The 70,711-nt window shown below is 51.0% G+C and overlaps 1 protein-coding gene across 3 annotated transcripts; it reads left to right on the forward strand.

The window, feature by feature from the left end:
* The first annotated feature begins 7,425 nt into the window (after positions 1 to 7,425).
* Positions 7,426 to 47,746, forward strand: Prr5 (proline rich 5). 3 transcript variants are annotated; one of them, XM_051189539.1, is made up of 9 exons: positions 7,426 to 7,579; positions 25,503 to 25,613; positions 31,971 to 32,051; positions 37,580 to 37,628; positions 37,862 to 37,919; positions 43,309 to 43,400; positions 43,805 to 43,945; positions 45,501 to 45,636; positions 46,895 to 47,746. In XM_051189539.1, the coding sequence occupies exons 2-9, from the start codon at positions 25,513 to 25,515 to the stop codon at positions 47,362 to 47,364; spliced, it is 1,128 nt and encodes a 375-aa protein (XP_051045496.1). In that variant the 5' UTR covers positions 7,426 to 7,579; positions 25,503 to 25,512; the 3' UTR covers positions 47,365 to 47,746. The 3 variants fall into 3 exon arrangements, with proteins under 3 accessions (XP_051045496.1, XP_051045497.1, XP_051045495.1); XM_051189540.1 differs by lacking the exon at positions 25,503 to 25,613 and having other exon boundaries at positions 7,505 to 7,579; XM_051189538.1 differs by lacking the exon at positions 7,426 to 7,579 and having other exon boundaries at positions 25,332 to 25,613.
* Positions 47,747 to 70,711: the final 22,965 nt, after the last annotated feature.

Genomic DNA, 70,711 nt, shown 5'->3' on the forward strand with positions numbered 1-70,711 from the left:
ATTTCAAGAACATTTAAAGCTAACATCATGTCGATTTAGAGGTTCAAGGCTTTCCGGGCAGCCAGGTATAAGACATCAGCTCTCCCCACTTCCATCGCACCTGATCCTGGTGGCTCTACAGTCTGTATGCTCATAGAGTGCTTATGTAGGAAACCTAGGGACTCCCTACACAGGCCTGGCTCTGTCGAGGAAGCATTCAATGGGCACATGGGAAGAGTCCAAGAGAGTCAATAGCCAGCTAGCCTTGAATGCTGAAGGCTAGCTGGCTAGGACTCTCCCGGAAACCAGCTATCTCAGGGCAACTGTGCATGTGCAGGGAAGCCTGAAAGCAGCCACTGAAGACAGATTGCTGGCAGGCTGCCTGGCCACAGCCTTCTTCACTAATCCCACCCTGGGGTACAGGATGTAGATGAGTTGGGGGGGGGCTGTCTGCCAAGCTTTCGAGTGTACTCAGTGGAAGGGAGCTGGCTGGGAGCAGCAAGTCTCAGTCAGGGATCCATTATCCCCAAGTTCTATGCCTCGGGATGGGGGAGGAACTGTTGCTAGACTGAGCTGTTACCATGGGGAGGGATGAAGGAAGGGTGCCCCTGGGTCAGGGACTTGGGGACTGGGTTTGGTCTCCCTAGGAAGCCCCATCCTGCTCATCCTCTCTGGCTTTTCTGTGGGGTCTATACTGAAGTTCAAGGTCGCCATTGGTAGAGCCTGAGACTCAGAGAGAGTTGAGGATTGCAGGGTGGCACTCGCCCAGGAATTGTAAATCTGTGGTTCTCATCCTTAAGAGACACTTTCCCCAACTTCAAAGTGGACAGAAAAAATTCAGCCTCCAGCTCCCTAGATCCCCTGTGGCACTGATTCTCAACAGGGGTTAGCATATCAAATATTTACATTACCATTCATCACAGTAGCAAAATTACAGTTATGAAGTAGCAATGAAATAATTTTATGGTTATTTATTGGTCATCACAACTTGAGGAACTGTACTAAAGGGTCGCAGCATTAGGAAGGTTGAGAACTGCATGGGTTTCCAGCATCAAGGCCTTGATCACAACAAGTGGCAGGATTTGTGTCTGGGTCTGGCTCTCCCTGACCTGCAAGCTCTTCAGAGCAGCGGTGCCTCTTTCTGTACCCCAACCCCAGCTCCCCAGCTGCTAGGCCTCCTTGTGGGCTTGTTACCCAAGTTAAAGTCTTGGCCTTGGCAGCCCCCCAACAAGCCAAACTTGGCAAACTGTCTTCAACAGACCAATTAAAGGCCAGTAGCAAGTAGAAAGGAGAAAAGAGTTAATTCAGTGTGGCCACAGTGGAAAGATGAACAAAAAGGCCCAGTGACTTGCATTCAAGCCTGTCTTGTATGTCCTAACATGACATTTGGGGTGACATAGAGGGAAAATGCATATCAAAGTGACCACACCCCTCATCATTGTGTACATCCAGTCTGTCTTGCAAGGTGGTCTCATAAGATATGAGAACCGTGTAAAGTCTCTTACTATGGAGTCAAGCTCCTCCTCTGCCCAGCCCTGGGCTTCAGCCTTTTTTGTTTCTTCTCAGCATTAGATGCCTGGGAATAATCCAGAATCTTGGAGTTCAGTATCTCAATAGTCTGACAGCCAAAGGGAGGGGCACAAGAGTCTGTTCAGAATAGTTTTATTCCTGCTAGACTACTGCAGGCTCATGGGTGGGTTGGGAGTGAGGACAACATGGAAGTCTTTGTAAGCCCCGTGGGTTGTGTCAGAAAGAACAAACTCATCTAGGTGTGGTTTATTCCGCTGCACCCCAAGATGGAGCCATGTTGCTAAAAGTCCTTCACTGGGGGAAAATGTGAATTATATCTATCTTCCCCTCCTCATAAGGTCCCAATGACAAGTCATGGGTGTATGGGTGTATGGAGCATAGGGGACCCTAATGCAGCCTCACTGGGAGGTCTGCATCCAGCATGGATGAAGGATGGTAGCCACTCTATGTCTAGGAGGAGGAAAATCTTTCCACCTGTGCTGGCTATTTTTTGTTTGTTTGTCAACTTGACATATGCTAGGGTCATCCTGGAAGAGGGAACTTCAATTAAGAAACATCTCCATCAAATTGGCCTGTAGGCAAGTCTGTTGGAGATTTTCTTGATTATTGATTGATGTGGCAGGGCCCAGACCTCTGTGAGTGGTACCACCCCAGGCAGGTGGTCCCAGGATTGTATTAAAAGGAAACTGAGCAAGCCACAGGGAGCAAGCTAGCAAAACAGCACTCCTCCATGATTCTGCTTCAGTTCCTGCCTTCTGGCTCCCGCCTTGAGTTCCTGCCCTGATTTCCCTTCATGATGGATTACAACGGCAAGGTAAAATAAACCCTTTCCTCTCCAATGTGCTGTTTTGGTTATGGTGTTTATCCCATCAGTAGAAACTTAAATAGGACTGCAATCGGTTCCAGGATCATGGAGTACTGCTGTGACTGACTGGGCCATGCTGTTTGGGGGGAGGACTGTGGAAGCCTTTGGAACCTTGGATTAACAAAGCCATTGGGTGCTGAGAGCTTAATGGGAGGTTCTATGGGAGCTTGAAAAATAAAAATGCTGAGAGCAGTGCAGGTGGCAGAGGCCTGACCGTGAAGGGACATTGGAGAGGGAGAGTCCCTCAAAGATTCTATTGGGGCTATTCATATGATCTACTTGAACCAAGAGTCTATTGTTTTGGTACTGGAGAGATGGCTCAGTGGTTTAGATCACTGGCTATTCTTCCAGAGAACCAATCCTCAACACCCATATGGTGGCTAACAATGATCTATAAGTCCAGTTCCAGGGGATCCGATGCTCCCTTCTAGCCTCTGCATGCATGTGGTTCATAGACATATATATATATATATATATATATATATATATATATATATATATATATGCAAAACACACATACATATAAAAAGCAAAAATAGATAAATCTTCAAAAAGAGAATTTGTGTTTTCTGATTAGCTGAGGCTGAAGAATCAGGAGCAATTAACAAGAGATCAAAGCATCCTATTCCTCCACAGCCTGTATATACTAGCCCCTCCCTGAGATTCTGATTCCACATTCGACTAGGATAGACTTGTATACACGAAGCTGGATACTTAGATGGAGGGTTCAGTGTCCCTCCTTGCCCTATCCTTCTAGAATAGCAATGGTCAACAGGCCCAGCTGGGATGATCTTTTGCAAGCAGACATAGCTCTTCCTAAGAAAATGGTGGTTGTTTTATTCCAAGGATGGTGCTATCCAGCAAGCCTGTGACTCCAGAACCCAAGAATGAACCCAGAACCTTCAGAGAGACACAGCCAAAGGCTGCCCTGGCCTGGATGCAGAAGGCAGAACCCTCAGGCCTAACTAAACTCCAGGATTCTTCCAGCTCTCACAGGTCCTCTACTCCTCTTACCAACAGGGTGAGATGTGCAAGTGTGGTTCATACACATGAGGGATAGTTGCAAGGCGTAGGCATGAAGCATTCACACAGAGCACAGGTGCAGGACACAGTATGGAGTACAGGTGTGGAAGGCAAGTACAGAGCACAGGTGTGGGGCACAGGTATGAGGAACAGATGTGAAATGCAGGTGCAGGGCACAAGTGTGGGGGACAATTGCAGGGCACTGGTGTGATGCACAGCTGTGGGGCACAGGTGCAGAGTATGAGCGTGAGGCACAGGTGTGGAGGGCCGGTACAGGGAGGGCACAGGTGCTATGCTCCAGTGTGAGCACCAGTATGTGCTTCATAAAACTACAGAGTAGCATTATTTAACAGCCGTTCCTCCAAGCATCTATCACACAGTCCACAGAGACACAGCTGAAAAGCAGGCTGTCTGCTTTCAAGGACTTTCCATTCTACAAGGAGAGGAGTGAATCTCAATAGCCACTCCTTTTCATTATGTTCCAGAACTCACAGCATGGCTGCATGGCCAGGAATGAGGCAGGCCTTCCTCTCAACCCCTTCACAGAAAGAAAGCCTAAACCAAAGCCAGCCAATGAGACAACAGCTAAAGCAGAGGTTCAACTGCAGAGCTCAGGCAGAGCAAGGAGGCAGATTTGCACACAGTCCTTAATCACCAAGCCTTAACTACTCTTTCCTTCAGATCCCAGCAGCTGCTTTTTCATCTCAGACCCTTGTATGGAGAGGAGGGACTCTACCTCCACGAGGAGCAGACGAAGTGCAGCTGAGCATGCTGCAGTGGTCCTACTTGCCCCTGATGATGAAGGAGCTCTTCCTGGAGAGGGGCACACAATAGGCCTAGTGGGTTCCAGTTTTTCTACTGGGTCCTGGGGACATTTGAGAAGTCAGCCATGCTTTCCCCTTTATCACTTTGCTCCTTTCAACGCATGTAACATTTAAATAGCATTTAAGCACCAAGGGGACCCAACTGATTTCATCATCTGCAGAGTTCTCAATGGGAGGCCGTAGGGCAGGGACCCCAGACACAGCATGGCTGGGCTCCAGGATAAGCAATATCCTGTCCAGGTTGATTGTGTTCAGGGTTATCTGGCTACTCCTACCAATGGCCACACCTTGGGACTCAAACCACCCCATTTTAGAGACTATCAGCAGAGCTCCGGGGGAAACGTCTATTTCCTTTGTCAGGTACTAGAGACGCCTGCAGCCCTTGCCCACGTAGCACTTCCTCTCAGTTGTGTTGTCACTTCATTGTTGCCCTCCTCTATTTAGGGTCCCGGTGATGGACCAGGAGTCCCACCTCAAAATCCCTGTGCTCAGTCACACAGTCTCTCCTGCTGTAAGGACTATGTCATGCCACAGAGACTGAGATGAAACCAACTGCAGGAGAAGGAATGCTCACTGGCATTGAGCATGACCCTGGCAAGCCTCCCTGACCTCAGCACACAAAGTCATCAGTCCACAGGCTTTCACCCACCTTATGGAGAACCAAAGGCCCCACTGGCCAAATGGGGTATTAGTACTAGGCTCCCCAGAGGCTGTGGAGGGAGTAAGGAGAAGGAAGTTTTGCACTTGAGTTAAGATACACCACACAGTGCTCAGGAGGCAGAGGCAGGTGGGTTATATACATTTGAGGCCAGCATGACCCACATGGAGAGTTCCATGCCAGTCAGGACTACATAGTAACTCTTCCTCCTGCCTTCTGCCCCCTCACACACACACATACGCACACATTCATAATATAAATTCCTTCACATATAAAGGCTCCTCTAGTCCTCAACCAGACAGTGAACAAAAGGAAACAAACTGGTGTGACCAACAGGTGCAACTGGCCTCTGGAAAGGGACAAAGCCTGAAGATCAGAGTGGATGGACTGACCCCTAATCTGGCTACAGGTCCTAAACTGAAGAATAAAGTGAGAAAGAGAACAGACATGGTGGCTGTAATGAGGCTTTGCATAGCATACAGGAGGTCTGCCTGCATTTTATCCTCAACAGGACATAAACCTGGTGTGGTGGTACAAACACAGCAAAGGGGAGACGGAGCCAGGACAGCTGGAAGACCAAGGACATCTTCAGTTACATGAGCTGAGTCGAGCCTGGAACACAGAAGATGGTCTCAGAAAACAAAGACGTGGTCACACAAGTGCTGTAATTCCAGCACTTGAAAGACAGATGCAGCTGGATTTCTGTAAGTTTGAGGCCAGCCTAGTATATGTAGCAAGTTCCAGAACAGCCTGGACTACTAAATTCCAGGCCAGTCTGGACTACAAAGTCAGATTCTGTCTCAAAAAAATGAAACAAAATAAAACAGACAGAGTAGAATAGAACAGAATAGCAAAAGTAAAATACAGAGCAACATGGAATGCAGGATGGGGGGTGGGTGCGGAGGTGGGGGGTGGGCAATGACTTTCATGGTGGATGAGGACAGAAGTGGCAAAACCACCCTGGAACACAGGCATCTCCTTACATTCTAAGCATACACGTATCACATAACCCAGCAATCACACTCCTGGGCACTTTCCCAGACAAATGAAAACATATGTTCACACGAAAACCTATATACGAATGTTTATAGCAGCTTTGTTTTGCACTTTCCCCAAACTAGAAACAATCCGGCTGTCCTTTAGCAAGGGATTGGCTAAATAGACTGTGCATGCCCATTCTTTGGAAGACAACTCCAAAATCAAGACAGGAGACAGGCTTTGACACCTGAACCCATTTTGAAGAAACGCAAAGAAGACTGTTGACTCAGCAATGGCAGTGGTGCTGCATGCCTTCAATCCCAGCACTTTGGAAGCAAAGGCAGGCAAATCTCTGTGAGTTTCTGGCCCAGGCTGCTAGAGAGTTCGAGGTAAGCCAGTAAAGTAAAAAGCAAGTTTAATTTGGAAAAAAAAAATGTGTGTGGTCTCATACCTAGAGGGCTATTGGATGCTTAAGGTCCAGCATCATCGTAACCTTTTAGCCCCATGTCATTCTCACACCTGGGGGACTGCAACCCCATCTCAGAACCCCTTCAAACACAGTCTACTCAGGCTAGATGCCTTACTTATAAACATTTATGTCCCAGGTTTTGTTCCAGTCTGCTCTCTGCCAGGTATACCTTCCTCCTGCCCTTCAGGAGCCACCTCATTCCTGGACTGTGTGGACCCCTGAGTCCACTCAAGGTTTGTCTGGATCAACCCCTCCTGGGGGTATGGCCACCAAGGGATCTGGTACCTCACTGGTACCAGTGAACACTCATGCAGCTGGGTGGTTTCATTCCAAATGAGCAAATGATGGGAGAAGAAAGGAGCATGTGTGAGTATGGACAAAGATTGGCACAATGGCATTCTAGAACTTTCAGCCATTTGTACTCATAAAAATGCAAGAACCAATGACCATCTATACTGAGCCCTGGGCTAGGAAGCCTGGATCCTGGATAGGCTTCCTGCCCTGGGAATTTCTGATCCTGGAGTGACCTCTTCACCTACTACCAACACATCACAAAGGGAGAGTGGGTGAATTAAAAAACAAACAAACAAACAAACAAAAAAAAAAACCTAAGACAAAAGGGTGAGCCTTTGGGTGTAGCCTATTAGATATAGAATGGTGTGGAGCGTTGGGCATCCCCACACGAACAATTCTTGAACTGCAAAATGGGAACAACACAGAGCCATGGTCCACTAGGAACTATGCTGGGCTCCCAGCAGAGAATCTGTTTTTCTTCTAATCAAGAGTATACTGATGTCGCCCAGATAGCTACAAGCTTTGAGAACCTTAGCCGGGATATTTGCAAATATCCCGCGTGACTCAGGACAAGAGCTGAATCTGTCAGACTTTTTTGTCGCAGCTGGGAGCTCTCGGTGGGCATTTAAGGACCACCAAGGGATAGTATCAAGGGGGTTCTGGCCCAAGGGTGACCCGGGGAGCCCCCTACCGGGAGGATGGAACACACAGCTTGCGCAATGAACGCAGTGGTATACAGGGAGGAGCCGGCGCTGCCCGGATGATGGGCGTGTCCGCAGCCCCTTGAGCGCCCCGATTCTTTCAGCAAGAGACAGAGACTCCGCGGGCTGGGCGGGGCCTCTCAGGGGCGCGGGATCCGCGGGCGTGGTCTCTGGTGGGCGTGGCCTCTGCAGTCCCTCCCCCAGCCTGTTCGGGCTCTGCGCGGTGGTGGCGGCTGCGGCGGCGGCACGGGGACCCAGGTAAGCGGCTGTCGGTTTTCGAGGTCGGGCGAGAGGGAGGGTCCCGGACCCGGGGAGGGGGTGCCACGCGCGGACGCAGAAGGCGAGGCCCGGGCGGCGCCACCGCGAGTGCATGTGTGAGTGTGCGCGAGAGTCCCGCCGAACGCCCGAAGGTGGGATGGGGTGGGGGCGACCTCTATGAAGTAGCGGCCCCTAAATGAGTACAGCCTCCCCATCACCTCCTGGAACCTTTCTGGTTGTCTCTCAGAGGCCTCCGCCCCGCCCCCTTCTCTCGGTATCTGAGTTTCTCTCCATACTGTGTGGGTGGGTCCCATTGGGGCCGGTCCAGCCCTCTGTCTAGCCACCTAGCCATCCTATCATCCTCCCTCCATCCGAGCGTTGTCTTCTTCCTATCGCAGCCTGCCTCTCCCTCTCCATTGCCTCCCTTAATAGAGCAAACAAAGATGGACGAGGGAGGGGAACCTTGTTTCCAAGCTGTTCCTGGCTCAGGCTGTGCCCCCCCCCCTCCACACACACACCCTCTGGCCTCTGGCCAGTGCCTCCAGCCACCTCTTGGCAGGGAGCTAGATGAGGGCAGCAGATAATCCCACACAGGGTGGGAGCACTTAGGGTTCTGTCACCCTCTCTGGACATTGACAGCAGGTAGGGACACCTGGCAGATCAGCCTGGCCAAGGTCTGAGCCAGTGACCAAATCACATGATTCCTACATGCCATCCCATATGAGCAGGGTTTAATGCTTTCCAAGATTTCCCTTGCCAGAGCCAGGGTGAAAAAGAGCACAGGTCCATGGGAGGGTCCCTGGCCTGCAAGCCCCAGGAGGCCGACTCTATCTTGCCCTCCCCCCCCCCAGCTTCCATATCCCTGTCAGGCATGGGTGGGAGTGACACTGTGAGGGACTATGGAGACTGTAGCATGATATCGAAGTGAAATGATTAGAGATGTGCTTGGCTGAGAGCACCTGCCTGTGTCCAGAGTCCCAAAGGCCTGGGCCTATTCCCTGGGCTGCATCCAGAGAAGCCAGCATCTCCCTGTGGCCCACCTAGGCTAGGCAAGGGGCTCTTCTAGTCAGGTCTCTGGCCATCCCCAGTCCTCTTTGAGAATGATTGATTCATAGAATACAAGTTCCTGGTTTGTCCTGGGATGCTGCTGGGACCCCAGGAATCTGCATTTACCACGAAGACCCTCCGCCCTGTTCAGGTGCACATTGAAGTATGAGCCCCGCTAAGAGAAGGCTGGCTGGGAATGGTCCCTGTTAGTGCCCAAGGCCTGAGTCCCCTTGTCAGGGGTTGTGACCTCCTGAGTGCTCCCACTGCCAATCCTAGTATCCACAGCTCTTTGTTGAACTGTGGGGGCACAGGTTGCTATGAAGCCAGGTGAGCCTAAGCAAACTTTGAGGCCCACTGCTGAGTGAGAGTGTGGCTCTGGGCAAGTCACTTTGCTTCTCTGATCCTCGGTATTTCTGTCCATACTGGGTACCCCAGGAGGATCCACTGATGTGCCCAGAATGTGGAGATATCAGCCACAGGGTGAGTGGTCCTTGTCTTCAGGATAACTGTGTTAATAGAGGGTGCTGGGGATAGTTGTATTTCCTCAGCAGCAGGGAAAGTGTTTGTGCAGATGCTGGTTGGCAATGGCTTTTGTTTCTAATGGATAGCTTGAAAGGCTGGGGCTGGTTGGGCGGAAATGCCTGGGGAGGCAGAGTAGTATGATGCCAGCCACTGTGAGCAAGGCAGGGCCTGAGGGCTGACAGTAGAGCCACCTAGACAACTACCCACCCAGTCAAGGAGTCAGTCCCAGGCCCCCTCTAGTTGCCCAACATCCATGCTCTCCTGTTCTCATAGAATACCCATGAGATCCCCATCAGGAAAGTGATCCCTTTTTAAAGATCTTCCCTAAGCCTGCAGGTGGCTGGTGGGATGGGGGATGGGAGGAAGACCTCACAGAGGGAACTAGGCACACATGACAAGAGGGTACAGAGCTGGAGGTTCAGATGAAGGAGACAGTGGCCTCCTGGGTTATACCGCAGGGCCAGGGAATACTGTCCTGAAGCTCAGGGTGGACACAGGGACCAGTCACTCCCCATTCAGAGACAGGAGATGGGAAGTTTTCCTAAAATGAGGAGGTGACTCCTTAATGACAAGGTAATACTCTTCTCTAATTAACCACATTCCTCTTTCATGGCTCAAAACACTGGATCTGGGTGCAGGACTTTTTAAGAAACAGCATCTCGACTGGGGCTGTAGCTCAATTAGCAGAGTGCTTGCCTAACATTCACAAGGACCTGGACTCCGTCCCTGTACCATAGAAATTATGCATAGTGGGTACATACCTGTTATCCCAGCACTGGGGGGGGGCAGAGAAGGTGCAGAATGGTCAGAATTCTAAGGTCATCTTCAGATCCATAGTGTGTTTGAGACCAGCCTGAGGTAGAGACCCTGACCTGGTCTCAAAACGGGGGAGGGGGATGGAGAGATGGTTTTATTAGGGTATCCAGGCTGGTCTTGAACTTCTGTGTTTAGATGATGTTCAAGCCTCAGGTTGGAGTGCTAGGTTACAGGTGTATGCCACCATAACCAGCACAGGTGGGGCTTGAGAGCCTTGGGGGACATGTTATTAAGGACCTTGAGAACCCTAAACCTTGGAGCCTTTGCAGCCAGTTCTATCTTCTGGCTACAGAAGGCCTTAGCTCCCTATGGCCCAGGAAAAGAAGCCACCTATCCCAGGAAGCTGCCTGACGCTATGAACTGTGGTTCTCTCCTGCAAAATGAGAGCTGGAATAGATGGTTGTTGGACTAAGTGAAGGCTCTGGCACAGCTGTTGTGATCTAATCTGCACACCTTCACTAGCCCTGTAACCTTGGCAAATTTCCCAGCCTCTGGCTGCCTCCTGCTTTGTCTATCAAATGATGAGAATGGCCACCACATGCCTTACATGTCATCATGAGAATTAAAGGGTAGCCACACCATGAGGGTTCTCTACTGGTAGGGCAGGAGGGGCATCTCCATTGTTGTGAAGCCATCCTACAGTACTTGTGGTACTGTAGGGAAGCCATCCACGCCCAAGTCATAGTGTCATTGTAGGTATTGACATCAGTGCTGAGGTGACTGAGAGGTGAGAAAGGAACAGGATCCACCTACTACAGAGTACAAAGACCCTTCAGCAGTTCTGTGCCACTTGTAACCACCCCAGAGGAGCTTACTGACCTCTCTGTACCAGGGCTTTAGGGAGGGGACAGTCCCTACCCAGGACCTATTGGCTGAATACATTGGTAAGATGTACCGGAAGCCATCCATCATGGCTACTTCTTGGAGAGACATGTCTCCAGTTTGATTATTCCAGATGTGAAGGAACTCTCTCCCCTATGATTGTTAGTCCAGAACTTGTCCAGATACCAGTCCCTATCTCTGTACCGTGGACTGCAGTCATGCTGGATGTCTACCAAGTCCTTGGTTCTTTTGTTGTTTTGTTTTGTTTTCAGGACAGAGTTTCTCTGTGTAGCCCTAGCTGTCCTGGAACTCACTCTGTAGACCAGGCTGGCCTCAAACTCACAGAGATCTGCCTGTTTCTAGTCCTCAGTTCTCTATATCACTAGTTTCTAACTCTAAGTGAGTTGGTGTTTCCAGATATCAAGTATACCCTATAGCTGCAAGGAAGTTCCAGAGACTTGAGTATCTGTCACTTATCCTTTAAAAGATAAATGGTGTCTCACAGAGATGAAACTCTGCATCTACACAATAGGGCATATGGGGAGGACCCTTATTAGAAGATTGTCCATCATGCGTGCAGAGAAGCCTTATTCCATTTGGTTCTGCCCCTGAAATGAACAGATGTCCCTGTGTCTTCGTCATCTGCTTTGTGTTGGGCTTTGTGGGAGCTTCCCTGGCCTCTGTATATTCTCCCAGTAGCCCAGGAGGTTGTTTTGGTTCTGCCCAGTTAGCAGATGGGCAGACTGAGGCCCAAGGCCAGAAGGGGAAGGGCCAGGGATCAGACCCAAGTCTCTGTAGCCAGACCCTTGATACTAATCATATTGGTATACTTAAAGGTAAGAAAGAACACACAGCCTCACCATCAGGGGCCACCACGTAGGCTCCTAGGATCCCAGTATGAGCAGCATACATTTTTCTAAAAGGTTCTTAAAGTTTTTTTGCTAGATTGGTTGGAAGCCATCATTAAATTGTAAAAAAACATTTTGTCAAGCAAAGTGAATTTACCTGCACCCAGGGGAGAGTCTAGGAGACACCCAGCCTAGAAGACAGCCCCTTCAGCTCTAGACCTGAGTTCTAGGCCTGGTTCCATTCTGGATGCCCTCTTTGAGTCTGAGGAGTTCCTGTCTGTGATTTAGTTTTCGCTTGTATAAAACAAACTTTCTCTGGCTGCAGAGAGTGTGACAGGGACTGCAGTGCTGAGAGTCAGCATAACCATTCTTGGCCTTAGGAATGCTATAGAAAGGCAAATCACAGGCACACAGACCTGCCTCCATGTTGCCCTCTGCAGGCTCTGTGAGGTTATACTATGGTGACCTCGCTGTAGAGATGAAGGTGAGGCAGTGAGGTCCCAGGTCACACAGCTATAAAACTGGGTCTGACTCAGATGAACCGAACACCGTCCATCATGGCTGCTTCTTGATGGGGAGACATGGCTCCTGCTTGATTATACCAGATGTGAGGGAGCTCACTCCCCTCTGATTGTTAGTCTAGGACTTGGATAGTGAAGGTCACAGCCCCTGGTGCACAGCCTCAACTGTACCAGGAGAGGTTAAGAGCATAGCTTTGGTCCTGCTTTATGGGAGGGGCCACGAGTTTCCTGCAGAGAAGGGAGACTCCCCCCATTTATATTCATAGCTGTTTCCATCTTGCCCCTCTTCAGCCAGGCCTGAGACTGAGAGGAGAGAGCCGCCAACAAGAAGGGCAAATACGCTATGCTCAAAGACCCTCAGGTGGGCCAGTCCTGTGTCATCCATGACACCAGACCAACTGCACAAGGCCTGGAAGGAGACTCCAACATTACTGTGCCCACACCCTCAGACCAGTGCCACTATTCTGAGAGTTTGGGTTTGGGCTTCAAAACAGGGTGTTACTCTGTAACCCAGGCTGGCCTGAAACTTTCTATATATAGCACATGCTGACCTCAACTTCTCAGCAAGCCTCCTCCTTGGATTCACATGCACTGGGATTACAGGTGAACACCATCACACACAGCTTATGTTTTAATTTTTGGCATTTTTTCAACAGATTCTGGAGTGGGGTCATTCTACAGTGCCCAGCCCAAAAATGTCACCAGGTGGCACATGAATATGTGTCCCGCTGTTTTATTGATGTCAATCTAGCTTCTTCACTGTTCCTAGACAATGCCCCCCTCTCACCTTGCCTGCCATAGATGTGCAGCACCCTACACCATACACATCCTCTTCTGCAGATACCCCTTGTGGGGTCCCCAGAGCATGATGATGTGACAGTCCTCTGTGCCTTATGTTCTGTCAAATGAGACCCAGAATACTGTATCCCAGTGGCCTTGGAAGGAGTGAGCCTTTGATGGGATGTAATGGAAAGTGTCTGGCAAGTTGCAAAGGACTGCATGGTGGCTGCTGTCACTGTGGTTGCTATTGCTGAGTTATTGTTATGGTAGCCTTTCTCCTTACTAAAGTGGTTGTCCCTGCAAGAGGGGCCAGGTCTTACATTCTGAACCCACCTGACTTGATGTTCTGTGGTTTCCCAGCTGGAATGAACCTCCATAGGGACAAATTCACACAACCTCATCTTGTCCCCCATGATTGGGGAATATTAACTCCATTGTAGAGCCAGGCCCCAAGATAGTCCTTCCCAGGATTACATGACAGGAAGGGACATCTGGGAAGGCTTCCTGAAAGAGGCGGCTAGCACTGAGTCAGCAGGGTGGAAGGGCAGGCAGAGTCTGGCTAGCATTATGGTTGAGTTAGAAGAGGGCCTTCTTTGAGAGGCATGGTCAAGCATCAGCAGGGTTGAGTCGGTTATAGGCGATACAGGCATTGTGGGCTTGTGTGATGAGCTGAACTGAGATGCCCTGAAGTCATCTTAGGTCAGAAATGGAAGGAGCTGTCCAGTTGCACCTCCAGGCACCTCTCTGTCTCATCACTTCAGACCTGGACAGGGAGAGGTGTATTATGGGCTCCAAGGCTACAGGCACCCTCTTGGGACCTGCTCCATAAGCATGATAAAATATTTATCAGGAAGCAGGCAGGCAGTTGGGTTTCCCTGCACAGACTGCAATGGGCAGCTCCCACCGAAGCTGGCTGCAGCCTTCCTGAGTTCCGCTGAGTCACAGCCCAGGAGCCCTCTGCCCAGCCCGCCTGCTCGCTGTCCAGTGGCCACGTGGATTCCTCATAATATGTAAGCCATTGGGTAGCCCCACGACCAGGACACCCAGCACAGTGAAAACGCTGACCCAACTTCAAGCCTTTCTGGACTCTGCAGGTCTCAGGCAAGGTCACTGGCAGACAGACCACGGGTACCTCTCCCTTGCCCACCCGGCAGCCTCTGGCGCCTGAGTAAGGTAGGTTCTTTGCCTCTTTAGCATAGGCACAACTAAGCACAACTAATGTCAGATGGGTCAGGTCTAGGACCTGATGGTCAGAGGAGACTGCATTTTCTGTCTGTCCTGAGTCTGTCTCTGAGGAGTCTGACTCCGATAAGGACCGATTCTTATGTCCACCCTGAAGTGAAAGTACTAGGACTTTACGTTGGGATCAGCAGCAACAGAAACAGTGGCAGATGGTGCCTTCCCTCTGCTATGCAGAGTGTGAGCACACCCAGGCTGCTGAGTCTTCTGTTCACCCATTCATAAAACAATCTGCCCATCCGGGCCAGCCAGCTAGCTTGTGTCATGTGTGCATGCTGTGCTGTGTGACCTTGGATAGGTTGCTCCTCTCTGCAGCTCACTCTTGGCTCTGTGACTTGGGAATACATCTGGATCTCCTTCATGTCCGATACCGCTGAGGACAGATGGGCTTCAGTGGACCTTTGGAAAAATTCCACTTTCCAGAAAGGCCCTGGCACAGCCTCAGGTAGGCTTGCCAGGTAGTAGACCAGAGGCTTGAGGACAGCACTGGCTGGGCTGGATTGAAGTGTCTCTGAGGTTGTCAAATTCCCTAGGGAAAGTCTGTGGTCCCTGGATCTGCTGCCACAGTATCTGGGGGTGGGACAGGGAGCTGGCCACACCAGCCACTAGTAAGGACCCTGCAGGCTGCCAGGCCTGCACCATGCCCCAGTTCTGGCCAGGCCATCATGTCCCTGGCTGCCTGTTCAACTGCCCTTTGTAGGCCTCCCTTTCCTACGTAGCTTCTTGCTGTTCCTTGTCCAGGAGGGCACTGTTTCTTCAAGCTCCTGCAGGAAGCTGTGCTGCTCCAGGGGCCCTCCTGGCTGTCTGTCTCCCCCTACCCAGTCATATGTCCCAGTGCCTTCCCATGCCAGCCATGGGGTTCTTCTCCTGGCTCTCAGAGGTGATTGCTGCAGCACTTCCATGCCTTCTCAGGGCTCTGTGTGACAACTCCTGGCCCTGGTAATTCCTCGTGAGTTTTCTAGAGTGCTAGGTGAAGCAGAGAATACAGGGGTGGGAGTGGGGTGGGGGGAATCCAGCGAAGGCATTGTGGAGCAGAATGAACTCCTGCCTGTCTGTGCAGGCCCCAGCAAATGGCCTCTGTCCCTTTTTCAAGGGTGGTGGAAGCTGATGGTGGTAGAATGAGAATAAGGGCATCTGGGCCTGGGGCACAAGATACCTTTCCACAAGTTCAGTGGACAGGCCCAGTGTTGTTCACTCTAAGGAGCAGGCAGGGGACAGGCAAGCTGGGGCTGTCACACCCCTAGCAGTGGCTGACACATATGCACAGCCTTGTGTGGAAAAGTACGACAAGGAAATGCACTGGTGGGGGCAAAGCTTTCTCTAGCAGTTCCTTTCTCTTTCATCTTCTGCTTTTGAGAAACACACTAGAGTTCCTTCGGTGACTTTGGATGTATTAAAAGTCCTGTGACAAACCCTGAATTCAGTGGCCACAAGGACATTCAGGGACATATGCTGATGAGACTGACCACAGTCTGATGGCAGAGGCCAGCAAGCCAGTATGTGAGATTAGGTTTGTCAGATACAGCCTGATGGGAGAAGCTCGGCAGACAGACTGATGGAGGAAGCTAACCACCAGGGAATCTGATTGGGGGTGTTGCTGATAGACTGATAGAGCCTAGTGGCTTGCCAAGGTGACCCTGCAGATGAATTCCTAGGGCAAAACTCCATCCACAGAACTGGGCGTTTTCCCCAGCGTCCACAGTCCACATAGGGACTTGTGCCTGTCACTTCCAGATATGTACTCGATGAGAACTGCACAGCTGAGGGCCAGCTTCCCTCCAGTCAGGTTCCCTGGAGTCCGGTGCTTTGCAGAACTTTCCCTTTGTGTAGAGACTAGCAGACTCTGCTCAGCTCTGGGGAGGTGAGGGCCTGATTTAGCTAGCTAGCCTGCTTAGGGAGGACCCCTAAGCTGCTTGGGAACTCCCTGAGCTGTGCAGTCGGGCGCAATGGCTATAGCAAGTGGTTGGCCTGTAGGTGGCAGCCTATCGAAAGGTGTGGAAACCTCCCCTCCCCATCCCTTCCCCCCAGCACACACCCTTACACTGTGACGGGTGGGTCAGGGCAGAGCAGTGCAGACCACCTTGCTGTGGTTACTAAGCAGCCACGTCTGGTCCAGGTGATTTGCTTTTTTTCACTTGGCAACTCTGGGTCTCAGAGTTACCCAGTGAGCACTGTGCCTCGTAGGAACCCCACTGAGTACCACTGGCCATCCAGAGCCTACCCTCTAGGCTGGAGCCTGGCTCTTCCTGTTGGCCCCTTGACTCATCAGTCCTCCGTGCTCCAGTAGGGCGAAGAAGAGTAGCACTGCAGGGTTGCCACCACATCTGGGCAGTGGCAGATATACCCAAGTGAGTGTACCTCAGGGAGATGTACTCCAAGTGGGAGAAATGAGGACTGCCCCACTGAGCTATATAGGGTTCCAACCATAAGGCCCTACCCCCAGAGGAAGCATTGTGGGGGTCCCCCTCAGAGGGAGCACTGTGGGGGCCCCACCCCAGAGGGAGCACTGTGGTCACTCCAACCTCAGAAGAAGCACCATGGGGCTGGACACAGGAACTTTTCTGGAATATTTTCTCAGAGGAGCCGGAATAGGTGGTGCTGGCCAAGATGGCTGGGGACAGAGAGCAGAACATACCCTGTGGAGGAGGGAAGTGGAGAGGGAAGAAGGCCATGTGACCAGTGACCAAGAGGACAGGTGGCAGTGCAGGGCAGAGGAGAAGGGGCCTGGCATGAAGGAAGCCCTGCTCTGCAGTGAGCACAGTGGACCTTGGCCATTTACTTCCCATCTCAGCACACAGGAGCCCCAGCCCCAGGGACGTGTAGTCCAAGATCCTCAAAAAGCCAAGGGGGAGGAGGACTAAACAAGGGCTGAACTGGGTGGGTCAAGGAGTCAGAGGGCTTCTGCCAGAAAGGAGCCTAACAGCTGGGCAAGCTGAAGTCAGAGGTGGCAGAAGCAGGCAGACTAGTGTGATGATGGTGTCAAAGTCAAATGACAATGCATTTCTTTGCCATTCTCAAATCTGTGACACCCCATTCCATAAAAATTAAAGGTGTAGGGCCAACAAAGTGATTGTGTGGGTAAGGGTGGTGACCTGAGTTCGATTCCTGGAACTCACATAGTGGAAAGAGAGAATGTGTTTCCGCAAGCTAGCCTCTGACTTTTACATGTGTGCCACGGTGCATGAGTGTGCACACATGTGATAAATAAACAAATAAGTAAATAAATAAATGTAATAAAAATATTTAAGTTAAGAAGTGTTCTAAAAGTCAGGCAGTGGTGGCACATGCCTTTAATCCCAGCTCTCAGAAGGCAGAGGCAGACAGATGTTTGTGAGTTTTCAAGGCCAGTCTGGCCTACAGAGTGAGTTCCAGGATAGCCAAAGCTACATAGAGGAACTCTGTCTCAAAAAAGCAAGCAAGCAAGCAAGCAAACAAAAGTGCTCTGATGAGCTAAGGACAAGGCTAATCCACATTGACCCCAGGTTGGGTCCTTTTCTCCTCAGATTCCCAGGCCTCTTCAATGAGGCCCCAATGACTGAGCAGAATTCATTGCTCACAGGATTAATAATGCCAGGCCTCGTGGCCCATGCATGTGATACCATCTGAGGGAAGAGAAGCACTAAAAGTTTGAGCTCTGCTATCCAGGGCTACATAGTCAGTTCCAGCCTAGCCTGGACTAGACTGTGAGATCATGTTTCATTTTTTAAAGGTTTTTATCTTATTTTTTATCCATGTGTGTATGAACATTGTATGCAGGTTCTCACAAAGGCCAGTAGAGGGCATCAGATCCCCCAGAGTTACAGGTTATTATGAGTCCCCACCATGGGGGTGTTGGGAATTGAACTGTCTTCCCCCAGAGCAAGGAGTGCTCTTAACTGTTGAGCTGTCTCTCTAGCTTCCCTGATAAAACAATTTAAACACACAATTAAGACGTCCTGGTTACAGTGTAGCCCGGGTGATCCCTGTTTAGGCTTTGTTCTGCAAGTGGTCCCATGTGGCCTGGCCACTTTAGACAAGGCCCTCCTTTGGGAGGTGTCCTGTCCCTCGAAGCTCTGCAGTTTGCCATTGCTTGGAGGTGTTTCTGTACTTTGTCAAAAAGATGGTTGTCTCCCAGTGTTGTTGGGATTCAAGGTGACTGCAGGTTTAGAGCAGCGATTGGAGGCCTTTGAGCATCTTTCAAGATCTGGAACAGGACACGGTAAAAGCTGACTATATCTGCCTCAATAGTTGTTTGTGCCTTAAGCCTTGAAGCAAGATGCTAAAGGAAGGGTATAGCTTTTAGACAACCCTTCAGTGACTGACACGTCTATGCACAGAAGTGAGCAGGTGACCCTGAGTGAAGGAGACAGACAAAACAAGGGATGATGTGCTTTCATTCTACCTTCAGTGGTCTTGTTGGACAAAGAGGGCCTGTGTGTGTGCTATCAAAATTTACTCTCAGACCGAGCAGTGGTGGTGCACACCTTTGATCCCAGCACTCAGGAGGCAGAGACAGGCAGATCTCTGTGAGTTCAAGGCCAGCCTGGTCTGGTCTACAAAGCTACACAGAGAAATCCTGTCTCAAAAAAAAAAAAAAAAAGAGGCAGGGCCTAAGAGAGACCTAACCTTAATGAGGACTGCTTAATTGTGTGTGTGTGTGTGTGTGTGTGTGTGTGTGTGTGTGTGTGTGTGTGAATTGTTTTGCAGGGCTGAACCTGGAACAATGCTAGGTGGGAAGCAGGCAGGATTCTGAGGACCCTGCAGAGTAGAGAACAGGGACTGAGGGCTCAGGGGAGGAAACAGAAACCAAAGAATGCATGCTGGGCCCTACCTAGGGTTCTGAATGCCAGGCTTTGGAATTTGGAGTTTTCTCAGGACAGGACCTAATTTGAGGATTAGGTAGGCAGGACAGGGGCCCATCTGAATGGGCCAGAGATGGATCCAAACAGGTGGCAGAGGAGTCCTTAGCCCACAGAGGCTGCTGGTCCCTATAAAAGATCTAGGCGGCAGCAGAGAGCCAGGGCCCCTAAAGCCCAACTATATTGGCCAGGCAGGCAAGGTGGGTCCAACTGTTCTCAGGTTCCGGTCTTGCTGCCTGATATTAGGGAAGCTGGGCACAGAGTAGGCAACAGCATCAGTCTTGGCTCTGCCTCTCACCAACCTGTGACCCTGTGGTGACCTCAGGATTTGGAACTTCATCTGGGTTTCAGTGGCCCCTGCTGGGTGTGGCAAGTACCTCCTGACCTTGGTGCCCAGGTCCACTGAGGATCCCACCCTCTACCGATTTTCTCCATAATGGAGATTTTGAAAGGAGCCAAGTTTTGACTTCTGGGGTTTATCTCCGCCTCTCCCTACCATGTGACATGACCCCTCCCCCAGCTCTGGGATCTCTAATCAGAAGAGCTTTTCTAAGATAATCATTTCTTGGGTGTAGAAGTCCAGGAGTTGGTAGTTTGGGGAATAACACCCTGGAGAGCAGCACCTTCCCCCCTGGGAGGCCTTGGTGGCATCCATACGACTCTGTGCTGCCTTTTTGCACTTCAACCAGGAAGTGAAGGATACAGGCCAAGGGTTGGTTCTCCCTGTTCCTATCGCCCACATGGATCTGGATCCCTGACGGGGAGCAGCTCTTCCTACCTGGCAGGGCTGGGTACAAGGTTCAGACAGTCAAAGAGAAAACGAACTTTCTGTATTCAGATCTCCTACCACGCCTGCGTACTGTGTCTGGGCTTCTGGTAGCGCCAGGAGGAGCTTATTCCTAAGTCACATTCATTCTTTCCAAGAATTCTTCTAAGAAAAAGCTACTGGCAAGAAGGTGACTTGAGGAGAGCACAGAGCAGGAAGGCAAGCTGGCAACCTGCAGGCTCCTGCTGCTGGCCTGTGGGCCTTTGTCCACACCACCGTAGTCAGGCACCCGCATGAAACAGAACAGCCATGTCCAATGCTAGGGTTGCTGTGCCTTTGGCATGGCTGGAGCAGATCTCCCTAGGGGAGACAAAGCTTAACTCTGCCACTCCAAGATTCAGCTCCATGGGGAACATCACCCCCCCCACCCCGGGGCACTGAGTGATGGATCAGAACCATGGTTCTAAACCACCCTACCCAAAGAACATTTGGAAACTGATGCCTAAGACCTTTACAGATGGGAAACTGAGGATTGGAGGGAGAGTCTCTGGGTCACATGGATCTGCTGAGGGCCTCAGATACAAGGGATCTCCGCTGTTCAGGATCCCAAGGAGGGAAGAAGTATTTGAGATGGGATCAGGACCCAGCCAAGTGAAGTTGACCCATGTCAGGAGGGCCTGAGGAAGGTAGCATGAATCTAGGAGACATGAATGAGGAGGGAGATGGCATTGTGTGTTGCTTCTCACAAACCTGATGGACACCTGTCCTGCCTCGAATGCTAACTGGTCGGCTGGCTTTGGGGTACATGGAGAAGAGCCTCCAAGGCCCTAGCTTAGTCTTACCCTATGGCGATAGGTTCACCGGGCTTCTGTGGCCCTGGCTCACCACTCCTTCCCACTGTTCCTTCGTAACAGGAGCAGTTGCCAAGCTGCTGGTGTGATCATGTGACCTTGTGATTGTCCTGTTTCACCATCCTCTGCACACCAAGAAAGGGATGAGACATGGCCCAGGCCAGAGAGGAAGAGCCAGGCACACTCCTTAGCTACCTACTGGTCCTCTCCTGGGTATCTGGGACCCCAGGGTTAGGAGCCATCTCTGCCACAGGCTGCTAGAGACATGGTGCCAGTCAGCTTTGGGGAACCACTAGGACTTGCTAACAGAGCACAAGTGCCCCCTCTGGAGTAGGTTCCTCGGGAAGAGGACCTAGTGAGGGGGCATTTGGGAGAGATAGGTGACAATGACTGAGCTGGGACTGTTTCTCTCCAGCTAACCAGGCCAGGTTCCAACTTCTGCCCTGCTACTTGGCTACCCTGATTTTATGCATATGCCCCAACCTCCCGGAGCCTCCATTTCTCTGTTGTGACATGGGATCCCCTCACCTCCCTGGAGTACCACAGCCTTGAGAGCATCAGATGGGGCAGTATTATGTTCAAGTCCTGACTCTCTTCCCTGTCTCTATCCTTCCGACTCCTAGCAGGGTCTCCTCTTTAACTGGTTCCTTTAAATAAGTTCTCTGTCCTCTTCTATTGTCACAGGCAGGTGAAAGCTGCATTGGGATCTTGTCCTAGCAGAAGGTCTGGGTTTGGGAGTACTATGCCCTGAATGTGAACCATCAGGGCCGGCCTCTCAGTACCTTCATACCCCATGGATTGGAGAGGATTGTGGGGAGTGTGGGGACCCTAAGGGCTTCAGTTCCTTGTTCTTGATCCTCAAATTCTGAAAAGCTTCCCATCTTCCAAATGGGTCCCCAGGAGCAAGATTAGATGGACCCTAATCCTGGCTGCTCACTCAGGGCTCACTCCCAGCAAGATAGCCCTGATGCTCTTGGGGTTTCACTTGGTGGCCAGGATCCTGTCTCGGGTCTCTGTTCCTTGCTGGACAGGTGGAGGATGGATGGCACTTGGGTCCTATGGGAGAAGGCTATGGTTCTGGGGTGGGAACACTGGCAGTTTAGGGGATGTGTGAATGAGTTCACAAGTTTTCCATGTCTTTCACCAAGAGCCTTAGACACAGGTGACTCTCAAGGTCATTCCTAAAACAACTGCTCAATTCTTAAATCTAGATACAAAACTCTCAGGTCCCCATCAGTGCCAGGAGAGCCTAGCAGGGCACACAAAGTCCCTATACCAGCTTACAGGGGTGATAGCTGTACCAAGAGCTGCCTAGGAATACTGCCCAACAGGGTTGGCCTACCAAAGCTGCCTTCATAGGGGTTGGGTTTGTTCAGGTTTTCTGACACTTCAGCTCACAGGAATACTTTTAGGGGTTAGACTTGCCCCCCAACTCCTCAGCTGTCTTTCCTGAGGGGCCATAACGGCCTGATCTCCCAGACTCTGCCTTGGATTTCTGGGCCCAGAGAGCTCTGCCCTTTGCTGCGTGCCACCAGCACCCACACGGAGCAGCACCCACACTGCCTACCTCCAGCCCCAACACCTGGCAGCCCTGCACCCCCGCGTCTCTCTCACACTTCTGCATCGGGCTGTGGGTGTAGCCAGTGTAAGTCTGCGCTGGGGCAGGGAACAACTCATTTCTCCACTCTGGAGATGTTTTCTCTTTTCTTTTTTCAGAGATACTGTCTCCTAAGAGTCTGTAATTCACTATGGAGTCCAAGCTGGCTGCAAACTCAAGGCAATTCTCCTGTCTCAGCCTTTCACCTATCGAGATCATAGAAAAGCACCCATGTACTTGGCTCTAGATATGCCTTCTACTCCTCCTTCCACAGGAGCCCCCTGCAGCTTGCTTCTCCCTCCCTCCTCCTGCCCCCTGTGGCCTCCCCTCACATCTTCTTTTCCTCTGGTTGCTCTTACAGAGAAGTCCAGACTGCCTCCCTCTTCCCAGCCTGTTACCCCTGCCAGACAGGCAGCCAGAGGTTAGTCCTGCCCCTTGCCTGTCCATCTGTGCTGGACACAGGGCCAGACTTCTCTGAAGAGCCCCTGGTTTTGATGCAGTTCCACCAGTGCCAGAGACATGGCTGCCTCACAGCTATGCATGTTGGTTTTCACCAATATGGCCTAAAATATGAGATGAGTGTATCTAGCCATTCCTTTCGAGTACCTACTATGGGGAAATGGGTCTGAGCATGTTACAGGCACTGTTCCTGATAAAAGATGTCAAGAAAACCATCCTAAGTGTAAACAAGAGCAGAGGCAATCAGAAGGGGAGGTGACCTTTGGCTTTGATGTTCTCCACTGAAGGGTGTTCTGGAGAACAGGATGACATGGAGGTCTGGTGGGCATCTCAAGGATTGGCAGCCTCAGGCTTGCTCTTCAGCAGAGTGGGAACTCAGAAGGGTAGTGTGTGCCATGGCCAGTTCCAGTTACTATTTGTGAAGGTAACAGGTGTGACTTGGAGAGAATGGTCAGGAGGAGTATGTGGTCCAGGCTAGAGATGCTGAGGATGCAGAGGGAAGGGCAGGTAGGATCAAGGGGAGGCTCTAGTACATGTATCCAACCTCTTTATTTCAATTTAAAATTTTACTTATGTGACTGACTGCCTGTCTCTGTCGTGTGTGTGTGTGTGTGTGTGTGTGTGTGTGTGTGTGTGTGTGTGTGACTGAGTGTGGGCTTGTATACTTACATGCAGTGCCCAAAGAGGCCAGAAGAGTGTGTCAAATTCCTAGAACTGGAGTTACAGGTAGTTGTGAATGCCAGATGCAGGTGCTGAGAACCAGCCTTAGGGGTTAGGTTAGGGTTGGGGTTTTATGTTGGTCAGCATTCATAGCTAACCCTGACACAGAGTTCATGGGCAGTAGATTGAACACCCTGATACAGGATGAAAAATCACAGGGTGTGGCCTGGGTATCCTGGTAGGACAGGGAGGGGTCAAGATTTTATGGCCTTCACTTTCTACACAGGAAACTACGAGACCCCAGAGAAGTGACTCACCCAAGTCTCTAGCTAGTCCAGGGGCCCACCCAGATCTCTCAAGGCTAGTGCTATGAGATATGGACTGCCCCACCCACCCACTCCAGCCATGTTGACCACCACTGCACACCAGCACAGGCTGGTGGGCCAGTAATTCACTTAAGATTTTCATCTAAGTTTTTTTTTTTTTTTTTACATTAAGATAGGAAACTTTTGTTCAATTGTAATAGAGTCCTGTGTGTGTCAGTGTGGCTGGAAAGTGTCCAAGCTGGCTTCTTCCTACTCCCTTGAGCAGAGTTCCTGACTGGTATGCCCAGGGCTCTGTAGTTGGTTGAACACTTCACACCTGTCTGGGAGAGCAGTCTTACCCCTGTTTTGATGAGAAGGAATGGAAGCTCCCTGAACATCCCCAACCTGAATGCCTCATTCTCCCAGACCTGGGATCCTTGACATGGATCAGGCAGGATGCCTGCCATTGTCACCTCCACCCTTGCTTGGGGTCTGCTGAGCTCATCTGCTCTTGACCCCCAAGTTGGGTTCTCACTGGCACAGACAGCCTGGAATCTTTGACTGTGAAGGAGGTTGGGGAGCCCAGCTCTTCCCTGGCTGTCATTTCACAGTAGCTTGAGTAGCCTTTGGCTCTGTGAGAGTTCTTGTGAACAAGGAGTTGTCTGTTTATCACTGCCTCCTCAGACAGGCATGTGGGGTGTCCGGTATATAGTGGGTGCTTAGGAAATGCTGGCTGGTTGTAGTTGAACCGTGACTCTGCTCTCCTGCATGTTACTGGGGGCATGCCTGTCCCCCTGTGCTTGGAGATAGCAGGAGAACTAGTGGGACTCGGCCGAAGAGGGCTCTGCGTGAGGGCCTGGGCACTGTGTATTTATGAGGTGTGGCTTAGGTCCAGCCTGCTATGTTTGAGTGGTAGAACCCTGGAGAGGTTATTTTGCCCTGGATGCCACTACATCTTCAACATATAGAATCCAAATTGTTCTCAATGCCTCAAGGCTGTGGCATTCTGTCCTAGGATCATCTTGCCCAGACAACGATTTATGGTACTCTCTGATTTCTACCATTCAGGTGAAGGTTGAAGGTTGTTCCTTCAACCCCCAGTGCAGCAACCCCTCTGGCCAGTCAGTCATCCAAGATCCCTGCCTGAGAGCACACTAATCCCTTGGCCCCTCACCTAAGGAAGGGGTATAGGAGAGTCTGGTTCATGCTAGACTCAGGTGGGGTGGGGCTGATGGTTGAGGCACCCAGCTGAAAGCTTTGATCCATGGTTGAGGCACCCAGCTGAAAGCTTTGATCCGCAGTGGGAGGAGCTTGTGTCCACGTGAAGGGGTCTGGATGTATCTCTGTGGGCACAGCCTTTTCTCCTGGGATGGATGACTGGCGAGGGAGTGACTTCGGGAGACCTTAATGGGAGACCATGGATCCCTTGTGCATGGTGTGTGGGTGTGAGACCATAGTATTGGGTGCCGGGGAGCAGGACTGCTGTGTGGCTCTTTTGGGGTGGCTTCTGAAGGGAAGGAAGGAGGTGGCTGAGAGCGCCCCCTGCACTGGCCCTTTGGTGATTGAGGGCTCCAAGACGCCAGCCCCGCCCTCCCAACGCGAGACCACGCCCATCATTGCCCCGCCCAGATGAGGCCCCGCCCCCGGCCTGCTTTTGCGCTCCGAGCGCTCCACGCTGCGCCGCCGCAAGCAATGGTTCACAGGGCCGGGCTCTGGGCGAGCGGCCCCGGGCGGAGGCGCGGAGCTAGGGAGGGACCCCACGGGGTCGCCGGGCTTGCTGCAAGCAGCCGAGTATAGTCGTAAGGGACGCGGGGCGCGCGTGGACCGGGATGAGCATGAGGACTCTCCGCAGGTTGAAGTTCATGAGTTCGCCCAGCCTCAGTGACCTGGGCAAGAGGGAGCCGGGCGCAGACGAGCGGGGCACGCAGCAGCGCCGGGCCTGCGCCAACGCCACCTGGAACAGGTAAGGCGCGCAGCCCGGAGCGGCGTGGCCAGAGACGGCACCGCGCCACTTTGCGCGCAGCTCGCCCCGCCGCCGGGCCGCGCGCGGGGAGGGAAGTGAGTGCAACGTGTCGGCGGCTCGAGCCCGCGATCGCGCCTCGGGGGCGGGTGGCCCGGAGCAGGAGGCCTCTGCGCCCCCACTTCGCAGGGGCGCCAGCTTCGTGGGGCCCCAGCGGGGCGCCACTGTACTTCCTGTATGCGTGTCCGGCTCTTGGCGCTGGGTGGGCGGTGGCTTCCCCGAGTTGGACCCCGGGCCTCCCAGCTGTCCGTGGGGGTGCGGCAGCTGCCAGACATTCCTTACCGGACCCTTCCGGAGGCCCATCCCGGACCAGCCGGGCGTGGGAAGCCCCTCCCCCAACTGGGCTTTCAGAGCCAGAGTCACAGATACTTCTTTTAGCCGAGTTTCCCAATGGGTCTCTTCGTGGCCTCTTCAAAAATAAGTATTTCCACCCAAAGTAAAATACGGATCGAGGGAGTGTGAGGTAGGCTGTTGAGGGAGGTCTGTGGATGCTGGCTCTCCACCCCCTCCACCTGGCAGTGAAACCCTGCCAGGTGTTTCACCCACTGTGGTCTGCCACCAGGGACGTAGCTGTCACTTGAACACACATCTTCTGTTCATCTAGTCCGTGAGCAACCCGGAGAAGATAAGGCTGCCAGCTAGGACCCTATCTTCCACCCTCCACTAAGCTGCAGACTGCTTGAAAGCCAAGACTGCTTGCCTGCCTCAGTTTCCCTCTATCTTGGGCCTGCACAGTTCTCCTCACTGGGCTGGGAGCAGAACAGTGAGAGAAGGAAGACTCCTTTTGCCCTAGAACTGCTCACTCCTGACTTCATCCCCTTCCTTGTCTAACCAGGGGTTAGTGGAGCCACACTGACTTTTGGCTCAGATTTCAGCTCCCATTTCTCTGCTGCCTGACCTTAAGTAGTTTGCTTACCACTTCTGGTCCTCAGTTTCTTCATCGATAATATGAGTGAGTGTGTGTTGTTGGATTAGATATGAACATGCGTAAATAAGGCTCTGAGCATGGCTTCTGGTACACAGTTAGGGTAGCTACCCTGTAATTCAGAACTTAAGTCAAGGCACATTGAGAACACCTACAGGAGTTATAAAAGCAACTTTGTGGGTACCCTTTCACTCCCATCTGGGGGCCTCTGGCGCAGAGGACTTAGAAAGCACCATACTTTGTGTGGTTGTAAAGGCATCTGCTTTTTGCCATGCAAGGCCTTGCAAGGATTGGCCACCAGGCCTTCCACAAGTTTTTCTTTTGGTGGACTTTCAGACTGCAGAGGCTTGAGAGCAGCTTCCACAGTACCTGAACAGGTCCTGTCTCCAGCCTTTTGGGCTATAGAGGCACCCCCTGCCTGGGGAAGCAGTGGTTCTGTGCTCCAATCCTATGCCAGCCTGTTCAGGACCCTCAGTTCACCTTGTCACATTTTATCCAACAAAGGAGGCTCTAGCCTCCACCCCAGATGAGAGATAAAGCGATGCCCAGAGCACCTAGGACCCATACTGTGCAACATTGCATGATTTGATTCCTAATCCCTTCCCAGACAGGTTACATTCACACAAAGAAGTGAAGAGAGGAGACTATGGGCTCAGAGTCCCCTCGCAGCCCCTGCCTATCTCCCTGCTCCTCTCCTAGTATGTCCTGCCTGCAGGGGGCTACAGGACTTCAGCCCCAGCAGGGTCACAACAGCATTATCACCCTACAGATCCTGGCTAGTCCTCCAAGCTATGGCCCTCATTCTCAGCCCACACAAATGTCCCCTTTTACCTCCCTGACCTCATTAGTGTCCTGGAGCTGTAGAGTCATGCCACACTGTACCACCCCAAACTACAAGAGTGTGTTCTGGCACAACTAAAAGTGGGTGTGGCCTGCCTGTCTGGGGACTCTAGAGAGGGTCCTGGCTTTGCCTCTGCTGGCTCTGCTGTCCTTAGTCATGGTGACTTCATTTTATTTAGTTCTGTCTCTATCTTCAGAGCCTTCTCTAGCCAGGTCTCTATGAGTTTTGGAGGTCTCTATTTGTTTTGTTTTTGCTGTTGTTTCCTGATACTTATTTTTAATTATTGTATGTATATTGTGTGTGCTTGCACACGTGCCTAGTACCTGCAGAGGCCAGAAAAAGGTATTGGATCCCCTGGAACTGAAGTTACAGGTGGTTGTTGGTCACCATGTGGGTGCTGGGAACTGAACCCAGGTCCTCTGTAAGAGCAGCCCAGTATGTTCAATGGCTGAGCCACTGCTCCAGCTCCCTAGTTCTGTTTTGTTTGAGACAAGGTCCCAACATATCCCAGGCTGACCTAGAATTCACTATGTAGCCAAAGATGATCTTGAGCTGGTCTGGTCCTCCTGCCTCCACCTCACCAAGTGCTAAGATTGCAGGCCTGTACCACCATACCTCACCCAAGTTCCTTTTGTTTATGAGGCCATCAGCCACCAATTCAGGGCCACCTCAACCAAGGACCACTTCATCTCTAGGTTTTTAGCCCGTTGCAGCTATAAAGAGTCTCTTTCCCAGTCAGATTGAAGTTGTATACACAAACTCCTGGGGACAGTGTCCAACCCACTACAGTGACAGTGAGGACATCCCCCAAATTCCCTGCACAACTTTACTGTGTCCTAAGATAGTCCACACACTCAGTCATGTGTCCATTAATCATTCATTCATTCATTCATTTTCTCAGTGTTGGCTGGACTAGGCTGAGATCTTGGTTTAGCAGCAAACAGCCTGCTCAGAGCCGGAGGCCCTAGACCAAGTCAGAAAGTATACAAGGGGCTATCAAAGGGGAGGGTGGTGGCACTTGGCTCTTGAGGAAGTAGAGCAGGAGACACTGAACGCTGGGCCTGCCTGCTCCAGCTCCCCATGTCTGCTGGGTGTGCAGGAGCATGGGAAGTTCTCCGAAAGAGGCTGACATGCTGCCTTGTCCCCTACAAGCACCTGGTGTCAAGGAGCCGTTTCGGGGCACCTGCTGCCTTCCCAGAGCTCAAGGGCACAGCAGGCCTCCCCACCAGGCTCAGCGGATCTCTGCTGCCAAAGGTGTGCCCTGTTGTCCCTAGCCTTCCATCCCAGAGGCCTAAGAAAAACTCCCAGATGTCAAGATGGCTCAGTGGTTAAGAACACTGGCTGTTCTTCCAGAGAACCCAGGTTCAATTCCCAGCATCCACATGGCAGCTTACAACTGTAACTCCAGTTCCAGGGGATCTGAATGCCTTCAGGTTAAATAAATTATTAGAAATATATTTTTAAAAAACAATTAAAAAAAAAAAAGAACCCAAAATGCTAGGGGATTACATGGGGGAATCCTAGTCTTGTGAGCCATCATTCAACCAGGGCTGCCTTACCTCTGTCCCCGCCTTAGGCAGGCAGGAGCAGGACAAAGTACACCCCAAAGTGTGGGACCCCTGCAAAGCAAGGTATGCACCCCTGCCCCCAGTCGTCCTCCTCCGGAGTGGGCAGTCCTTGTCGATAAAGAGAATGAGGGCATGAGAAGGAAGGGACCATGATACCCCCTGACAGCAGTGTTGGGGATGCCTCTGAGTTCCTGTCCCAGTTGGGGCAGGGTGAACTGAGCATTAGATTAGAGGTGCCTTTCCAGGACAGGTGGTCCTAACTGAGATGGGAACAAGGAGCAGGGCCCTCTGGAACCTTGGAGAGGGGCTTACTACACTCGATTTACAGTTGAGAAAATTGGGATTCCAAGAGCTGCAGGGATCATGGAGTCCCAAAATGTGAGGGTGGACGGAGGCCAGATCCCACCCATGTTCAACTCTTGAAGTATATTGGAGCCCCCAACCCATGGATTCTTTAAGGGCCAGGTGACAGAGCCAAAGCTTCCAGGCTGGGGTCCTAGGGATATGGGCCTTCTTCACTCACCTTGCCTTGCTCTGCCCTGGGCCCCAGTCTAGGTGTGGCCAGCAGAGCAGTAGCTCCAAAGTGTTCCTGCCCTATTTCTTAGTCTATGGGATGTGGGTTTTCACATGGCTAGGAGACTTAGCAGGTGTGGTTAAATTACAGTTGCTGAGCTGAGGAGATGGCTGTCTAGGTGGCTTTATGTGGTCACAGAATCTGTGATGGGTGGGACACGTTAAAGAAGGTGTGACCAGGGAGCTGAGATCTAGAGGGCTACCTCAATGTCCTTGAAGACAAGGAAGGATCCAGAGCCAAAAAAGGTGCTTCTAAAAGCCAGTTAGGGTGGAACATATCACCTGGAGCGTTCCTAGGAGGCAGCCATGTTATGCTGGGCTTTAACCCAGTCTGGTGAGTGACAAGTCCATTACTTTCCAGATGTCAGAACAGATCAGCTTTCTGTAGAACACTAAGTGGTTTTAGGAGTCATGACATATTCACCCTTGGCTCTTCCTCTTCCCTACTTGGGCCTAGGCACTAAGAACCAGGTCTGAAATCAGGGGCGTGGCCTCCTGTCATCCAGCTTCCAGGTACATTAAGGAGGGCCCCTGGCAAATAAACAAGCCAGTATCTCCATGTCCTCAGATCCTTCTAAGGCAGGCCAGAGAAGACTGGGATCTGGGAAAGATAGTGTCTCCATACCTCCCTGCGGGAGTCTCAGCCTCCTGATGATATTGTAAGGTCATTCTCAGTGGAACCAGGGTGGCCACAAGTGTGGGTCTAGGAGCCTCAGAACTGGGCTGTCCCTCCTCTGGAGCAGTCCATCACAGGCTTAACTTCTGCCTCCCCCTGTGCCCGTCCAGTGAAGGGATGCAGGCTCTGAGACTGGAACCTGGGCTGCCAGCACCGAGAGCCTGGTTTTCTAGTGGAGGCCAGAGAGGAGTAGGACTCTACACCTGAGGATGTCCGCCCCACCCCCAGCCCTCACCCGGAAGTCCCTCTGTTCCTGTGGTTTCCTGGGGACCATCTGCAGATGTCCTGACTGGGCTTGCCACTCAGGCCAGGAGACTGTTGCTAAGATAGGCAGGGTTTCACTTCTCTGTTTCAGGATGACAAATCACATAGGGTCCTCTGGCCTTCTCTACCCGCCCTCTCTCCAAACTGACATTTTTTTTTTTTTTTTTTTTTGGCTTTTTTGTTTTTTGTTTTGCTTTATTTATTTGACTTTGGAAAGCCCAAAGAGCCTCACAGAGCTAGGGAGAGTCAAAAGGAGAAAGATCTAATGTGTGTGCCCCCAACAATGGGGATGGGGGACTGAGACCATTGCTTCATCTCAATTCTGGTTCTGCTGGATAGATAGATGTGTCCCTTGGTCTGCTAAGCCTCTGTTTTCTTCTCTAATTGGGGTCTGACTGTCCCCACCCATATGTGGCCACCAAATAGGCCACATACAGTGAATGGTCCCTGGGTTGGGTGTGGCCAAGGTGTCCTGAGTACCCATCCCAAAAAGGCCTTGTAGGCCCCCAGTAGGTGGACAGTGTGTTCATTCAGTTCATTGTATGGAAGGGAACACCAAGGGCTAGAAGCTAGAGCAGGATGCAAACCCAGGCCTGCCCTTCCCACCATCTAGCAGGCTGGAGTGAGTTCAGGGCCCAAGGGGAGGGTTGGAGGGTTGGGCAGAGACTCAACCTGGACTGGCTTAGGAGATGGTCAGCTGGCTATGTGTGTGAGGCTTCAGGGCTGTTGGCTCAACTATGGCAGCCTAGGTTCAACTCTGGGATTCCCTAAAGTACATACAGGGCTGCTGAAGCAAGCCCATGGGCCAAACCTAATCCATCATCTGATGTGTGAATAATAAAGTTTTATTGGTATACAGTCCCACATTCCCATCTTTACAGTATTAAAGCAGATAGCTAAGTAGCAGCTGGAGGCTGGGTAGGCCTCAGACCTTTAACAGCCAACCCTCTGGCCCTTTAGAGAAAAGTGTTTGCAGCTTCCTGCCTCAGAGTTTTAATCAGCAGGACCTGAACAATGTCAGCTTCACTGTTAACATTGGAAGGGCCTATGGGGGCTGGGACCCTAGTGGCTCATGGGAGCTCCATCATGGAAGTGGAAGTATTGGGGTGTGGACGCAAAGTTAGGAGGACATAAGGAAAGCAGAGAGTGAAGAGATGCAGAGACCCCCCCCCCCCAGTATCTGCCCTGGTTGAGAGGATTAAAAGCATGCAGGAAGGAAGGGAAGGTCTGCCCAGGTTGGACTACAGGGTGTGCAGGATGCCTGGCAGGTTCCGGTGAGGCAGACTTTGTGTCAGGAGCCCAGACCTGGAGTCTTAATAAGGCATGGACACACCCATGTTTTCAGAAGGGGCTGAGTAGGACTGGATGGGACTGGATAGGCAGGAGGAGGCAGGCCCAGAGAGAAGCAAGAAGCCCAGTGCTTCTGGGTGACCACTCTCCTGTCTGCCCACAGCATCCATAACGGAGTGATAGCTGTCTTCCAGCGCAAGGGGCTGCCTGACCAGGAGCTCTTCATCCTCAACGAGGGTGTCCGGTGAGTGCAAGCCAGTCCTGTCTGGGAAACCCATCTGTGTGGCCGGGGCTGGGGAAGGGAGGGTCCACACCCCACTGTCCTGGGGACGCCCTTCTAGGGCCAGCAGGGTGGGACTTCAGCGGCTTGAGATAATGTCCACATTCCCTGCTGCCTGGTGCATTACAGAGGATATTTATTCTGTCAAAGAGGAAGGGCCCACCTGCTTAATGACCCACTGCCATTCAGGAAACAGTCCAGCCACGAACACCCCTCATTTCCTGTGACTAGCTGGGAACCAAGTTGTAAGGCTGCTGAGGATGGGGGAACGTTCTCAGACTACTGCTGCAAACCAGGCCACCGTGGCTTTGAGAAAATTTGCGTTTGTAGTGGAAGAGGCTAGAGTTCAGGGTGGTCATGCTGCCTCCCCAGGATCACACAGCTGGCACAATGAGGTGTTTCCGCTCCGCACTGTTAACCTTTAGCCTTGATCCAGAGCACACTGTCCCTACTTTCAAAGTGTATCTGGAAGTCAGCAGCGAACCTTCTTGGTAGTGAAGGCAGGGTGTAAAGATAAATGGGTCAGAGTTCAACAACCCCACACCCACCTGAAAGGGCCCTTATATGAGTAAACTGAGGCCCAAGGCACAAAGTGGGCTGGCCAGAGTCAAACAGAGCAGAGCAAGGTACTTCCCTAGGCCCTGTGCTTGTGGCTTATTGTGGCACCCTGCTGTTCCCAGCCCATCTGGCCAGCCCAGGGTACCCATTTTTCTTATGTCTTATAACAAATCTAAACAATCTGCTGGCCAGTCAGTGCTTGACCAGTGAAGAGCTCTTGCATGGCATGTGCGAGGCCCAGTTACATTACCAGCACCATACACAGGGAAAGAATCTGCTTGGAGCAGAGGGCAAAGGGGATACCTTTTAATCCACAGAGTGGGTGGAGCCCAGCACTGTGCATCTCTCTTGGCCCTTCTGATTGTGGCTGCCATCTCTTCTCTAAGAGGCCTCTAGTCCTTAGGGGTTGCCCTGATCCCTAGGATGGGTTAGGGAGGGTAAGGTTTACAGAAGCCACCCTATGTCCCAGTTCTGACTAGAAAGTGAGTCAAAGTCAGGGTGATGGAATATAAACTCGGAGTAGCTGCCTTTTCACCAGCGCAAAACAAAATGCCAGGATCCTCACATAATGGCAACTGGTTTTCTCGGTGAAGCCTGTCTGTACTAGCATGCACTGAGCACTTGAGGTGCCTTGAACCCCCTCCACCCACCATAGCCCTCAGGTCCATGCCTTCATGTCTGTATTTTATAGATGGTCACTGGCTGGCAGTTGAGTGGCTTTCTGACTGAGCTAGAATCCAGGTCCCAACTCCAGGGTCCGTGGCCATTCAGAAATGTCCCTTTCCACTCTAGCTCTCCTCCACATTACATTAACTAGGTCTAGGGCTGGGACTGTGGCTCAGGTGGTAGAGTGTTTGCTGATCACACGTGAAACCTGAGTTCCAACCCCAGTACTGAATGTCAGTGATTCACACCTGTAACACAGAAGACCAGGAGTTCAAGGGCATCCTCAGCTATATATCAAGTTTAAGGCCATCCCGATGTATCTGAGACCCTACCTCAAGTAAAAATTAACTGCAACTGATTGTGCTTCAAATGCCTAGCTGATCATTGGCTTTGATCCATTGAGAGAGTCCATGGATGGACCCATTAATGGCTGCATACAAAGTTACCCACCACCCTAGTAGGGCCTAGTTAGTGACATGGACAGGGGTCTGTCGGCTGTTCCTCGGTAGGGACAGTCACAATTAAAGTCTCTGCCGTTTGCATCACTCTTTTCTCCCTTTATATGTGCGTGCGTACATATACATATGCATGCATATGTACCTAGACCACATGTGATTTGGGCACAGGAAACATGTGCATCCCAAGACACTTCCACCATGTGGGATAATCAGAGTGTGCCTTCATAAAGCCAGATGGTAAATCCAGCTGCATGCCTGTGGTGCAGAGTGTAGCCTGCCTAGCACTTCCCAGACACCAGCAGGTCACTGTCCTGAGCACCAAGACTCTGACATGATGCTATGTGTTACCGACAAAGTACAGAGATGCTCAGTGGTGTGAATTTCCAGCCCCATGATGCACCTGCACAGCCACTGTCTTCAACAGACCACCACATGGCTGTGTAAACTTTTATTCACTGCAATTCATATACCATAAAATTCCCTTAAAATGCTCTGGTATGTGTTGACTGTGAATATGTGGTTGTATGATTGTCACTGAACTTCCAGTTCATTTTGTATCACTCCAAGAGAGTCACTCCCCTTTAACAGCCTGGCAAGCATGTCCACTTCCTGTCCCTATTGACTCCTCTTTTGGACATTTCATATGAATGGCATTTCATGACAGCATGTGGCCATTCCCGTGGTGCTTCTGAAGTCTGGCTGTGTTGGAGCCTAGATTTGTGATAACACTGACTTGCTCCATCTGATTACCTATGTGGCCTATGGCTGTGATGGAGTGCTGGGTACCACTGCTGAGAGCATCCTTGTACAAAAGGTTTGGGGGTTTTCATTTAGTTCTGGGTTTTGTTTATGTTGTCTATTTGTTCTTTTGAGACAGGGTCTCATTATGAATCAGTGACTAGTCTAGAACTCTCAGTTTAGCTTTGGCTAGTTTTGAACTCACAGAGATCCTCTGTCTCTGCCTCCTGGGTTCTGGGATTAAAGGTATAGGCCACCTGGTTTATGTTTTGTTCTTTGTTTTTGCTTTGTTTTTCGGGACAGGGTCTCTCTGCATAACCCTGGCTATGGTGGAATTCGCTCTATAGACCAGGCTGGCGTCAAACTCACAAAGATCTGCCTGCCTTTGCCTCCTGAGTGTTGGGATTAAAGGTGTTGCAAAACTGCCCAGCTTGGTTTTGGTTTTAAAGAATGGATCTGGTGACCTCTATAACTAGACTAGCATTGAACTTGAGATCCTCCTGCCTCAGCCCTCTGAGTGCCATGATTATAGGTGTGTGCCTAGGTTCTGTGTTCAAGATTTTACAAGGATATGTGGTATTGTTTCTCTTAACATATGTCTGGATGCTCTGTGGGGGGGGGTCACGGTTTCAGTTTGGGGAAACTTTGCTTCCCATGGTGTTCCCAGCCTCTCACTATATTTCTTTCTGGTTGAGATTCTTAGAACACTGTGGGTGCCACAGTGGCTCCTTGTGGCTTTGGCTGGCATTTCTTGGTGACTAATGGTGTCATGCATCTTCTTTGGAGAAGCATTGGCTGGCATCCTTGGCCACATGTCACTGAGCTGTCTTTACTGTGAGTTGACTAGTTTTTAGTGTTTCTTGTTCTAATCAGTCTATCAAGCCTGCTGCTCTTGAGCCACATGCATCCTTGGATACCTATGAATGCAGGCCAAACAATTCATAATGATACCCCCATAGCACTTTGTCAAGTGACTGAACACCCCTGGTGCTTCCTTCAATCTCTTCTCCATAGCCCATAGCCCTTCACCTTCTCCTTGGCTTCTCTCAGAGCACAGAAGGTTGGCTTATAGTTGAGGAAAGCAATTCCCCATCTTTTTTTTTTTTTTTTTTTTTTTTTTTTGTAGTGGTCATCCTGCCTCTGCCTACCTCTGAGTGCTGGCATTACAGCTGACACACCATGCCTGGTCAGGTTACATTTTTAATCCCACAAGACTAGGGAGCCAACTTTGGGTCCCCAGGCCTGACTCTGCCTCGTTATGTGCCTTCTGAATTTCAGTTTCCCCTTATGAAGACTGCTCACTGTGAGTTTAAGATCGGCCTAGGCCCATAATGAGTTGGAGACCAGCCTGAGCTACATACCAAGGCCCTGTCTAAAACAAGTAGATGAACAAACTTACAGGAATGGCTCTGTAGTATGGCATGTTCAGAGCTTCCCACTTCCAACACAGTCATTGTTTTTCATCCTCCATACAAGATTTAGTAAATTGCCTGAGTCAGTACTTTGTGTCAGTTTGAATCAACAGGAGAATGAGCATGCCCTGAGCATGTCCAAGATGGGCCCAGACGTGCCGGTTGTGTTCACAATCTCCTAAGGGATGGATGTGTCCACTGCACCCAGTTTTGTGATGTGCCATTTTCAGCTTGCTGTGCATATGTGAGGACAGCACCCTGTCCACCTGGCTGTGCTTGCTTTTGCTTCTTTTGGTCATTTCCTCTTTTTGTTACGTTTTGTGTTTGTTTTGAGTTTTAGCCCTCATAGGTTTCCAGTTCCTATGCAGCTTGTCCTTATTTTTGTGTTTGCAGTTCTGGGGGCTGAGCCCAGGGCCTTGTTCTTGCATGACAAGCTCTCTACTACTGAGCCTCTTTTCCAGCACCTGGTTTGTCTGTTTTTATAAAGCATCTTGTGGGAGTTGTTACTGGAAGACATGTGCTTGGTTGAGTGTGAACTGAAGGGCAGGAGATGGAGACCAATCACTGAGCAGCTTTGAAGAAAGTGCCAGGCCCAGCTACCAATCAGGATGGGGAGGAGCTTGTACTGTAGTCACTCACTGAGGCAACTGAAAGACCATGCTGTTGGGGATGGTGTTGTTTAAGCAGTGTAACTAGGGTTTGTGTGTATCGGAAGTATGATGGGTGAGTGTTACCTGTGATTCAGGAATAGTTACATCCCCCAGGTGGAAATAGCAGCCAGAAAAGTTAGGACTCCTGCTTGGTTTGGCTTAGTACATGAAGACTGTGGATGTCAGGGGCTGTATTAGTTTCCTTTCTGGTGCTGTAATTAAATACTGTGACCAAAAGCAACCAACAGAAGGACGTCTTTACTTGTCTTGCACTGTAGAAGAATAAGAGGTTATCATGGTGGAGAAGCATAAAGGGGCGGGCCTGGCGGCGGGAGCAGGAAGCCAAGAGCTCACATCTTCAAATCCCCCTCCCAATTCTTCTACCAAGGCTCCACCTCCAAAAAGTTCCACAGCTTCCTCAAACAGCGCCACCATCTGGCGACCCTTGTGTTCAAGGATCCGAGCCCATGGGGATATCCTCATTCAAACCCTCACAGTAGCCATACTTCTCCAGCATGCGATCAGGGCGGGAAATGACCCCACTAGAAACAGGCAGTCCTGCTCACCAAGTAGAGGTTTTTGTGTTAATCTGTGGCTCACCCTCTCAGAGCTGCACCTGCCTCAGCGGTATACGGGAACCCCAGTCAGTGCCTGCCTGCCACTGGCTTCACGAAGACTCAGCTAATAAAGGGGAAGCCACTTGGGAAAGGAGGGCTGTGCCAGCTGTGGAATTTGGATGGAGCCCAGTGTTGCAGGGTCAGGCCTGCAGGTGTCTGCTTGAGGAAGTAGAGGCTGTCATGATCCCACTGGGATCCTCAGGCTTCTCTTCTGTGAGATGGGTAGAGGAGATACATAGCGACCCAGCCACTCCGTGGGTCACATGGGGGAAATATTCCTTTGGGCCACTTGTGTTGCTGTACCTAGCAGGTTGGTCCCTGGCTGCCTGGGTGTTTCCAACCCTCACCAGCACTGTATGATCTCAACTCATTCTCGTCTCCCCTCCCCCATAGGCAGTTGCTGAAGACAGAGCTGGGATCCTTCTTCACTGAGTACTTGCAGGTATGTGGAGGAAGGCTTGATCAGTCCCTCAAAGGGTGTCTCTATTATCATATGACCTGTGACTGCCCGAGCAGGCTCAAGGCTTGTCTCTCAGGATGAATGGGGTTTTGACTGTGTGACAAGAGGGTTGGTCTTAGGTCTTGGCTGCATGTTGGTGAACTCCTGGGGGTCCCATGGGCCAGACCACCCTGGAATAGCTGCAGGTCAGTGATGACACCTTTGTTCTCTTTCAGAACCAGCTGCTCACAAAGGGCATGGTGATCCTTCGTGACAAGATACGCTTCTACGAGGGTGAGTCTGGGGGATGAGTGTAGCCAGCCCGACTACAGCCTGGTTGTGGTTGACATTCTGGGACAGTGGTATGACAGGTGCTAGAAAGAGGGTGGCTTTCTGCTTAAGATGGCTGGAAAGGAAAGAAACAGCTTTGGGCAACAGGACTAAGAGAGGACCTTGGAGAGGGTCTGTTCCCCATACTTGGGAGCCCAGGAAGGCTGTGCCACCCTAGGGAAAAGCCCTGTGCTCATCTCACTACCCACAGGGACCATGACCCTCAGCTTCTCTTCACTGTGACAAAGCCAGTACGTCAAAAGGATAACCTACTTTCATTCCTGTTGCTGTGATAAAACACCCTGCAAAAAGCAACTTAGGGGAGAAAGGGTTTATAATTCCAGGCTTATAATTCCAGTAGGCCATCACACATGCACAGTCACAGTAAAGATCAGAGAGGTGAACGCATGCATGCTGCTATCTGCTGCACTCGGCTCTCACACAGTTTAGGATCCCCTGCCTAGGAATTGGTGCCACCCACAATGGGCTGGGTCTTCCTATACCAACTAACAAGCAAGGCCCCACAGGCATACCCATAAACCAGCCTGATCTAGATAATTTCTAATTGAGTCTCTTGCTGTTTGATTATAAATTGTGTCAAGTTGGCAAAGCTAACCATCACAAAAGGACAGGGTTTATATTTTCACTCACAGTGTCAGAGGTCCTGGGACACTAGACCTTAACATGTTGATTCTGAGAGCCAATGCCATGTCAGAGAGCATGTGGCTTAGCAAAGCTGTTCACCAGGAACAGCTTCTGTGGCCAGGAAGCAGAGAGACAGGAAGAGGCCAGAGGCAATGAGTACCTTTCATGGGCCTTCCTGCAGTACCTCAGTTATGTTTCTTGATGCCATGGCAAAAGCAGCGTAAGGAAAAGCATATTTTGCTCACAGTCGGAGCCTGCAGCCCATCGTGGTGGGGAAAGCATGGTGGCAGAGACAGGTCACATGGCACACACAGCTAGGAAGCAGAGAGATGAATGCTGATGTTTACCTCACATTCTCCTTTTCACTCGGTCCAGGACCCCAGCATCTGGAATGGGGTCCTTTCACCTCGGTTAACCCAACCTGGAGAGAGGATACATCTCCTATTCTGAATCTTGTCAAGTTGATAGTCAGTGTTAACCATCACACCCGCAACCCACTTCCTCGTCCTAAGCCCCACCTTCTAAGGCACATTCAACTCTGAACTGGTCAGTGGTCCATCACATGATGAAACCAGCGCCCTCATGTTCCAGTCACATCCACAGTGCCACTGGCTATGGACCACACCATCAACCAACACATGACCTATTTCAGGGGCTGCCTTATACCCAGACCATAACAGGGACCCATCCGTTGTCTGAGAAATAACCATGTTGAGTCTTTGAATGTCCAAAGACCAGAGAACTAGATTATGGCAAAGGTCATTGTTCCTACATGGGAATAGAGACAACAGGCAATTTGTTCACAGCCACATTACAGGGAAGGGACTGAGGCAGAATTCAAGTCTCGGTGTGATGGAAGGGCACCCTTAGTCCTTTCTCAGGCTCCATAGTCCAGCCAGCCTCCCTGCCTGGCTCAACCTACATCATGGAACTAAAGGCTTTGACCTCCTGATTCCAGTACTTGAGGCCCCTGGAGTCTGGTAGTCTTAGGGAACCCAGGAGGAGCTGGGCACTGTGGTGAGGCAGTGGACTTGACATATACAGACTCCCCTTTGCAAATTTCTGCTGTGTTCCAGGCCTTGTGAGCATGTGTAGAGTCCACATGTGCCAGGTCCTATGCAGGCTCTGGTAAGCAGCATTTGATGAGCACCTACTATATCCCAGGTCCTATACTGACTTCAGGATGTGAGCATTTTATAAGCACCTACTTTTTGTATACTAGTACCTGTGCTAGCTTCAGCATTGAGTGGTGGTGCATGCCTCAAGACAAAGGCAGGAAGATCTCTATGAGTTCGAGGCCAACCTGTTCTACGTATTGAGTTCTAGGACAGTCAGGATTACTCAGAGAAACCCTGTCTCAGAAACCAAACCAAACAAAATACCCAGAAAAATAAAAATGAGAAAGAAAAAAAAAAAAAAAAAAAGGAAGAAGGGAGAGAGAGAGAGGGGTGAGAGGTACTTACTGTGGCCTAGTGCTGTGCTGGCTGACAGGGTTTTCTGAGCGCCTCTCATGGGCCAAGCACCAGATGTCTTCTCCACTAGGCTATGTCCTTGTTGGTTTGCTTCTGCTGACTGGGTGGACACCCCAGCATCCCTGGGAAGGAGCCATAAATACTCGATCCTACTTGGGTTGCACTGGACGCATGGCAGATAGATGGCTTTCTTAGCCTACTCAAGTAAGTCATTGCTCTAGGTTCCTCCTCCAAGTGCTGAGCCCTGGGCAAATGGCTGTCAACCCACTTCAGAGAATGGGGGCCTGAGGCCTAGAGCTCTGCCTCACTCCAAGGGATCTCCTGCGTGTGTCAGATAAGGCAGGCCAAGGCAAGAATGAGAAAGCCTGAAAACAGTGGGTGTGGTCAAGAGGCCCAAGGCAGCCTAGGGCTTCCTGGAAAAGGCAGTAGCCAAGCCCTAGGATGGCGCTGTGAATATTTGGCACCTGAGGAAGTGGCCTCCCACACCCTCCTGACCCTCCTGACTCAGCACATTCCCTGAAGTGCCTGTGCCTCCCACCAACGTGGCCCAGGGGAGCCAGGTCCTGGGAGAAGGGCATCTTTGTGGAGCCTCGTGACTGTGATTGAGGGCTTTCCAGGGAAAGGGAAAAGGGTGCCCTGACACGTACTGTCCCACTAGGCCCAGGGAAAGCAGCAAGCTCCAGGCATCTGTGAACACATCGTGGGTATCACATATTGCAGCCTCCCGGCCCTCAGGGCTCCAGGGAGTCTCCCTCAACCTAGAGATGGAAAAGATACAGGCCCTACCCTGCAGGGACTTGGAACTGAGGACTGAGACATAAACCAGATGTTGACAGGCTAGGGAAGCTCTGGGGAAGAAGGAAGCATGACTCCGTCCTGTGTGGAGCTGTGTAGCGGCCTCCGAGTGTGGTGGTCTCAGGGGCTTATCCATCCCTTTCAGTCACACCGCTGCCCTGTGGGTCGGCCATGCCCTCAGCCCATAACTGCTGGAAGGGACACATGGAGGCAGGTGGTAGCCTCCAGAGAGCAGTCTGAACCTGCGCACCGGTCCCCTCTCTGCAGCCTCTAATGAGGCCTCAGTCATCATCTTCCAAACTGGGAGGTTCCTGGAGTCAGGAGCCAGCTGGAACAGGAGTGCTCACTGCAAAGGAACAGTCTTGCACCTCAGAAGGTTCCCAGCTCAATACCAAGGAGGCCACAGGGGTTTGCTGCTGCTGAGGCTGGGGTCTGTCTCTTCTTGCCCAGGAGCCAAACTCAGTGTAGCTTATATGTGTGTCTGTGCACCCAGCGCTCTTCTCCTCTCTCCCTGCCTGCCTGCCTGCGCCCATGCCACAGCCCCTGCAATACAACATTAGTCCCCACCTCCATCATTTCTCTACGGACATCACCATCCCTGGAACCTTCCCTGCATGCTGGCGGGGAGCTGTACCCGCCTGCCTCTCTCCTGTTGGTTCTTGGGGCTGAATAAAGGAGAGACTGACTGCCCAGTGAAAGCCATCATGAAGCCTCAGCCTGGCCCTTCACTGAAGCTTCTTGCTCCACCTCTGGCTGGGGCCCAGGCAGGGAGCACACATTTACTGGCTGTGTCCTACCACCAGCAAACACAGGGTACCTTGTCATTGAACCCTGGGCACTTACCCTGTTCCTTACATAGAGGGTGCCTCTGGGTTTGTCTGAAAGAATTTTCTGGGGTTCCACCACAGCCATAGAGCAAGGCTTCAGCCTTCATGTCTGACTTTAGCCTCTACTGACCCAACTCCCTAGCACACAGCCCAGGCCACAGTCCCAGGCAAGAACCCAGCCAGGGACCAGGCTACCCTTCCGGCTCCAGCTGGGGCCTGGATTCTGTGTTTTACAACATCTGCTTTCTGTGGTGTGTCCGTCCTGTAGGCTGGAAGACGACCTTCACTTGGTGGCACACTGCCCTGGCCAGCGCCCAGGGCCACCCCACAGCCAGCCAGGACTGAACAGCCTTTCTTCCTGTATGAAGGGACTTTGTGTTCAGGCAGAGCTCCGAGGGGCCGTGAGCATCCGCCTGCCCCGGGCATTCCTGCAGCCTCCTTGCCCCTGGAGCCAGGTGTGGGCCACCCAGGAGTATTAGAGCTGTCCGCCAGCAGGCCACACACAGAGGCCTGCCTGCTCCTGGGGCCAGCTCTCTGTATCCACCACATACTCTCTTTGCATGGACCTGGGGCTTTCCATGAGGGAGAGTTCCACAAGTACTGGAAAGCTAGGCAAAGACCTTAGCAGGCTTCCTTGTTCCCATAGAAACCTGGAGACAGACAGGCTGGCCAGCAGTCAAGGACCCTTCCCTCCGTGCTCAAACCCACATGGTGGCAGAGGCCTATGGGACACTGGGACTGTTTACTTCCAGACCCAGTGGCTATATGTCTCAGCTGTCTACCCTGGTGACAGGTTCCTAAGTCTGCAAGCCACAGAGTCATCTTGAGGCACCTAACTGCCCCATTTCCTGATGGCTACCCACCTGGCATGTGGTGCCACTCTACCTGAAGCCATCTGAGCTCCTCCAGCTTATCTGAACTCCAGTTCCCCACACAGTTGCTTCTTTCACTTGGTAGGGGTGGGTGTTATATGCCCAGCCTATCCATCTCAAGCCAGCTCAGACACCAGATAACTCCTCCAGGAAGTCCTCCCTGCCAATCCCTATCTCCCACAAGTCGGCTGGGATGTTGTGCCCTGGGCCCTTGAGAGGGAGCCAAAGACTGTAGCCTGTGTCACTGACCCTGAAGGCCACCCTTTACCCATTGTCCACCCTAAGGCTGTTCTGTATCCTGCTTCCCTGCTAGATAGTAGGGGGTGTCCAGAGCCATTGGGGGCTTGACTATCCTCAGTGCCCAAGACAGGGCCTGTCCCACTTAGGGGTTCTCTAAGTGGATGGATGGGGAAGAAGTAGACAGATGAAAGGGTCTGTGCCAGTGCCTGCACAGGCATACATACATGCTCAAGGCAGGACAGAAATCAGCTGCCAACATTCACCATCACTTGGCCTGACTGAGCATCTTCATGACTTAGTCTCATTTTGTTCCATCTGCTCTAGAGTGTAAGTGTTGTCACGTGCCCACTTGACAGGAGCTCAGGGTGGCAGAGAACTACTCTATGCTGGGGCAGATGCCTCTGCAAGGCCTCGGGGACCTCCCACTCTTGCTTAGCTCCTTGTCCTAGATGGGTCTGCTAGTGTGTTCAAGACATGCTGTGATGGCTCCTCTTGCCCACAGGACAGAAGCTGCTAGATTCACTGGCGGAGACCTGGGATTTCTTCTTTAGTGACGTGCTGCCCACGCTGCAGGCCATCTTCTACCCTGTGCAGGTATATGGCTGGGTATGTGGGGGTGAAGGGAGTCTCAGTTGTCCAAGATACACTCTGGGAACCTGGGATGGATCCAGGAAGGACTCCAGGCTTGATGCCCTCTGCACTAACCCAGGCTATCCCTTACAGGCCAGCTGAGCCTGGCATGCCTGTGACTCCTCAGGTCCCATAAGGCCTAGAGTGAGGAAGCCTAGTGGAGCTGGGCCCTAGATGGCAGAGAAAGCCCTACTAGGGGAGGCTACAGGGTATCTTAAATCTTTGTGGCAGGGTTTGTGTGGGAGCGAGAATGGGGGGCAGGCTGGGTGTCACTGGGGCCCATTCCCATATCCCACCCCCAACCTGGGATAGAGAGAGAAAACTGCATGATAGCAGTAGGACCAACATGCCTCTTCCTGTGTCCACAGGGCAAGGAGCCTTCAGTCCGCCAGCTTGCCCTGCTGCATTTCCGGAACACCATCACCCTCAGTGTGAAGTTGGAGGACGCGCTGGCCCGCTCTCATGCTCGCGTGCCCCCTGCCATCGCACAGATGCTGCTGGTACTGCAGGTGGGACAGGGTTTGGGGACCCAGGACTCTGAGATTGGAAGATGCTAGAGACCAACTGAGCAGGGAGTAGACAAATAAGGCTTTGGGGCCAGGGTATGAAGCAGACAAGGGTTACTTATTCATGGCAGCAGCTGGCTTCTGTATGTTTAGTTACCAGGGCAGCCCCCCCACACACACACACACTCTTGTTCCAGACATTGGTACAGATGGATTTCATCAACAAAGCTAGCTCTAGTGAAGGGACAGTGGCCAGGTAGTATACTGGAGTAAAGAGACCTGCCCTAGGACAGAGGAGTTTCGGGCCACCTACACATGTGGCCTACATCTAACATGTCCTCTTACAGCTTGTCAGCTCTCTGTACTGAATTCTCACTTGCAACCCTCAGAACTTTAGAGGGTACCACCAACTGCTCCATTTTACTAACAGGGAAACATTTTACTTTGTGGAAGGGTGGCCTCGCTTGGATTCTCACAGGCACCAAAAGTCTCGTTGTAGTAAGTCCCTTGTACATGTGGAAATCCTTTTAAAGTTAGGGTTTGTGGGGTCAGGCCTCGGCAGAAGGAAATGGTAAAGGTTTCAGAGCACGTAACAGGCTGCAGTTTGCAGGGTCAAGGGGCTGCCCTGGGTCAGGGGCTGTGGTCACCTTGGAATGAAGCCAAGTGCAGGCCTTTGGGTGGAATTTCCATAGACTGGGCCTGGCCTGACAGGGAGAGATGGAAGTCTGGTCACTGGTGCTGGGGCCTGGGATTCCACTGGAGGAGACAGTGAGTGCCCAGAGTGGTGCTGCCCCCTGCTGGCTACTGTGCCTCCTGGCGTTGCCTGGCTCTGATTCTAAGTCCTAGCATAGCCTCCTTACCACACAGGGTTCCATTGTCCCACCAGCCACCTCTCCCCAGACTGAGTGGCCTTGCCCTAAGATTGTGAACTTGTCCCCTGACCTCACCTTGATCCCAAGGTGAACCTGGCCCCTCACTGTTTCAAGTCTTGAGTTGCTCTGAGATCACAGCTGCTGGTCAGTGTGTACTGAGGGCCTACTGTGTGTCCCTGCCTGACCTCCAGGATCACAGCTCCTACTGGGGTACTAATCACACTAACAGCCATGTGTGATTCTTACTTGTGCCATGAGCAGTGGAGATGTGAACTCATAAAGTTTATAGGAGTGTATGGTCAGGGTGTGGTGGCAAACACCTGCAATCCCAGCCCTCGGGAGTCAGGGGCAGGAGGGTCTACCTCATGTTCAAGGCAGCCTCAGACACATAATGAGACCTAATCTCAAAAAGACCTACCTGTGCCCCTCACCCTCCCCAACCTCCAGTCAGGAGCAGTGATGTGGAACCTCTGGTGATAAGCTTGGTTCTGTCTCTCACAGAATCACCCAGGGCCCCAGGACACCAGTGCCAGTGACTATAGTGTAAATCTCCTCATGTGGTTATAGGTCGCCCAGCCACAGAGGAGACTGCAGCAACATCTTCCTACCTGGGACTCATCCTGGGGAAGATGGGGTAGAGACAAGCTGCTGCTGGACCAGGGTTGTGACCCCTCCTTCTCTTTCAGGGAGTACACGAGTCCAGGGGTGTGACTGAAGACTACCTACGCCTTGAGACACTGATCCAGAAGGTGGTGTCACCGTACCTGGGCACCTATGGCCTCTACTCCAGCGAAGGGCCCTGTACCCATTCCTGCATCCTTGGTGGGTGCTTCCTGGAGCAATGGTGTGGGCAAAACCAGGATCCCACAGGGAACCAGCTACAGTCACACAGCCAGTCTACCCGTGCACCTGCCTGGCCCTGCCATGTGCAGATCTGGACCCCCAGAGTAGAGGAGCTGTTGGAGGGTAGCAGGCAACCCCCAGAACAGTGATAGCTTTCTACAAAGGCCCATCACACATCCCCTAGATGTTACATCTATAGGGGCTCAGGGAGGGATTAGGTAAAGGAGGCCCTATAGAGCTGGGTGGGTCCCTCAGAAGCTGACCATGTCATTGCTTGTTCATTCAGCAACATCTTTTGCGTGCCTACTGCATACCAGCCCAGAGATCAACCTACACCCTCCTTTATAGTTCTGGTCTAGCAGGGAATATATGTGAGTTCCCATAGTGACCACTGGGATGCAGGAGGGGATGTTGGCTAGATCATAGGAACAGACCAGATGGGGTTAATTGGCTCCCCATCATCTGGGCTGCTGCACAGGGTGTAAAACCCTAGTATGGAGTGTGCCTCAGCTGAGGCGATTCAGAGCTGGAGGGCTTTGCACCTCCTGGGTCCTGTTTGGCTGTAGACAGAAGATACCTATTGACCAAGAAGGCAACCCCTCCTGGCCAGAGAGGCTCCCTGACAGAGCTTGCCGTACTCAGGAGTGCCACCCTATGGTCACTATTGGGCATTGCAGAGTCCTGCTTGGAAGCCTTTCTCCTACATGGCCAAAGGGATTCTGCTCTGTCCTCACTCCCTACAGCCTATGATTCTACACAGCTAGTGAGGTCTATAAACAGCTGCTTCATAGCACTGCCACACCCTGCAGCTCCTCCATGCAGGCTTGTCCCCTGAGTGCCAGCCTGTAAGAACAGGAGCCCAGTCTAACCTAGGAAAGCACTGTTACCTAAGATCCATAGGCTCCTGTGGATGAGGAAAACAAGACATGGATGTATGACTGACATGGGGTCATTCACAGGTCACTGACAGCTTGCAGATTTGAACCTGGGCAGCTGAGGTCCCACTGCCTGTTCAGGCAAAGGCTTGGGTTGTTAAAGTTCTCCAATTAGAGCAGGAACTTGTACCCAGGGGCTAGTGAGGCTGATCCAGAACTGGGGGCCACTGAGCCTTTTACTGGCCCTTCTGTGGGTTAGACACTTGAGAAGCCTCTGCCCAGAGGTCAGGCTTGGGACATAGAGGGAACATGTGGATCAGCAGCCACCATCCTGGTATCTGTGACTGTGTCTGTTCCTGCAGAGAAACGGCTCCTGCGCCGCTCCCGCTCTGGAGACGTCCTAGCCAAGAACCCGGTGGTGCGCTCCAAAAGCTACAATACACCCCTGCTCAATCCCGTGGCTGAGCATGAAGCAGAAGGCACAGCAGCTGGTGGCACAAGCATCCGTAGGCACTCGGTCTCTGAGATGACATCTTGTCCTGAGCCCCAGGGCTTTGTGGACACACCTGGCCAGGGCCCTTCAGGGACCTTCAGGTCCTCTCCAACACCCCACTCAGGGCCTTGCCCCAGCAGACTGTTCCCCCCTGCCCATTCCCCAGAGCAGGGCCCAGCCCACGGCTCTCCACCCACCTCCAGCCCTGAGACACTGGTGGACCAGATCCTGGAGTCCGTGGACTCAGACTCTGAAGGAATATTCATTGACTTTGGGCGGGGTAGTCGCTCCAGTGTGTCTGACTTTGATGCAACCGGAAGCCGGCCAAGTATTGTGTGATGGCCTGAGGTTCGTTCATGTTTTTACTGGCCCCTGTTTGTTTGTGTGTGCGTGGATGTGTGTGTGAGAGACTTGTTCACCAGCCCCCTTGTCACTGACTTGGTCACTGTATATTCCCAGTCTGCGTACCCCAGGTCTGATTGAATGTCCCGTTGGTACCACCCAGATGACCCTCAAAGATGGGGTCACCGTGTGTCCTCCTGTCTGCCCCGCCCTTGGTGCCCACACCTACCCAGGAAAATGTGAAGCCAGTAGGTTCTGCCTATGCCAGCCCAGCTTGGCCCCCATAGAGATGGGACTCAAGCCACAGCCAGACCTGCCTCCCTCTGCCCTGGGTGGCCACCAAACAGGAAGGCATGAAATAAAGTTACAGTTCTGGGTTCCCGTCTTCCCCCTGGTGTCCTTCTGGGACCCCCCACCTCACCCTCCTGCCAGGGCACATTCCCAAGCTAAGGCCATGGACACTTGCCCATTGTCCACTCTTGTACTTGTTTTCAGGTCCAATGTTGCTATGTCATCTTGATGGACGGGCCCAGAAAGCATACAAGGTATAAGTCAGGTCCCTGGTCCCAGACCCACACATTAGCTGGGAGTGACCCACTGCATTAGGGGGGGGGGTCACATGGGACCTCCAGATCTTGCTCTTCTTTGTGTGTGGGTTGCTGAAGACCCTGGTGTGGTGGGAGGGGTGGTCCAGTGTTCCCAGTTGCTCTAGGAGTAGTTCTCTACCTCCAGAAAGTTTTACCCAGAGTCTGAGGGTGGTTAGGACCTCCCTGGTCTGCAAATGGGCTGGTTCCACAGCCTGGTAAATGGGCATAAGTGTTCTTGAGCTCTGGCAGGATTGCTGTAGACTGGCCCAGCAGCTTAGCCTGACAAGCCATGCCTGGAGTAGAACTCTGTTGAGCTCCTCTTTAAAGAGCCAGGGGAGTGTGGTCCTCCTTGGTCACATGCTGACCCCTGTTCCAGTTCCTTCACAGCACCCAGGTCTTGATTGTCTTCTGTGAATAACAAGCAAATAACAGACTCAGGGGCAGGGTGTCCAGATCTGGCCATAGTCTAGGAAGCAGCTACTTCATGCTGAACTGCAAGGCTTTGTGGATCCAGGGGATCTGCTGGAATGTTAGGACAGAAGGTCCCCCTGTCTCCCAGGATGAGAGAAACACCTTGTTCCAATCAGGTGGCCTGCTTGAACTTCAATGCTGCCTGTGGTAAGCGCACATGCTGAACTCACAGGGTGTCTTAGGATCGGTATTGCTGCAATGAAACATGGCCCAAAAGCAATCTAGGGAGAAAAGGGTTTATTTGGCTTACATATCCAGACTCTCACAGTCTATTGAAGGAAGCCAAGGCATGAACCTGGAGCCAGGAGCTGATGCAGAGGCCATAGAGGATTGCTGCTTGCTCTTCTTGGCTTGTTTGGCCTGTTTTCTTTCTTTGTTGTTTTGAGACTGGGTCTGGCTGTTCTGGAACTATGTAGTCCAGGCTGGCTTCTCGGGTGCTAGGATTAAAGGCCTATACCACCACACCCAGCTCAGTCTGTTTTCTTATAGCACCCAAGACCAGGGGTGACCCCTCCCACAATGGGCTGTGCCCTCTCCAATCAGTAACCAATTAAGAAAACAGTGTTGCCTGCCACCCAATCTTATGGAAATGTTTTCTCGGTTGAGATTCCCTCCTCAGATGACTAGCCTGTGTCAAGCTGCCATAAAACTAGCCAGCATACAGGGCTTTTGAAAAATGCTCCCCAGGGACCCCAGGGGAGCAAGAGTCATCCCAGCCTCAAGTCAGGCAGGGCATCAGGCAGGACCCTGAATCTGGAAAAAATGTGCAAAGTCCTGGCTAGAAGTTAACTGGGTTGCTGTGGGTTCTCAGTGAAGTGGGATAGTCCTGGAACCTAGCTAAACAGTGCCACCCAGCCTCCCTCAACACTAGCAAGTTTCATCTTCAACCCTCACTTCTGTTAAACTCCTTTGAGAGATGGAAGTAAAATTGCAGGCAGAGGCTTCCACTGTGTGGGGTGTTCTGTAAGCCAATTGGGCAGTGATAACCAGGTGTTAGGATTCTCTGGAGGAACAGAACTGATAGACTATATAAAAGAAATAGACTCTAAGTCAGGCAGTGGTGGCGCACGCCTTTAATCGTAGAACTCAGGAGGCAGAGGCAGGTAGGTCTCTGAGTTTGAGGCTGGCCTGGTCTACAAAGCAAGTTCCAGGACAGGTTCCAAAGCTACACAGAGAAACCCTGTCTCAAAAAAAAGGGAAACAAAACAAAACAAAAACAAAGAAGTAGGCTTTAGTATCATTGAAGGAATGGACCCACCAGCAAAAGTGAGAGCAAGCAGGCAAAGAGATCAAACTTCCTTCCACAGTCCTCTTTTTTATAGGCTACCGCCAGATGGTATAGCCCAGATTAAAGGTAGATGTCCCCACCTCAAAGACCCAGATTTAAAAGGGGGGCTTCCCACTTCAAATGATTTAGTTAAGAACAAAATCCCTCACAGGTGTGTCCAACTGCTTGGGTTTTAGTTAATACCAGATGTAGTCAAGTTGACAACCGAGAATCGCTATCTTACCTGGTGTACAGAGACTGGCACACCAGGATGTGTCACATACAAACTTATTGCTAGGATGCCTCACCCACTCCTTGGAAGAGCCCTGAGCCAGGGGGCTGAAACTTCATGTTTTCATGGTTTGTCTTCCCCACTCCAGGCAGTTTAGTCCCTCTTCCCCTGAGCTCCCAGACCTGTCCTGTGTGCTACTAAGTAGTTACTACTGGATCAGCATGGGGCCCCAGGGGAAGCCCCAGTGTGGGGCTCTCTGTGTCCTGGGCTGACTCCATTGGTTCCCTGGACCCACCTCCCTCTGCAGACCTGCATGTGTGTTTCTGCCACATGGGTTGGGAGGCAGATGTTTGTCACAAATGACAAATCCTACTAACTGACCGGAGGTTCTAGCACTGGGGAAGTTACGAAGAAGGCCTGTGCACCGCTGAGTGTCATGGGGTAGGACACAGGCCCTGCCTGTAGACCGTCAACTGAGCCTTAGTTCACGCTCCTGGAGGAGGGGAGAGGGGTAGAACACATAGTAAACAGCTCTTGGGAATTTTTTTTAAATGTTGAGTGGGTTGTGATGGCATTTGCCTTTAATCCATGTACTTTGGAGGCCAAAGCAGATAGATCTCTGTAAGTTCAAGGTCAGCCTGGTCTACATAGCCAGTTCCAAGCCAGCTAGAGTTACATGATGAAAAAATATCCTAAAACAATAATAAAACGACATTGAAAACATTTATTCAACGGAAGTGAGTCCTGGTAACTGACACTGTTAGCTGAGGTTTCCACTCAGTCTCTCGGGATCTTGCTTTGTTCTGTGCTGACTCCCAAAGGCTTCTGGGACAATAAACAGCACTGCACCCTTCTATGGAGAGGATGCTGTCTTGGCCTTTAAAAACTTGACATGTTAGAGTGTGTCCGTCTTTTTTTTTTTTTTAACTTTTTATTGATTCTTTGTGAATTTCACATCATACACCCCAATCCCAACCATCTCCTGTCCCTCCATATCTGCCCACCATCCTTGCAACTTCCTCCTCAAAAGTAAGCAAAAGTAGAAATAATAAAAAGAAAAAGTCTCGCAGTCCTTTTCGTAAGCAGTTTTGCTTGCAAATGTTCATTGCAATGAGTCGTTGGTATGGTTGCTCTGGCTTCTCCCATACTATCAATACTGGATCCTCACTGGGACGACTCTTAAATACCATGCTGTGGCCCTGTGGCATGGAGATCACACAGCTTTTGCTCTTCAGGACCGGCCCCTTCACTTGCTCCACCCAATCCTTAGATGGGATGGATGAGATGTCAGAGAGCCCTAGAAACACAATTAGGGTAGGTTTCACCCTTAGCAAGCCAAGCCCTCAGGCTCTGTTCCCATCACTAGAGTTTGCTAATACAAAGATCCCACTGCTTAAGGCTGAAGATGTGGGTCAGTGGGTAGTGCTTGCTTAATATGCATAAGGCTCTGGGTTCAATCACATGGTGACTCACACCCCAAAGTCATCCTTGTCTATATAGTGAGTCTGAGGCCAGCCTGGACTACAGGTACCCTGTCTTTTGGTTATGTTTTGTTTTTTGGAGGCAGGGTCTCACGAAGTAGCCCTGGCTGGCCTGAAGCTCACTATGTAGACCTGACTTTCAACTCACAGAGATTCCTTACCTCTGCCTCTTGAGTGCTGGGATTAAAGGTGTGTGCCACCATCCCCCACTAAACCTGTCTTAAGGGGGAAAAATCCCTTTTTCCATCAAGTTATCAGATACCATGGTTTTATCTCCTGTTTGGAGGCAAAGGCAAACCAGGTCATGGGCCTCGGCGTGGCTGATAGGAAATCAAGGTGGTTTGTGTTCTCACATGAGGGCCTGGTTAGTGTTTGTGAGAATCGGTGCTTCCCGCCCCTATTCTCCCTCACACCCACAGGACCCAGCAGGTGAGCGGGCCTTGTTACCTAGATTCCCGTTTCCTTTATCCCCACCCTGTCCCAAGTCCAGTCACCATACTTCCCAGACTGCACAGACAGGGATTAGGGCACAGTGCTCCTCCTATGCCCTCAGGATAGAAGCCACTCTGGTAGCTTGGTGATGAAGGTCATGCCATTCACAGAGAGGCGTGCTGGCCTTCCCACCATGGGAGGAACATGCTCACAAGGTACAGGATTGAACTCCTTGGTGCCCTTTTCAGCAGTCTGTCTACCTGAGTAGAGCCTCAGCTCTTGGAGCTTCCAGGTTCCCCTGCACCTGTGCCAGAGCACTGGAGGGAGGGGGAACCTCCCTCTCCCTCTCCCTCTCCCTCTCCCTCTCCCTCTCCCCCTCCCCCTCCCCCTCCCCCTCCCCCTCCCCCTCCCCCTCCCTCTCCCTCTGTTACTCTCAAACTTTTGAAACTTCTTCCAGGGACCTGGCAGCTGCACCTGCTTCCTGAAGCTCCAGGGCTCTTCCCGCCCACTCTGCTGGAAACCTCTCTCACACCCATCCCCACTCTCATGTTCACACACACATACAGATACATAATCCTACACCCACACATACATGCTTGTATACTTACCCACTCACAGTACATGTTCACACTTGCCTGTACACAGGCAAGGGGGGCCTCCTAGTCTCCCCTGGATGGGTGGGCATGCTATAGAGAGGGTCTATGACTCCTCACTCACCCCCATCTTCTCAGAGCACGCCCATCATTTGTGGACACCACTCTCTGATCACAGATTCAGGAAAGCACTGCTCTAGGCTCTGCCTGTGTTTCCAGGCCCAAACCTCAGGCAGCTTGGAGGCCACAAAAAGGACAGATGCTGGGGCGTCTAACCTTTTTTGTGGGGTTGAGACAGGGATTCTCTGTGTAGCCCTGGCTGTCCCGGAACTCGCTCTGTAGAGCTGGACCTCACAGACATCCGCCTGCCTCTGCCTCCCAAGTGCTGGGATTAAAGATGTGTGCCACTACACCCTGCAATATATATCTTTTAAATAAATACAGCCTATGTGTGTACTCAACTATTACTCAGCTTGAACAAAAACAAACTGAATTCAATGGCTTAGAGAAATGGCTCAGTAGCTGAGCATTTGTTGCTCTGATAGAGGACCTGAATTCAGTTCTCAGCACCCACATGGTGTCTCCTAACCATCTACAACTCCAGTTCCAGTGGACCTGACACCCTGGTGCCTGACCGCTACAAAACATGTAAAATAAATAAATCAAAGGGAATAAAGAAAGGGAACTCATACAATGTTAAAACTTGGGTTGGCCTTGAAAACATGTAAAGGAGGGGGAGAGACTCAACGGTTCTCAGTCTCCTGTGGAATATGAAATGTGACCCTTGCAAGCCTAGGTGCTGAAGACCGAGAGAAGGGGCATCCATTCCGGCAGGAGCCCTTGGTCTCTGAGCTCCAAGAGTGTCCACTAGTTAATTGGTGATGACCTGAAGGCATAGAGAGGGGGAGGGTCCTGGGTAGAGGAACCTACACAGGAACTCAGACACATCCCCTGACCATGAGCCTTGAAAAGTGGCCTCTGTTCACTTTCTGAGTACACCCACATCTTGTGGACTCCTTGTGTCAAGCAGGGTAAATGGGACCGACTCTAACTAGAGATCTCTCAGGGCTTAGATGGGGGACCTTTCTGGACCTGCAGCATTAAGTTATTGGGTGGAAACCCACATGGGCTGTCTCTCCCTCGCTGCTGGGAACCACTGGCATCCCAGATGGGTTACAGATATGTGGCATGCATGAGGTATGCATGAAATTGATGGAAGATGCTGAGCCTGGGGGTTGGGGATGAGAGATGGGGTGCTATCATTTTGGCAGTATCATGGTGTGACCTGAGTACCTATGCCTCTTTCCAGGATCCCTGAGGCTTATGGGGGTCTCCAGATGGAGAGAAGGCTGATGAGGGAATAATACACAGTTCATGTATCCCATTCACCCCTCCTGGAGACAGCCAGTGCTACTAGCATGAGTGTGAGATGGCTGCTATGAGATATCAGGCAGGCCAAGCAGCCTCAGTTTCTCTATTTGAAGTAGCAACTGTCCTTGCAGTACATCATGTCTGGTGACTTTGCTTGTCTGTGCTTGTGACTCACATACAGGGTTATAAAGCTGTAGGGTTGTAAAGCCACATGACTGAATGTTGCACCAAAGGCTGTGTTCAGCAGCAGCTGGGTCCTTAGTGGGCTTTGGCCTGAAGGTGATAAGGGTTCAATACTACACCACTGCCTTTGCCCTCAGGACTCTTCCCCTCATTGATGGCTATGTAAAGATGGCAAACCAGCTCTAACCAGCTGTAAAAGGCTATTAAAATGTAAAGTATCACCACATTATCTGCAAAAACAATCTCTCATGAGTTGGGGGGGGAGCTCTCTGGGACTCTCCTCAGTTTGTGTTTGTTGGAGATGAGAGCAGCAACATGGGATACTGATCAGGGAAGGGTTGTATGTGTGAGCCCACTTCAGAGGCTGCTACTGAGGCAATGCTGATTGCCTGGTGCTAGGAGCTTCCCAAGTTGTCAGGAGTGGAAAGCCACATACAGGCCATACTCAACTTCTGGGAACAGTGTCCAAAACCATTCAACAGAGAAGAGTAGACCTAAGGGCAAAGCCCTGACTATAATAGCAACCCATAGGAGACCCCACCTACAGGAGACTCCACTCCACAGGAGACCACACTCCACAGGAGACCACACCTATAGGAGGCTCCACCCCACAGGAGGCTCCACCCCACAGCAGGCCCCACCTACAGGAGGACCCATCCATAGGAGGCTCCACTCACAGGAGACTCCACCCCACTGGGGACTCCACCCCTCAGGAGATTCCCAACCCATAGGGAGACTCCAGTTGCACTGACCTAAAATCAATAGCCACAGAAGCCATATCCAGAAGGTTCTAGGTTCTTCACCTGTAGCCACTGTGCATACCGCCTCACCGCACCCTATCCTCATTGCAAGGGTCTCTGCAAACACAGCGGCCTGCAGAGTAACAATTCATGAGAGTCATGAAGGCAGTTGGGTTTATCATGACTCAGTAGCTGGGTTGGTTCAAGCTTTGACTGTCTGAGTAGTTTATTTCAGGTATATTTAAGTACAGCACAATTTGAAGAAGTTTCCTGGTAATGATGAACACAATCTTGTACACACAAGAAAGCTTAAGACATGACTATGTCAAAACCCTTTGTAAAGTGACATATTCTGTAAAGATAGGTTCTGCAGATTAACTGAGAAAACCAGCTCAAGATAAGGGTCTGGGGGAAGAAAGTCTGGCCACACAGACAGCACAAAGGTCACCAGGCTATTAATCATGTCTACTCCCAGCCTTCTGGACAGAAAACAGGTGGTACATATATTCCCTTGAAGAGACAACCCTGTGTGTTTAACATTCCTGGTTCCCCTAGTGCTTATCTGTGAGCACAAGGTTCTACGTGCCTGCTACACACACACATGCACAGACACACACACACATGCACAGACACACACAACACTGGACAAAGTGGTCCTGGTAGCACAATGTGTTCCCAGTCAGCCCTCTCAGAGTGTACCTCACCATGGTGGGTGGAGCCTGTCACTGTCCATGTCCTGGTGGCAAAGGAGCCTGGGTCAACTAATTGTTGAGACTCCTCTAGTTAGTTTTATGTCAACTTGGCATAAGCTAGTGTCAGCTAAAAAGAGGGAACCTCAGTTGGGAGATGCCCCTTTAGATCAAACTGTAAGCAAGTCTGCCCGACATTTTCTTAATTGATGATTGGTGTGGGAGGCCCAGGAAACTGTAGGTGGTGCATCTCTGGACAGGTGCCATAAGAAAGTGAATTGTAGCTAGGCAGTGGTGGTGCACGCCTTTAATCCCAACACTCCAGAGGCAGAGGCAGGCAGAGCTCTGAGTTCAAGGTGAGCCTGCCTCTGCCTCTACAGATCAAGTTCTAGGACAGCCAGGCAGCCACTCAAGCTACAGAGAAAAACCCAGTCTGGAACATTCCACCATCACCACCACCACAAAAACAAAATAAAACACACACACACACACAAAAAAAAAAACAAAAATAAACAAACAAACAAAAAAAACAAAAAACGACAATGAAGAAAAGCAAACTGAACAAGCCAAGAGGACCAAGCCAGTAAGCTGTTTCCTCCATGGCTTCTGCTTTAGTTTCTGCCTGCAGGTTCCTGCCTTGAATTCCTACTCTGACTTTCTTGATGGAGTGTGGTCAGGGTTTGTGAGCTAAAATAAACCCTTCCTTTCCCAAGTTGCCTTTGGTTCATGGTCTTTATTACAGCAACAGAAACTTAACCAAGATAGAGGCCTTTGAGGTGAGAATTCTTTGCTGACACGGGTATTTGAAGAGCTGGGTTACCAGTCTAGTACACCGGTGGCCACACCCGGTCGAACTGGAATGAACTGAAGTTCCTGAGAAGACCCTGCACCTCTAAGGCTGATTCACTGGTTGTGGAGGGGTTGGAATGTTGCAGACCCAGAGCCAAGTTATCTCATGCTAACTTGATAGCCATTCATTGCCCTTGTCTGTGTCCTTATGACTATCCCGTGAGACCTTTGGGAATGTGCTAACAGACCCCTATCCTCCCCTCAACCCAAAAGTTCAAGAATGTCATCAAAATGTCATCAGATAGCATCTGAGGTCTGAGCAGAGATCACCAGGCTTTGTGGAGCTCGCCCACCTGATGTTGACACCATTGTATTTGAAAAGTGTGCTGATTTATGGCTTTCTTTGTTCTGTTCCTGTAAGAACTTCATGCAACCATACCACATTGGCATTGCTCATATTTGGCTCTAGAATAAACTTATACTACCTTTGAGGCAATAACTGGTTTTTAGGGTTAGGGGATCCAGAGCAGAGGCCCCTAGACTGGAAATGTAAGGGATTGATTTCCACGCTGGGCCATAGGGTCCCAGAGAACACCACAGAGAATGCACCAGAGTTTATGGCTGTGCTGTCAGCTCCTGCCTCTGCTCTGAAACGGGAGCATGATACTTGGCTATGGGATAGTAGGCTGTGGCCGGTGGGTTCCAGAGACTGGGCCAGCAGAGGGAGTGGCTGGAGGATGTCCAGATTCCTTTCTGCCTGCCTGTCCCCATGCGTCAACAGCACGGGAAATGCATGTTTCCTGGCCATAAGAAGATTTCAGCTCTCCGCAGCTGGCTGGGTGAGCCACTGGGGAGAACACAAACAGGAAATCCAGGACCAAGGCTGGTGGCCCCGGTTTTCCCCCCCTTCTGTCTCCTGTGCTCCACCCCAGCATGCTCATTAACTTAGAATTTGCTGCTTTCGAAAGAAGGGGCCTCCAACTTCGTAAACGTGTAAGAACAAATTTAATAAAGCCAGCAGTAATACCATTCAGTAGTAGCTCTTCATTTCCCAGCCTTATTACTACAGAAGGAAGAAAGTAGGGTGCCTGGTGTGCAGTTCTTTTAGGGGTCTCTGCCCTTTTGTGTCGGTAGGTGCACACACACCTGCACTCTTGACCATGCAATCACTCTAGATGGTTGGTTTACTCTCTCCCCCACCCTGTGGTGTGTGTGTGTGTGTGTGCAAACCCACCTGGTAGAGAACCCCTAACCCCCAAAAGTTGTCCTTTAGTCTCTACACACATGCTTTGGCACACATGTGCCACCTTATCACACCCCAAATAAGTTAATAAATATAATAAGAAATAGAAAGAATTAAGCCTGGGTTCTTTGCTTCCTGTCACCTCGTGTCCTGTGAGGGGAGGACAATGTCAGATAGTCATATCCAAGCTGTGCTGTGTTGGTTTGCAGGTCCACATGCTTGAGTTGTCTTCACAGAAGGAAACTGCTCCACCATCCTATTGAGTAGAGGCAGTCCTACCATGTGTTGGAGCAGTGATCAAGTGGCCTCACATTGGCCTCTGCTTAGCACAGGTCACCAGTGCCCCTTCCTTGACCAGTATTACATGATCTCTCTGTGTGTGTGTGTGTGTGTGTGTGTGTTTGTGTGTGTGTGTGTGTGTGTGTGTGATGGCAATTCTTGGTTGTCTTGACTACATCTGGAATTAACTAAAACCCAAATGGCTGCGCAGACCTGAAAGGTTTTTTTTTTTTTCTTAATTAAATCACTTGAAGTGGGAAGACCCTCTTTTAATCTGGAACTAGATCTTTTGAGGTGGGAAGATCCACCTTTAACCTGAGCCACACCCCCTGGTGTGGTAGAGGACATGGAAGAAGGAAGCTTGCTCTCTTTGCCTGCTTGCTCTTGCTGGAAAATCCATTCCTTCACTTGAATTACAGCCTCCTTTTTTTTTTTTTTTTTTTTTTTTCTTAGTTTATTTATTATGGTGTTCTGCCTGCATGTACACCTATATGCCATAAGAGGGCCCCCAGATCTCATTACAGATGGTTGTGAGCCACCCACCATGTGGTTGCTGGGAGTTGAATTTGGGTCTAGAGCCTGCTTCTTTGGGATCTCAGGGTGTACTGAAGACCAGCTGAGACATCCAGTCTCGTGGATTGAACAACTACTGGATTCTTGGAACTTCTGTTTGTAAACAGCTATTGCTGGACAGGCTGGACCACAATCTGTAAGCTATTCTGATAACTCCCCTTGGAGTTCATGCAATCTATTAGCTCTGTTCCTCTAGAGAACCCTGGCTAATACAGTGTATCTTGGACTCAGTCAGTTGTTCTCCTCCCCTGGGATGATGTTTCCCCTACTGCTAGCTTTGTCGGAGAGACAACTTGGTCACTTGAATAAAAAGCCTGAGCAGTGGCAGAACTCCTCTCCTGGCATGTGCAAGACACCAGGTTCAATTCCTGGTATTGCCAAAAAAAAAAAAAAAAAAGGCTAATTTTCCATCAGGATGCTTTGAATTCCATGGAATGAAAAATTGAAGTTCAAACAGTAATAGATGGTGTGGGTGCATGCAGACAAAGTAAGAAGGACTTGGGAAAGTGGATACAGGAGGGAGCAGTGATGCTTTGAAGGGTTAAGATTCAACCTAGGAGGCATCTCTGGGCATGGTGTGAGAGTGATGCCAGAGACCTAGGAGGGAGGACCCATGGGCTGGGGTTCCAAAGTGAAGGGAGGAACAGAGAGACAGCTTTGCCATTAAGAGAGCTTCCTGCTCTTGTAGAGGACCTGAGTTCCATTCCCAGCACCGAGGATGGGTGACACATTTGTTGTAACTCCAGTTCCCAGAAACCCATCACCTTCTTCTGGCCTCTGAGGGTACCTCTACACACACACACACACACACACACACACACACACACACACACACACACTTACATATAAAAATAAAAGAAAGAGAAAGTGAACCATGCACCAGAATATCTCTCACCACTGATACTGCTGTTCCCCCAAACTATGAGCCAAAATGAACCCTTCCATCCTTAAGCTGTTTCTGTCATGGGCATTTGTCACAGCAACAAGACAAGGAACTAATATAGGCTTTCATCCTTCCCTTTCCTTTCTCCCCTGACCACCTCACAAGAGCCCATGAGAGGTACCTCATACCCAGAGGAAAAGAACACGCTCATCTCCTGAGACAGAGGGGTTTACTTCCTCTAGTTTATTACCATTAGGCCATGACCTTTTGCCCACCAACCATATTCCTTCCTGACATACCCTTCCTCAAACCCAAGTATGAAAATACATAATGCACCTGTTTCTCTGGGTCTTCTTCTTTAGGGAGTTTCCCATGTCCTGTAAAACTTACATGAAATGGAGCAGTAGGGATGGCCCATTGGCTAAGAACATTGGCTATATCTGGCAGTGGTGGTGGTGCCTCTTTAATCCCAGCACTTGGGAGGCAGAGGCGGGCAGATCTCTATGAGTTCGAGGCCAGCCTGGTCTACAGAGTGAGTTCCAGGACCGCCTCCAAAGCTATAAAGAAACCCTGTCTCAAAGAAAACCAAACAGAATATTGGCTGCTCATGCAGAGGGTCCTGGATTCAGTTCCCAGTGTCCACATGGCAGCTCACAACCTGTAATTCCAGTTCCAGGAGATCTGATGCCTTCTTCTGACCTTCATTGGCAGAGAATGCATGTGATATACAGATATGCATGAAGGCAAAACACCCACACACATGAAATAAAAATAAAATTAAAAATTTAGAATCTTGCGTGAAATAATTTGGAGTCTTCTGTTACAGGGCCTTCAGCTATGGGCTCAGCAGAGGAGGGTGATGTTTTTTGACTTTCACTAGCATCAGCAGTGAGCCAAGCTTCCCCTGCTAGGGTGCAGTGCTAGACACAGCAAATCATATTTTTCTCTTCCCCACCATCCAGCAAATTCCACTGGAGGAGTCAGTCCTCCAGGTGGCTTGTGCTGCTTGCCTAAGGACCAATCACTTACGGAAGCAGGAGGTGGTGGTTTACACTGCCGGTCACCCTCTAGAGGTGGGTGGTGTCAAATACCGCACTGTTTCAACTGTCCTACAAAGGATCCTCAGGACCATGCCTCCTGCATGCAGCCTGTGAATCTGCCTCATCTACTGGATAGGAGAAACTTCAAGTTTCTCAGAAAGGGATACCTGGACCCTGTGTGGGAACAGATAGACAGGATGCAAGGAAAGGATCACTAACTTGACTCACTGGGAAGTGGCGGTCCTTGTCATACTTTGAAGGAGCTATCAGGGCTAGAGAGTGGACCGTACATAGGATGGATCCCACCATTGGGACAATGAAATGGGGAGGGGTTGGTAAGCGGGTGGGTGTGTTATGAGGCTGGGTATCCAGCTGGAGAGCTAGTAGCTTCAGTTTGGGATTGGGGTCAGAGCTGGGGTCATCAGGGCTACACCTTGATGTTGGGTTGATGGACAGCAAGTATATGCAGGAGATGAGGTATAGGTGCCAGCCCAGCATGACATCAGGAAGTGGAGGAAGCGGTGGCCTGGAGGCAGAAGCATTCGCTCTGGGAAAGGCACTTTCTGTGCCTCCCTCCACCTCCGGTCTGCTCTCCCTAGGACATCAAGGCCTTCTTGTGCCTTGAGGCAAGTCACAGGGGTGTGGGAATGGTTCCCGAGTCTCCAACCCTGGCTTCGTCTCTCTGGCAGGGAAGCGATACACTGAGGGCAGAGGCAACGATTCGATGAGCCTCGAACTCGCATCATGCGTCAGGCCTGGGACCGCGGGTCGGGCGATCCCGGGTGCGGGCTGAGTTTCCTAACTCAGCACAGATCTCCAGTTTCTCATCTCATTCTGCGCATACCGAAAGAGAGTAAACGTGAGGGCTGGCAGCGAGTGTGGATGTGGAGACCACACAGGGCCAGTGTCCCTCAGCTCCCTCCAGCCTAGAGCCAGAACCACCCGCCCTGGTCCCGCCCACCCTGAGCACTCCAGGCTGACATTGGGCGGGGCCTGTCGGGGAGGGACCTGCCCCGGAGGTGCCTGCAGGGGTGAGCGGCTGGAGTTGCTGAGGCCAGGTGAACTGCTCCGTGGTCCGGTGAGTACCCTTGGGGTAACTGCTTGGGTGGGGAATTGAGGCTCCTGTGCCCCTGACCCCGGCCTCTTCCCACTCCACCTTCTCCTGGCTGTGCCTCCACTCCCCTATTCTGCCCCCGCTCTGTGTTCCCTGCCTTCCTCGCTTCCTTCGGACACGGGTTCGATCCCCTTTGGATCACCAGGGTCAGCACCTAGCACTGGCCACTGGGCTTCTGCGCACCAAACCTGAGCCCGTCGTGGTGGCATCATTCCCTCTTCACAGGCGGGAACACCGAGGCCGGGGCAGGAGCTGAGGATGCACGTGGGGCCCAAGGTTGGGGTCTGTCTGGTTATCTTGTCACACTGGGTGCAACTCCTAGGATTTATAGACCGAGAGCCTCGGAAGTCCCCACTTGGGCAAGGCACCTGCGCGGTCTTCTTTCGCTTTCCCAAACCTGGCAAAGGCCTCCCGAGAATGTCGCTGGCCGCCGGGCTGTGCTGGGGAAACAGCGGAGGCCGCCAGGGGGGAGGGGTGGCATTCCTTCGTCCTGTTGGCTGGGGTGGGGAAAGGGCCTGAAGGTCCCAGGCTGCAGACAAGTTCTGCTCTGAGGCGAGCAGGTTCTATTTAGTGCGCTCGCTGTTAGCGAGAGTCCTGGCGAACTTGAGTCCAAGTGAAAACTCAGTTCGACTCAACAGTTTGGAAAGTAGGCAACCCTCATTGGCCTCTGTTGTTTCAAGATATGCTTGGGAGTTCCTTGTGGAGTGGTTCGCCAAACCCTTCTCCCTGTCAGCGCCGGGATGGGGGAGGGGGCAGGGGACTGGAAGTCTGAGCACAGCTACTCCCAGAGGTTGGGTCAGCCTCGTGTGGGTTCCCAGCTCTCAGGAGCCCAGAATCAGCTCTAGGTGACGAAGCCAGGGGAGTGTGGGGACTTTCCTGGAGGAGGCTGCAGTTGAGCTGGAAAATGGGTGGGGGATAGGCAGGTGGGATGTGGCCCTTAGCTTGCTGGGAGGTCCAGGAGAGGTAGAAGATCAGGTTATATGCTTGGATCAGCTCACAGTAAAGTGCAAATTCGAAGAGCTATGTAAGGTCGGGGACTCCCCTGGCTAATCACCCTATGAGGCCTGTCAATAATGGACAGAGAGGTGGTTTCAGTTAAAGAGGATGGCGATGGCAGGGCTAGGGATGTAGCTAAGTAAATAGAACATACACAAAGCCCTGGATTTGTTACCCTGTGACACATAAACCAGATGTGTGGTGGTCCAAGGCTGTAACCCCAGCACTTAACAAAATGAGAAAGCCACTCATTACTACATAGTGAGTTTGAAGCCAGCCTAGGTGAGAGTTTAATAATAAACTAAAATCTAATAGGATGGCCAAAACCTGTCACCTGGGAGTGCCTGACCACACTAGAAACCCATCCCAATCCCTAAATCACCCTCATTTCACAGATGGGGAAATTGAGGCAATGGTCACATGACTCAGATAAACCCTCAGGAGAGCTTGGGAGAGCTTCATTATTTTATTTTGTCTGGAGACAGGTCTCACTATTTATCCCAAGCTGGCTTTAAACTAAATGTAATTCTTCTGCCTCAACCTTCCAAATACTGACATGGCAAAAATGAACTAGTCCACCTAGCCTGATTAGTGGATTTTGAGCCAGCCACGTTGCTGTGGGAGCAGCCTTCCCAAGTGTAAAGCTCCCTAGCAGAGGTCAAGTCATCCTTGCATGCCTATTGCCTCATTCCTCAGGCAAACCAGCACTGCCTTCTACTGAGGCAGGGAAGTCACAGGTGTTAGGGCTGGTAAATGGAATCGGGCTTGGAATCTGCCTTTGTGGAGCAGGCTGATGTTTTGGGGACTTTGGAAGCCATCTGGCAACTGCTTCCCTTCCAGCTGTCTGCAGTGAGAGGCAGATGTGCACCTCCCTACATTCGTCCTCAATGGCCTGAGGAAGTCCCTCATTCAAGGGACCTCACCCAGGAACCATGGCTTCCACTTAAAAGGGAATCTCAGGACTAGGCAGTGAGACAGAGTTGAAGTTTAGTTAAAAGTAGAAAGGAAGATGCTCAAGAAGAGAGAGAGAGAGGCACACAAGAAGAGGCTTCACATTGGAGAGCTGTGGTTTACTAAAAGGACTTTTAAGGGCTAGGGAGATGGTCCGGCACCCATGTAGTGGTCACAACCACCTGTAACTCCAGTTCCGATGGAACCAACACCCTCTTGTGACTTAAAACAAAGGTTTTATTTTAAATTATGTGTGTATGTGTGTGAGAAGGGAGTAGGTATATGCACACAAGGGCAGGTTCCTCTGGAGACTATAGAGGTGTCAGATCCCCTGGAGCTAGTGATTGTGAGCTACCTGATGGGTGCCAGGAAGTGAACTAGAGTCCTTTGCAAGAGCAGAACGTGCTCTTAACTGCTGAGCCATCTCTCCAGCCCCTAAAAGACTTCTGTTGCTGCTTTGAGACAAGGTCTCTCAGTGTATCCCTGACTGTCCTGGAACTTGCTTTGTAAACCAAGCTGACTGGGAACTCACAGTAACCCTGCTGTCTTTGCCTTCTGAGTGCTTGGGATTAAAGGTGTGCTCCATGCCACCATGACTGTCCACTAAAATATATTTTTACATAAATTTTAAGTACTGGGGTTAAAATAAAGAGTGGCACTCAAGGAAAGAGTAAGATATATCCAAGTGTGGGTATGAGATTCTCAAGGAAGAACCACTGTCTTAGCATCAGCCGTATAGATCATTTTAGTGCCTTTCAAGTTATGTCTGGAAAGGTTGCTAAGAAGCTCCCCCTCCCTCCTTTGCTAGGTAAAACTATGGGGTGGCTCTGGAGACGGGTTATATTCTGATAAAGTTAAATCAAGAACCTCTAAGGGTTTGGGAAATGTTTTACTGTAAATATGGTTTTGAGTGAAAGTCCCAGAAAATTGTATGTTTAGAGCTGGGAATGGAAAAAGATCTTTTTTGTTTGTTTTTGTTTTTCAAGACATGGTTTCTCTGTGCAATAGTCCTGGCCATCCTGGAACTCTCTTTGTAGATCTGCCTGTCTCTTCCTCTCAGGTGCTGGGATTAAAGGTGTGTACCACAGCCCAGGTGGAGAAAGACCTTAAGTAGGTGTTGAATGTGCTAGAATTCTACTTCTCTCTAGGAAGAAGCTTCACCCAGACTCATGGGAGAGGGCTCTTTTCCTTTTTCATCCCTTCATTGTTTTCCATGTCTTTCTATTCTGTGTCATAAAGTAAGCACAGGGATAGAAATAAGAAGTTTTCTGTCTCTTATCTTCCCCTACTATTTGGTTGAATTTGATGCTTGCTGAGGATGTCTCACAGGTATCTAGAAACTTCTTGGGTGGCTCCTATGGGTAGGGACAGACTTGGATCTGGGGTACTGTATGGATCTTAACCAGGTTTCTGAATTCCTTGAAGTAGGTAGGGTGAGGTGAATAGCTTCCCCTAAGCCACTGCTTTGGGTACCCATCTTCTGTCTCACAGGCATTCTAAGGCAGTTGAAGCCTGGAGGATAATATGTGTGTGTTCAGTGGAGGCTGTGCAGTGGTTAACAGCTGAGAATGGGTCCCCACACTCTGGCCACAATCTGTGCAACCTCGAGTCAATTGCTAGGCACCCTGTGCCTTGTGTTCCTCATCTAGGAAGTTCTGTATTCCAGAGTTATGAAGGGATCAAACTTTGATTTATGCAGAGTGCCCCAAACAAGTCACACAGCTTTGTGAGAGATCACGTTTGTGAGCCTTCGTTCTGTCTGTGGCCTTTGGGGGCAAGCCTAGGTGTTGAGTGAATTTATGTATTGTTGCCCCTTCCCTGCAGAAGGCCAGACAGCTCCAACTTGGGAGCAAGAAATGACCTTTCAGTTGGAGAGGGCAGGAGACAGGGACTCTCTGGAGGAACTGGTTTGGCAGGTCTGGATTCTGGAGACTTCTAGGAGTCACCCCTGCCTTCTCTCCACTGGCCTTAAAATTAAATTCTACTCTGTCAATGCAGCAGGAATGGGATGCCTGGGCTGGGGTTTGCTGGGTTTGTAATCTGCAGTATATTGAAATCCTGTAGTCCCAGGACAGGCTCTGAGTCAGTGTCTGGGTCTCCCTGAGATCTCTGTAGCTGTGCCGCTTATCTCTCAGGCTGTGCAGGTGTGTGTGTGTGTGTGTGTGTGTGTGTGTGTGTGTGTGTGCACATGCTTCTGTTGATCAGTACCTTAAGAGGCTAGAATAGGGCATCAGATCCCTAGCATTGGAGTTCCAAGCAGTTGTGAGCTCAGGTCCCCTGGAAAAGCAGGAACTCCCAAATATCGAGCCCTCTCTCTGGCCCCCTATTTATCCATTTTGCCAAAAGTTATTATTTTTTCAACATACGTGTATGTGTGCACCTGTTTGTTTGTATGACTGTGTGCGCATGGGTACAGGTTCCCAAGGAGGCCAGAGGGGTTTTGGATCTTCTGGAATTAGAGTCACAGATGGCTGGGAACTCCTCTGGGAGCTGAATTTCAGTCCTCTAGAAGAGCAGTAAGTGTCCCTAACTACTGGACCATCTTTCCATCCCTTATATATCTATTTATTTTCATTTTATGTGTATGAATGCTTTGCCTACATGTATGTCTGTGTGCAGTGCCCCAGAGGCCAGAAGAGGACGTCAGCCAGCCCCTGGAGTTATGGATGGTTCTTAACTCCTGTGAGAAAGCATGGGAGGGTTGAAGTAAGAGTGTTGAACCCAGACTGGACTATGGGTTGGACTGCAGCCAGTGACAACATTGAAGCTGGCTGTGGATTACTTGCCTCGTGTGGGTCTATGTGTTCTAGGTAACAGGGACAGTATGTGCAAAGTCTCTGAGGTGGCCACAGTGTGGTGCCTGAAGAGCCCCTGAGGCTCATGGAGTAGAAGTGGCCAGTCTTGTTTTCTACAGGGCAGCATTTGGGTGGGGCATGGAGACTTCAGGAAGCCCCTGATGTGAACAGAATTGAAATGGCACTGGATGGTCAAGTCTGGTTTTTATTTTTTTTTTTAAAGATTTATTTATTTTATTTATGAGTACCCTATCTAAATGTATGACTTTATTTCAGAAGAGGGCATCATATCCCATTATAGATGGTTGTGAGCCTCTATGTTGGGCTCTGAACTCAGGACCTTAACCCCTGAGCCATCTCTCCAGCTCCTGGTTTTTATTCTTAACTCAGCATACCTAGAATTACCTGGGGAGAGAAAGCTCAATTGAGGAATCACCCATATCAGATTGGCCTATGTGGCTGTGTCTATGAAGGACTGTCTTGATAGATGATTAATGTGGGAGGGTCTAGCCTACTATGGGCAGCATGTCCGGCATCCGTAGGTAGGTGGGCCTGGGCTATGTAATCAAACTAAAGAACTTAGCCAGCGAGCAAGTCAGTAAGCAGCACTCCTCCTTGGCTCCTGCTTCAGCTCCTGCCTTGATTTCCCTCAATGATGGACCGTGGCCTGGAGGTGTAAGATGAATAAACCCTTTCCTCCTCAAGCATTTCTTTTTTGAATCACAACTGCAGAAAAACAAAGACAGGGATGTTTGGGACTGAGACTAGGGGTGGAATCCTGGGCTTCAGCATCCTTTGGGAAGAGTAGAAGGCCAGCGCCCCAGTCCAGCACTGAGCATGGGTGGTGGAAGCTGTGACAGAGGCACCAGCTGTGCCCAAATGGCGATAGGAGGGTTCCAGACTATGAAAATGGAAGTAGGCAGGAGGGACCTTGAATCCAGCCTCCTGCCCGTTAGCCACAAGGACTTCTCCACTGCCATCCTCCCCATCCCACCCCTCTCCCCCACCCCATCTCCCCTGGATCTGGTGCCCAGATTCTGGTGGCTCCCTATTACTGCCTCTGGACAAGTAGTAGCCTGTATGTCTCTCGTTATCACCAGGAACCTGGTGGCCTTGGTGGTAAAGGGTGGGCAGTGGGGGAGGTCCTGTGGCCACAAGCACAGCTGAGACAAAAAGATGGACCCTGCTGTGGTGTCTGAGGCAGGTACAGCCAGCACATGCCTCTTTCTTTTTGAGCCTTAGAAGGTTAGGAATGTTGCTATGGGACCCCTCTCCTAAATTCTGAGAGAGCCTGGAGGTGTGCTCCCCCCCCCCCCACAGTTTGTGCTGCTAACGGTAAATCCAGTGTTAAATTTGCCCGAAGTAAGTAGGTGTTCACTTGTAGCTGCAACATTAAGATAATTGCTATGAGGGTCTGTTTGTGTAATATGCAAACACATTTTGACAGCAACAAACCATTTTGCTGTGAATTATAAATAGACCCTTTGAGTAGTTTAGAATCTGTTTTGCATAGTGTGCCTGTTGCCGGATCTCCTGTTCTGGTCTTGGACACCAATAAAGGCCAAAGATCTCCCAGTCTCACAGATGCCAATGGCGCCCCCAGGAATAAAAACCCATGTGGGGGTGACTCCTGGAGTTCACTGAAGTGTAAGTGGAGACAGTGGACACAGGCAGGGGCGTGTTGTGTGTGCACACAGGCAGGGCCGGGCAGGCTGAGGCTCAGAAGTACTGAGCAGGACAGAAGATCTGTTTGCAGTGACTTGTCACTCTGACATTTATGAGGGGCCTTGATTCTGTTGGCCATGCATGGAATGGAGCATGAGGAGTTGTCTTGAGCCTCTGTGAAAGTTTACTCTACCTAGGGAGACCCAAAAAGCCAGAGACTTATGACTCTCTTGATCATCCCTAGTGGGATCGCTGTGACTTTGGGGCTGGTGCCAAGAGGGTTGACACTCCTGTGGGAAATGGAGAACTCCCCTCCAGAGTGAGGAGGGTGGATAGAAGCCAGATTATGCTTGCCAGGACTGAGACAGGAGGTTTAAAATATACATTGGTGGGAATGGGCTGAGATGGGCTCAGTGAGTTCAGATCTCCAACCCTTGTAGAATGCTGGGTGTGGCATGCACCTGTAACCCCAGCCCTGGGGAGATGGACAGAGACCAGAGGATCTTAGGGGCTTGCTGTCTGACATTTAGCTTTGTGTTCAATGAGAGACGGTGTCTCTAGATGTCTTCCTCTGACACACAGACATTATATTATGGGCATCATTTGCTATACATATTGAGCTCTTTTAGCTACAGCTGAGTTTATGTTAATGAGCTAATTTAAAATGGTCCTAGCTTAGCTTCCTAATGAATCCTATGCCTGAGGAACCAGCTTATACTGGAGGGCTGGGCCATTTTTAGGGTCTTTACTGATTAGATGGCACTTGCCTACGTTAAAGAGGGTCATGTGCTTCCCCCAAAGCCACCTAACTTAGATGTCACCATCACCCATAAATATCTTCACTGTAAAGACTAGTGTTTGAACAAACACCTGGGCACTGGTGACCCAACCAGTTGATTCATGAAAGGGACCTTGTCTCGACCCTGTGTGTACAGCCTCACCTTGGAGCAGGGTCATTCCTTAGGGACCTCTGTCAATTAGCCTTACCAGGGGCTCCTGGGCCTGGAGAAGGTTGGATAGCCATGTGGTACCTGATGGGGACAGGATATTGAGGTCCTGAGAACCTCTTGGGCCTCTCAGAGGCAGTATGGTCCAACTTCCTTCTTGGGTCTGTTCAGCCTCCCTCCTGTGAGATAGGTTCCCATAGTCTACAACATCAGGAGTCAGGTGAGGCTGAGCAGTCCTGGATGCTGGAAGAGCCTTGCTTTCATTCCCATCCAATGGCTGCAGTGGGAAGTGGGCACAAGCCCCTTCCTGCCAATGGCACAGCAGGTCTGACTATGCAAACTTCAGGACAAAGCATCTGGACAGTGCCAGGGGACCAAGAGTTCGAGCTTGTAAAGGCAAAGGGACTCACATGTTGGTTGGCTTAAGCAGAGGAGAGAGGGAAATGGAGCCAAATTGCTGCAGAGGCCATGGTTGTAGGTTCTGTGAAGCTACTTGGCCCTGAGGATGGTGTGAGGACTGGCCTCTCAGCCATTACTGGTTCCAGGCTACATGTATCCTAGGCTGGGGGTTCTGAGGGCCAAGTTCCTTTGCTGGCTTTTGAGGTAGGTTTTCCCTGCAAGGTGTGGGCTCAGGGTCCCAGCCTGGGTGTCATCCCACACCAGCGAGGTTCCCAGTGAGCTGCTCTCCAGTGTGGATAATTTTGGATTTGAGGAGTGCTGGAGAGAAGATGGGCTGATGGGGCCTGGCATTGGTGTCCTACACCCAGCCAGGAAGCAAACCTGATCCTGAGTGTGCATCTGAGGACTGGGCCAATGTCTCCCCAGCTCAAAGCTGCAGCATCTAGAGTTAGGTGACATGGAAATACACCAATGCAGGCTTGGGGAGACTGAAGGTGGGGAGGTCACAGGTCAAGTCCCTTGTGTGAAGTATGGGAGGGCTGAGGTGCCTCAGTAGGAAGGAATGTCACAGGAAAGGACGGAGAGGTAGGTGGTCCAAAATTACAGGTGCTCTAGTTAAGATTCATGTGTTTTGTGTCTGTTACAGGTGTGTGGAAGGGATGCATGGGACACATGAGACAGCTCTCTTCTTGTCTCCTCTGGGCATCATACCCTTGGTTCTCTCCGGGACATTTGCCTGCTATGCTCCTCCCCCATTCTGGATGCCTTTCTTTCGGGATCTCTTGCCAGCATTGCCCTGGAAGCCCCAGGAACTTGGCAATAATTTGGTGACTGCCCTGCCTGTCTGACCACCCAGATGGAGCAAAACTCCAGGCCAAAATGGCGGCAGAGTCCCGACCAGGAGCACAGATGGCTGAGGACTTCAGGGAGGGTAGGGGAACAACATAGGGAGGGGGAGGGTGAGTGGCAACTATCTAGAAATGTCCCTCTTAACACAGAAAAACTATAGCAATCCCTCCTGATGACCAGTTTATCAACACCCCTGCACCCTGCAGGGAGGTCAGCAGGGAGAACTCACTCATTGTTACCTCTCCTGGAGGAGAATTTGCAGAAGCACAAAGCTGGGCTTCCTGTCCTGGGCTGGTGTCTGCACTGAAGCAGCACAGAGCTCTGATAAATAGAGATTAGTTTTCCCCAGGGTTGAGAAGGGTACTTCCCCTCAGTCACTGCTTCCAGCTCTTGGCAACATTTCTTAAATATTTCTGTAGCCTGAAGATTGGGGGAGGGGTGCGTTTTTGTTTTGAGACAGAGTCTTGCTGTGCAAGCCATGCTGACCTCACACTTACTAGTCAACAACAGCCTGCTCATTGGCACACAGAGCTGCAGTGGTGTCTGTAGTGATGTTCCTTGGTGACTGTTTTAGTTTCCCATATGTATTTGAAGACATATACTTTGTCAGCTCTACTGTGTTGCAGTCCAGGAACTGAATTTTGTTTCTCTCCCTCCCTTGCCCCCCACCCCACCTCCTGCCCACTGTGTGTGTCTCTGTCTGTGTATCTGTGGAGGTCAGGTCAATGCCCAGGGTCCTTCTCAGTCACTGCCCACCTTATTTTCTGAGACCAAG

Source organism: Phodopus roborovskii, unplaced genomic scaffold (genome assembly GCF_943737965.1).
Source record: "Phodopus roborovskii unplaced genomic scaffold, PHOROB, whole genome shotgun sequence".
In the NCBI taxonomy this organism is placed as follows: Eukaryota; Metazoa; Chordata; class Mammalia; order Rodentia; family Cricetidae; genus Phodopus; species Phodopus roborovskii.

Excerpts from the sequence above, each read along its gene's own strand:
- Prr5 (XM_051189538.1), top strand. The coding sequence starts at position 25,480 with ATGAGCATGAGGACTCTCCGCAGGTTGAAGTTCATGAGTTCGCCCAGC. Across the intron at positions 37,629-37,861 it reads TCTTCACTGAGTACTTGCAG|AACCAGCTGCTCACAAAGGG; the intron begins GTATGTGGAGGA and ends GTTCTCTTTCAG. Across the intron at positions 43,946-45,500 it reads AGATGCTGCTGGTACTGCAG|GGAGTACACGAGTCCAGGGG; the intron begins GTGGGACAGGGT and ends CTTCTCTTTCAG.